The sequence below is a fragment of the Schistocerca piceifrons genome, chromosome 5, assembly GCF_021461385.2.
Source record: "Schistocerca piceifrons isolate TAMUIC-IGC-003096 chromosome 5, iqSchPice1.1, whole genome shotgun sequence".
Taxonomy (NCBI): Eukaryota; Metazoa; Arthropoda; class Insecta; order Orthoptera; family Acrididae; genus Schistocerca; species Schistocerca piceifrons.
This window is the reverse complement of record NC_060142.1, coordinates 529,036,401-529,108,489: the sequence shown is the minus strand read 5'-3', so window position 1 is coordinate 529,108,489 and position 72,089 is coordinate 529,036,401.

Sequence of the window (72,089 nt, the reverse complement as noted above, 5' to 3'; positions counted from 1 at the left end):
GACGAGATATTAATTATGAAAAGGTTATGTAAAAATGTGTATTCTATGTAATTAATTATTAATTTGCGTATTTTGATCTACCTGTTTTTATGACCATGTACTCTGATTAATTTTGCAAATAGTATTCCATTTCTCATAGTGTTACGAATTTTAATGATTTTGGAATAGCTAAACCATTTTCTATATCTTCTATGAATTTTAATATGTTGTCAAACTGTTTTATTTTGTGCAAGATGACAGAGTGGAATAAGATTAGGAGTGTCCCCACTCAATTATTATGGTCTAAAAATTGATTTATGATTAATTAGACGAATGCTAAATTTTGTTGATGTTTTGAGCATATGCATTTCCGCTGTTTCTTTTTTGGGACATTTTCTGAGTCTGTTTACGTTACACGAACATCCTCAGACAATGTGGGGCACGTGTAACGCCGGAAATGCATATACTCCTATTTCCATCTATTGTACTATTATTTTTTTTCCTTGTTTTGTTACCTCAAGATATGACATTTCTGTCTCTTTATATATTGTAATTGTTTTACTGTTTGTATATATATATTTATGCACTCATGTCGATGTATAATTGGTTTGTTTCGTAAATATTATTTGTATTTTTACGCTGGGTCTTGCCTAGGGAAAACTGCTATCGAACGATTACGTCGATAGGTCGTGTGACGAATCAAAGTGTGTAGGATCTTTGGTAGTGTTAACTCTGCCGCGTGGAGCGCGGGCAGAACAGTCAGAGTCTGGCTGGAGTAGCGAGTGGAGCAGGTGTTGTGTGACGCTCCCGCGAGTTGCCGCGCTTTCGGGGTTTGGCAGCATGTAATTGCGCTCGACTCGCGATGATAGTTTCTGACATGGTGTCGCGGACGGGAAGCATTAGCTGGCGCACATCAAGAGCCCGTTTCGCCTGGTGACCGTGTCGAGAAGAAGGCGCGCCAACATCCAGCTTCTGCAACAGCGACGGCCGACAATGAGTGACTGTCGCTACCTCCTCGATCGACGGCTTCAAACCTTCAATCAACCAACAAGGAAGACTAAAAGCACGTAAAGTTTCAGAACTGTATGGCAGACCTCAGCTTTTCAAATTGTTCCATTTGCCTCGCAATATTACAGCAACTTAGCACGAACCTTTGTTGCTCATTGTCCCAATTGCATTGCCAAGCAGGGTCCCTTCCTTTTCCGAAATGAACCCGAGTGTCGTTGAAATTCAAACGCCAGCATTAAAGTAATATAGCTAACTCGTTTTCACTGCTTTAATTTCAAAGTTCAATTATGGCATTAATAGCTGGCTACAATATTCAGATTACACAAGCACGAATTAAGAGTGCGAGCTTTGTTACCGTATTTTAGCTTACCTGTGACTGCAGCTCAGCTTGGTACGTACTAAATTTTACTATTGTTAATTGTTCAGAATCATTTAATTCAAGTTCAAAGTTAAATCTCTTATTTCTAAATTGCGTAGATTCAAGTAGTTTTTGAAATGATTGTTGAGGTAGTCCAAGACTAACCGTATTTTACTGAATTTCGATGTGCTTCAGAAAGAAAGCTCACTATTAACTTCAGTCACTAAATTAACTTTCGATTTTCCGGTTATTAATTCTTTTGCTAAATTAAGTCAGAGTGTAGCGAAATTTATTACTTCTGACAAACTTTCAGTTTTCCCACTACACGTGTCAACCTTCAGTTGCCACGCTTCTAGTGCTAATTATATGTGTAATAACCTTTCTTTTTCAGTTACTATAGTAATTGTCCTTAGGACTGGCGACCGTAATTTCCCCCAAATCTCAAATACCTAATTACCGATAGTTAATTGTTAACGTAACGGCTGCACATTTACTTTCCTTATTAACTTTACCCCTTTTCAAAATTAATTTCCACCAGTTTCATTAGCACATTTCCTTTCATTTAGATGTAACCCTTTCCTCCCTCTTTACCGACAGGTTAACTTCGGTGACGATTGCTTTTCCAAAACTCCCATTAGGTACACGCGGTTTCATTTTTCACTGTCATTAAGGTCGGTAAGTGAGGGGGAGGTTACAAGTGTTTCTTCATTATTTATAAAACTAAGAGATCACCTCAAACATATGAACCCCTGGATTTCTACAGTGAACAATAATAGACTGTAAGCTAAGTGTATCCTTAGAATCTGTAGATTTGGGAATCTACGTTATGTGTGGGGTATTCGATTTAAAGCAAATTAAAATAAACAATTCGTATGTCTCAGCTGAATTTGCAATGTTCTTTCTTAATGACGAGGGCCAGTTGCATGAATTATTGAACGTAAAATCTCCGACCGATCGACAGTTGAGATCTGAAAAACCTCGTCTGTCACATCAAGAATCGTTGTAAGATGTGAAAACAAAAATGTGTTGTGAATTTAATATGGGATGAAGTACTGGGCTGATCTTTGTCTTCCAAGCCATAACTTCTGACATATACGTACGTATACAATAAACTAAAACCTTCTTCAAGCGGAAATAAGTAACAGAAAGTCTTAGGGTTATTTCGTGCAGTACACCACAAACACACTCAACCAGAACTTGAGTATAAAAGTGTTACGAGCATTTTTGATGCTGGGAAGTATCCTTCCAAGAAACATCGACTGCTGTGTGACTTTAAGTACCTTGACAGCTGCAGCCAGACTTTTTAGGATCAACTTATCCATCACACAACAACTGCACTAACCAGTTACAATACGAATCTGGGGCGAGACGGTTTTAACTGGCCTGTCGATGCTCTATTGTTACTGCGTTAGTTCTAGGTTTGGGTATGCGCTCACCTCTGTCAATAGGTTCTACTGAATCACTAATTTGACCTGCTGTGTGCTGCACCGACGTTCCCCAACATCCTCCCAAGGCCGCTCCTGGTTCTTCTCATTCGTCTAAAGGCGGCACGCCACATGTGAAGTTTGAGGATTGATCCGCAACATATGTGGCGATAGGTGACCACCTATCTGATATTAGTTCCTGTGCACCACTGGACAAGGTGCCTTCATCTGAAAAATGCCCAATATAATGGTCATATGGAAGTAAAAAGAAATCTCAATTGATTAAATTCTTAATCAACTTAAGATGGGACGTACAAAATAAAGTGAAGGCCGTAAGATCTGAGAATCGGCAAACAGCACATTAAGCACCACTCTGACACATAGAAACAAAATGATTATGCGTAGACTGTCTGATGCAGTTTTGTCGAATTACAATGCCGTTTCATGGTCCCTATCCAAAATCGCAGCTCTCAATTGCTCTTCTTCTTCACTGCCTCACGCATTGTCTGTCCCGATTTTTAAACGTCGCCAGACTGAAGCGCCTAGAATCGCTCGGCCAGACCGGCCGGCGCTAAAGTATCAATTGCTTACTTGCCAACAGTAAGATGTGTGCATGTTTGACCAGAAATAGCGAAACCTATAGCGATTGTTTGCAAAAAAAAAAAAAAAAAAAAAAAAAATGGTTCAAATGGCTCTGAGCACTGTGTGACTTAACATCTGAGGTCATCGGTCCCCTAGAACTTAGAATTGCTTAAACCTAACTAACCTAAAGACATCGCACACATCCATGCCCGAGGCAGGATTCGAACCTACGACCGTAACAACAGCGCGGTTCCGGACTGAAGCGCCTAGAACAGCTCGGCCACAGAGGCCGGCCAGAACAAACATGCAGAAGGGTAATACACTCATTTAACCAAACGGATGGCTATCGGATCGGAAGGTACAGCGTTTCCGATAGGTGGTCAGTCGGAAGATCCTGCCGTTTTTCGCGATTCTAAGTACGAATCTCAGGATTGCAGCAAGACGGGAATACAGTTGCCTAATGCGCTCACCAGGAGGCAGCTTGTAGTGGTGGCTTGGAAAGACGGATTTAAATGTTTTCTACCATCACAAACGCAGAACCAATCAAGCATTCTTGTCAGTCAGCAAGCAGTTGTTGTAACAATACACGCCTGTGTACAATCCCTGGCCAAATTATTAGACGCAATGCACATTTTTAATTTTATTTATGGTAATTACGTGTTGAGTACTATATTTAACGCGGTTAATCGGAAAATTTATGACAGTTACTCAGGGCACCGCTGGGGTCGCAGGCTCGAATCCTGCTTCGGGCATGGATGTGTGTGCTGTCCTAGGTTAGTTCGGTGTAAGTAGTTCTAAGTCTAGGGGACTGATGACCTTGTGATGTTAAGTCCCATTCGGGAGCCATTCTCTGAGCTGTGGTATTAACCGTTTTTGCAGGACTTCCTTGAACTGGTCTTGTCTCATTATGCCTTTAACCACGCAAAGACGTCTTGAACCCTTACCACTGATGACAGACCAAATAATCATCTTAGCTGCTTATTTTACGATCTGACTAATGCAGTCGGCATGAGACTTTTCTTCTGTTCGACAGCGCACATACTGAGATTTGTTGCTTAAAATTTCCAACGTGCTTTCATCGCTGAAGCACACCTGCAGAAATTAAGAAACATAATTAATACACTGTGAATATATGTACATAGGTTATGTCATATCGTAAATAATAATTGTAAAGTTAAATTACCGATCTCCAGAAATCCACATCCTTGTCAAACCACTGTTTAGCCCAATTCCGACACTTTGTTTTCATTGTAGCTATTGAATTTGGTTTTCTAGCGGTTCGACAGGTCTTGAAATAAATATCCTTCAACATTCTGTGAACAGTGCGTTCAGATGCATTCGCAATAACCTCTTCCAGTTGAGATTTTATCTGCTTCGTTGTTGCAAATCTGTTTTCTAGGCAAGTACTTTTGAGAAATTTTTCTGATCTTGGGGTGAAAATTGGATTTCTTCCACATTTATTCTTCCGTCACCTGAATGAATTTTTTCTTTATGTGCCTCACGCTACCTTCTGACATTTCCAGCCTTCGTGAAATTCCCGATTGTAATACATTTTCTTGTTAACGAGGGCTTTGAACTCAGCTATTTTATGTGGTGAAATGTACCCTCTTTTACCCATTCTTAAAGGTCACAGTTAGTAATATCTAGCTGTTAAACAATCAATTGTGATGTCCATATTACGAAATTGACAATCTAAGCGAAAAAAGTACTACGCCAGTTACACGCGAGAATGCCACTGAACATGTCGTTTCCTGTACGCTATACATTGATGCCTAAAATAAGTGAACAATCCAGCGCCACGCAGCTACAATAGATACAAAATTCAACAATGTAATAAGTGCCCTGATTAACTGTCATAAATTTTCCGGTTAATTACCACAAATGACATTGAAAATGGGCAGTGCGTGTAATAATTTGACCAGGGACTGTGCACAGGCACTATGGTATACTGGTAGAGTGCGTGAGTGGTTCTGCGTTTGCGATGGTAGAAACATTTAAATGCGTCTTTTTTAGCCACCACTACAAGCTGCCACCTGGTATGCGATTAGGCAACTGCACTCCCGTCTAGCTGTAATCCTGAGATTCGTATTTAGAATCGTGAAACAAAAGCGCTACATCTCTACACTCGCAAGAACATAGTCAGGTTTTAGAAATTACTGAGGCAAAGGTGTAAAGCCGAGCCCGTAATTGGGGCGACGTGTGTGGGAGTTGTAAATGTCTGAAAGTTGCTGACGTGAGCGCATAACACACGGCTTGGCTTCACCTCGCGAAGGTCTTTATAGCGCCCAGGCCTCGTTTCTCAGCACTGGAACGATAATAATGAGGCTTTCCTCAGTATAAACGCCAGAGAGATACAGGCTTGTTCCGACTGAGAACGCGTACGTTATACGTCGTGACCGAGCAGCGGGTGTGCAAAGAGAGAGTGCCAGAAATGTATTATAGCCGCCATTAGACAACAAAACTGGTATTCCCGTCTGCATTATAGAGCGCCAGAAACCGGTGTCCGTAGCAAAGCGGTCGGTTATCCTGCCTTCTGTCACCATAAATTGAATATTAATAACCCCATTTAGACTGATCAAGGTGAGCACCCCACATCCGAGCTAACGAAAAAATATATACATATACACTATGTAATGAATGGAACAACCATTCGTAAAATAACGTACAGTCCAAGTGCTGCAATTATAACGTGGAACGGAATGTGTTCCGAAGAAGTAGGGCTATCAATATATTTTCTTCCAATAAGTCCTTCAACACATGCAGTTTTTGCACGGAGCTCCAACGATTATCGTCTATAATACACCATCCGTTTGATCTCATTTGTCACTCACTATCTTCTCGGCAAAAGCGGTAAGATTACCAAGCTTCGGTGTATTTACTTGTCTTCACCTGGCACATTTAGCTAACACCAACATAATTATTCTCTCGAAAGTACAACATTACGTCAGCAGGGTGCAATACTAATTTTGAGCCGGTCGGAGTGACCGAGCGGTTCTAGGCGCTACAGTCTGGGACCACGCGACCGCTTCGGTCATTTCCAGTTTTATCACATATATTGGCCCAAAGAGGACATAAGAATAGCTTCAGCAGACTACAAGGAGTGGCTGTAAACCAACGACACTATCACACAGTTAAGTACGATGTGGCGAAGATGAACGACCAACAACTGTGAAGCGTGAATGCTGCATCTCTGATGTCTGCAGACATATCAGTGTGGCCATGGGAATTCGTTTGTGTAAGAACCGTTATGTTGTTTCACGGAAGAATGAAAACTGTAATAATGGAACAACAAATAGTCGTTAAGTTTCGCATAAAACTTGGCAAAACTGCTACGGAAACCTATCTTTTACTAAAAGAAGTGCATGGTAAAAACCGTTTATCGTGTACTCGAATTTCTGAGTGATTCAGGAGTTCCCAGTATGACTGACAAGACGTTGAAGGTCACTCACGGGACGCCATCAAAAACGGATGAAGATATCGAAAATGTAGGTAATAAGATTGGATTTCATAGTCGGTTGAGCATTCGATCGTTTGCCTGAAACTGTAGAAATTTACAAAGAATGGGCACGGAAAATTTTACACAACCAATTTGAAATGAGAAAACTGTGTGCGAAACTGGTGTCGAAAATTATACCGTTCGAAGAAAAAGAAGCTCATGAAAATGTTTGTAGCGACACTTTAATTATAATTGTAAAAAATCCTGATTTCTTGGACAGAGTGATAATATTTGACGAAACTTGTTCTTTCACTTATTATCAAGAAACTGAGCACCATCCCATACACTGAAAGGTGATAAGTTCACCGATAGCTAAAAAAGCTCGAATGACCAAATCCAGATTCAAAATGATGAAGAATTCTTTTTTTTTGGTGTGGGGGGGGGGGGGGGGAGGGGGGGAGGAGGAAAAGATCTGAACTGTGGAAGAACTAGTCATCTGTTCTGCATCAAGACAACGCACTGAGTCATACCACATTACCTGTTGGAAGGTTTCTAGCGATGTATAGTATCTCAGTGTTAAACCATCCACCTGCTTCGCCTGACCTAGCATCACGTGACTTTCGTCTATTCCCTAAAGTCAAATCTGCATTAGAAGAAAGAAGATTTCAGGACGCTGAAGCAGTGAAAGAAGAATCGGCACACGTCATCTTCAAAGAGGAAGACTTCCAGCACGCCGGCCGCGGTGACCGAGCGGTTCTAGGCGCTTCGGTCAGGAACTGCGCGACTGCTGCGGTCGCAGGTTCGAATCCTGCCTCGGGCATGAATGCGAGTGATGTCCTTAGGTTAGTTAGGTTTAAGTAGTTCTAAGTTCTAGGGGATGACCACAGATATTAAATACCATAGTGCTCAGAGCCATTTGAACCCTTTGAACTTCCAGCACTGTTTACATCAATGGGAAATTCGTGTGGAACGTTGTACGATACAGGAGGGGAGTATATTGAGGGCGACAGTAGCTTAACATGAATGTTTTTGAAATGAAATGTTGTATACAAGTAGCGCCGTAAATTATGTAGCCACACCTCGTATCTCATAACCCTAGATGAAACCCTCATGTTGCCGTGATAATATTTATTGGAATACGACGTTTAGTAGGTCCATAGGCCCTGTAGGAGATGGGTTGGCTGTCTGCCCAGAACAAATATTTCTATCATTCTTTCTCTCATTATAATACCGACGCATAACAGAAAAGATTTTTCCCTAAACTGATAAGACACCTTACCCACTTACCACACTAGGCTGAAGAAAGAAAAGGAAGCTTAATTCCCTTTCTCAGTATGCCCCACAATAAACCTAGGAAATAAGGAAGATTAAGGATTAACTAACATACACGCACACACACACACACACACACACACACACACACACACACACACACACACACACACACACACATGAAACGATTTTCAAGGATCAGATATTCGAGTAATGCACAACTGCGAAATAGTTGCGCAGTAGGTTCAATATGTGCATCAGATCGCAGCAGCTTAGTGAAAATTCAGAGGCCAAGTTAAAATGCCATTTAATTAACTGTTTACATTTCTGGAACACAATGAAAAAGTACTTCCAAAGAGGATAATCCCACTTTCTCGTGGATCTTGGTGCTGTATGATTACAAATAGTCACACTTTTGAAAAGCGAAGTGCTGAAATCACACAAAAAAGTGTCTATGAGACTTCAACTACGAAGGTATCAGTACAGCTCGTAAGCTTAGGTTCTGTTTTAGATACATGTAAAATACTGCAGTCAAATATGTTCAAAGAGGAGAAGAAAAGTCATGATAACCACCTAATATTATGGAAGATTCTATAAGTATTTACTTACATTCAGTAATGGTACGTGGTTGAGCTGTGCTGCGGCTAACGTTGGTGCTGTTTGTAGGTTTCTGCCCTCTGTTGGAGGCCAGACCATATCGTTTAGTTGGAATGGTTGCGGTTGTTTGTCTTCTTCTCGTCTTGACTGGCGCCACTCGTGTCGCAAGCGTTGCCTGTCCGCTAGTAGCAGCAGCGGCAGTTATCGATTTGTAGTAACTGTTGCCCTATCTTTCGGGCGACGACGTTGTTCTTCCAGGTCGTGTCAGCGTACAGTTCGGTGGGGGACTCAGGAGGAGCCAGGTACACGCAGTGCGCGAACACGCCAGGACCGCTGGCGGCGTACATGGACTGCCAGATCGAAGGCCTGTGGTCACGAGGGTGCACGACCTCGTCGTAAACCGCATTCTGCAAGGTTTAAGTTGAGTGCATTTGGATTCAAGTATAGAAACCTCCACCATTGTGAGATCTGGCGATTATCCAGTGACTTGGGTTAGTGTTGCTGCTCGTAGTATTGCCAAGGCGAAGGGCAGTTAGTGGAGTGCTTGAGGAAGGCGAATGTGAATAGCTTTGCTGGACTTCTAATTACTATTTATTGCGTTCAGTTTGTTTCGATTTGTTAAGTTCGACCAGCGTATTTTTCCTGCCTCGTGGCTGCTAACATCCGAGTTACCTGCCCTGGGGGTTAGTGTATGTAATGGCAGTGTACGCATACTCGCCTTGCAGCTGCTTCCCGGTGAGGCGTGTAGTTTTGACAGCTTTCTTGATTTTAGGTTGGTTGGCGATTCTTCTACTCTGGTGGTACTGATTCCTTTCTCGTTCTGGGCGCACTAAGCACAGTATTCTGTGGGTGGAGTCCACACCGCCGATTCCGGATATGGCGTATTTTTACATCTTTACATTTCGTTTATTGGACGTCAAGCAGCCTCAGCAAGATTATCACTAGTCATTCGTTAGACTGCCACTAGTGTTAGATACCATCTTGTGAAGTGAATCCAACTCTTGGCTGCCTATCTCATTGCTCACGAAAGTATTATGTACCAGACCTACTCAGAGGTCGATTCCTGGGGCACTGTCTTTGACTGGCCCTTGTATTTTATTATTGTATTTGCTGTTTTACTGTACATTTCTAAATTTTTTTATATAATTGCCATTCTTGACGTTACAGTAGGTTTAAATGATTGTGCTACCAAGTTTACCATCATTTTGTCTCACCTGTTTGGTTATCAGTTGCTTGTCCTTTTAAATTAATCTTTGCAGTTATATTTTCTGTTTTACTGTATGTTTTTTTTACTTTTTTTATAATTACCGTTCTTGGCTTTAAAGGCTTTCAGCCGTGACTGTCGTTACTTGCCTTAAAATTCCAATTGAGATTAAATTGGCTTGTTTTTAAAACACTATTTGCTGTGTCTGTATTTTATGCTCATTTGGTAAATTGTAACGCACTGAAAGCACTATTAATTACATAGTTGTTTATTCCTTCATTAATAACGTGTGACATCTTTATTTATTGTTAAGTCTGGAATTACCGTTTTAAAATAAATGTGTGTAATTGCAAAAGGGAACCAATAGTAACTGATTACGACTCCGTCCACAATCGTAACCGAATCCTGCCTTCCTTAACTACCAGGTTTCATTGCTCTAACTAATAGCATGTCGAAATGGCATTACAACAGTTTAGTTAGTTCCAGAATTGACGGGCGAATGAAGCTAGGTGTGTGTGTCGGCACGTGTGTTGTGTGCGTGTCCGATTACGTGGTCATTCATTCTTATCGCTCCTGGTTTCTTGAGTATTACTGAGGCATTCTGAGAGTGGGAAAAATTGTGTCTTTAATGAGACTAATCGTTTCTTTTGAAACGGGTTTCGTCTTACAGGAGACAGAGTCAGGTAGACTGACTTGTGCACCAGAGAGCGGTGTTTCATTTCCCGGACCGACGCCGCGCGAGGTAGCCGCGCGGTCTTAGGCGCCTTGAGCAGTTCGCGCGGAAGTTTGTCCTCTATCGGGCGTGGATGTGTGTTTTGTCCCTTGCATAAAGTAGTTTAAGTTAGATTAAGTAGTGTGTAAGCCTCGGGTCCGATGCGCTCAGCAGTTTTGTTACATAGGAACTTACACAGACACCTCCTCAACCAGCCATTCAAATTTATGTTTAGCATAATTTTTCTAACAAGCTTAGTATGCCACTTTATTCATCAGAGTGATGCCAAATATGAGTCTGCATAGAACCTTAACAAGCAGCATCCATAGTACGGTCTCTGGAGTGTGCGGTATGCTAAAAGGCCCAACTGCCCAGCGCAGTACCGTAATTGCTCCCACGTGCAAGAGGACCATTTCGGATTCTGTTGTAACATGGATAAAAACATTCATGCCAGCCGTGTACCCCAACATTTGAGAATGTATAATTGTTACCTTTCGTATTTCATTCTAAAGTAATCTGTAACAATTTTGTTTCTCATCGCACCAAACTATACTTGTTTGACCTATCACGAAGTAGCCGCTGTTGACCACTGCACTGATCGTGGTGGACAGTAATGCCGTAAGTGTAATATCTCCTAAATGCAAGGTATCGCATATTTAACACCCTAGTACCCTAGAATGTTTCACAGGAAATAACAAACAACTGTGTTGTCATTTGTAGCTCTGATAACTGTATTTGTTCACGACTGTTTCACGAGTTTGACTCTGCTCAATGCATATTCTGTAGTACATAGTTTCTGAGTAACTATGCCATTACTCACGATCATTTGCAGTCGCCTTGTTAACGAAGCTATAGACCCTGTGGCTAATCATCCCACTTCTGTAATTCTTCTTTTTTTTTTTTTTTTTTTTTTTGCACTATTACAAGTTGATGAAGATTATCCTTCTGCATCAAAACGATGCTCTCTCCAGAAACAGAGGAACACATCAATAATGGACATCATATTTTAGAGACACTAATACTAATTTTTGAGAAGTGCTACTATTTTACCTCTGGCAGATCATCAATTCGATGTTTGTGTTGACACTAGAGTAATATTGGTTCAATATTCCATTTTGGAGAGAAATATTTGGTCACACGGTAGCATACCTTTCGGGAATTGGTAATACAGCAAAAGAATTCTTACGCACACAATTTTCTAAATTAGTGAGATGTAAAGTGAGTTAATGAGTTTGCTGCGAAATCATTGTGACTTGTTTTAGAAGGATCATCTTTGCATCCTTTATGTCAAATACTACATCAATCATAGCCCTGTCATTCTAATTCTTACTTTGAAGGTAAACATGTCCTCATTGAATTCGCCAAACAGCCGTGCAGTTGAGATGCTATTTTATTTTCGCTACCAGTTTCGGCAATTCATTACGTCATGTTCAGGTCCCATACGCACCAACCAAAAATAATCGATATTGGCATATTGGGGCCATATGTTTCTGGATGTCGTGGATTCGTTGCTCAAGTGGTTCCTTCAAAGACTTGACTTTATCTCGTCTCTGTTGATCCATCATGGACATGGGACATCAACTGGTCAAGTAATTATCAATGAACTTCGCTAATAGCCGTGTAGTCGATGTGTTATTTTATTTTATTTTGGCTATCAGTTTACGCTTTCCACTATGCCATATTCAGGCCCCACATGCATCTCTCTGATAGTCAAAATAAAATGAAATAACATCTCAATTACACGGCTGTTAGCGAATTCCATTGTTGATTGACTTTATCCTGTCCAGTTTGGTCGGACTTGCCTGTTTCGTGTAGCTTAGGCAATTTTTGTTTTCAAATTGATTCAGAAGCTCTTTTGTAGGAAAGCTCCATCTGTATTGTGTTTTGATCAGGGTCAGGGGAGCACTTCAACCAAATCTGGAGCTACTACAGGATTCATTGTTGAGTCACGAATTCTTTGTTTTCCAAATAAGTTTCAGCAATGAAATGATGACAACGCTTTCGCAACCAACTCTTGACGTTCACCGAAGACAGATGAGTCGTAAGAACACTATACATATGTGTCTGCTGGGCAGTCAGTGAAGCGACCGCCCCAACTCTGAAGGTTGTCACTAGCACTATTTTCCTGATAAAACTGTTACATTTCCACGCTAATTGCAAATCAATAAAGAATGTCCATAAAAACTTGCCATAGGAGTATTGTTACCCAAAATGACGAACGACATAGTGTGATCATGAGCTTAGTATCTTACAGAGCTCAACACATGCAATAGGTAGGTAAAATATCGTTAGACTGCATAATAATTTACGGCCACACTTAACGAATAGTAGCAGAATTTCCCTTCTACGTCATAGGATTGTGTCAGTAATGGTCAGCAATGACCAGTGGGAGACACTGTACAAAAGAAAAAAAAAAAAAAGGAAAAGAAAAAGTGATGCGCACTCCAAAACTTATTTCTATTGCTTAAGCACACTTGCAGGAGAATCACGATGTAATTTGAGGAAATAGTACGTAATGAGTTAGTAGCTCAGTGGTTAGGTATCGGAAACAAGCCAGATTAGTAATTCAGTTTGTGGATAAACCGAGAATATTTCCTGATAAAACCATACCTCCAAGACGACATGTACTAATAACACGAAAGTACAGGAAATTCCGGGAATGGACATATGAGATTAAAACTTAACACCTACCACAAGACAATATAGCTATGAAAAAGTTTCACCTTTCTTGGAAACAAACTACCTATCCATATGTTCAAGGTATTGATAAAAACTTGTAAAATTGCAAAATTATGTTGAGGAGATAAACTGAAATTAAATTTTACAGAAATGTAGCAATTCGTGTACTTTTCTATGGAGCGTGAGCTGAAGCCTTATCAAGCAACAGGAAAATAAGATTCCAACGTCTTAAATGAGTTTCTTAAGAGCTGTTAAAGGATACACAACATTAGATAAATCAGAAAATATAAAATATATTCGAAAAGAGTGAAAAGTTGAACCAACTCACTGTGAAATTTCTTAATATAGGAGTGAATGAAAATAGCATCAAACACTATGAAGTATGTCCCATATGGAAAAAGTATCTATGAGGACCTAACAACAGATGTCATGAATGCTGCCACACGAAGACGGAACAAGCGTCCCTGAAAGTACAAATGATTATGACATTTGCAGGGTTTAAATCAGAACATAACAGTATCATACACATTTCACCCTCAAAGAAAAAGAATAGATTAATTATACGTAGGGTTGATGGGATGTTATTCATCACTTCCGGTAAGAACGTAATAGTAATGTACACGTGAAATAAAACCACCTGTATAGCTGTATGCTTTGCTGTAATCGGAAATAAGCGGATGGCATATCTTGACGAGCGTCGGAGGGAGAAATCGAGAATACTAATAAAGATACAGATTATGAGGAAATCCTTAAACTCCGCAACGGATTTCTAAGAGTGCCTTTCTTCAGCGTTCTTATCAGTGTTCTTCTATTACAGTGCCGACTTTTTGGTTGAAACTTTTTGGAGGCTAGTTCGAACTCGCCCGTGTGCGGCGAGGTACGCATCCCTTATGAAGGTGAACGCTTCGCCAGAAACCTGCGTTTCTTGTTATCTCTACTGTTGCACTCTGACGCCTGCAGGAATACAGAGCTATCTCCGCTAAAATTGTAGCATCCCTCTGATGGCTCACATCCTTTCTTCATTGCAGATGTAATCGCTCCCACGGGCACCAAGTTCCTCCAGTGTCCCACTAACAAACTGTAATCCTTTCGTAAACCGCAGACGCGGTGTCGCTCTGATACGCGTCTACAGCGAAACGATAAGCGTGCCGCATCTCGTGTTAATGTAATGAGAATACCCACTGGGGCTTCAGCACCACTGGGACGCTGAATAGGCAGTAATAATAGAACTGTTAATGTAAAGTAAGTTCCCAGATATTGCACAGCGATCTGTGTCAGTTTAACAAGACATAAGATCATGTCTTCTCGTAGTTAAACATAGTTATAATGGAAATGTCATAATGCGACTCAGGTTAGTTATTTTAAATTTAAAATAGGGAAATTTAGTTAAGAGACTGAACCTAAATTTCATTTCTACTCATCACATTTTTCTCCTTTAAACTGCATCTTGACAGGAACTAGACTCCCTAGGAGAAGTCGAATTTCACTGCGTGTGCTCGCTCCTATGTAACGAAAGCATAGGTGCAACCTACTTACTTCTTATTTTCTGCATTATATATTTCAGCATCGGGTCACACAACCATTGTCATTACTTGTTTCAACTTATTACCAAGCCGTCGTCAGGTTAATACGTTACACAGTAACCCATCTTAGACTTCTAGAACTACTACGTAACGTATTTAAATCATCTGAAGATGACCTGGGAGTAAGTAGAAGCTGATAGCGACAGCATTTGTGTGACCTGATGCTGAAATGTATAACTAAAAAAATTAAAAGACAAGCACTGTGTTTTACTAGCACTCTATGTACTTAATATTTTTTTGCACGTAGAAAAGTTTCATTAACTCAGCCCTGAAATTATAAGAAAAATGATTACCGATTTCATGTTGAGAAAAGAGCACTGTTGCTACGGGAAGATGAATAAAGGAAAATACTAATTTATCCAGTTTCACTGACGTACGTAATAAAATGATCGAAATATATTTTCACCGTAGTATTCAAACCATTTAGGATATTCAGTTTCGTGGCGCTATATGGTTAAAATCAACATCCGTATTTCAGAATTACCGTTCTTGTTCAGTTATTTTAGCTGCGTTAGTATGTGTCAGAACCAAAGCATAAACTCCCAGGGTACATTCATTTCTATTTTTCGTACTTATACCTGGACACGATAACAGTTTATAAAATCTATTTCAAACAGTACCCTCCCGCAGACAAGGTATAATTAATATTCGTTTGTGTATGCTGTTTCGCTGTCAGCTCCTAAGTTACTGGCGAACAGCAATATGCTACAAAGAAGAAATTTCATTACACTGACTGAAATTGTTGCTTTTTCGTCGTGAACGTAGGACCAGAGAGACAATCACTGATAATTGGTAGCGGAGTACTTGCACCAGACTTAAATGACAATACGGACCGTATTCTGACAAAAGGTAGACTGCATTCGTCATGGCACTGTTTTAAGGGCCGGCCGGTGTGGCCGAGCGGTTCTAGGCGCTTCAGTCTGGAACCGCACGACCGCTACGGTCGCAGGTTCGAATCCTGCCTAGGGAATGGATGTGATGTGATGTCCTTAGGCTAGTTAGGTTTAAGTAGATCTAAGTTCTAGGGGACTGATGACCTCAGATGTTAAGTCCCATAGTGCTCAGAGCCATTTGAACCATTTGAACCGTTTTAAGTTTTTGAAGCAAGCCTCGTGTACGTCAATGGCATTTTGTCACCTGTAATTATTCTGTAACTCCAACACTGAGAAAAAAAAGAGTATTTCACACGTAATATCAATGAACAGAACGGTAGCCTACTTTATGAAGCATCTCGCAAGTAGGTCCCGCCACAAGCAGTAAGACGACAGACATACGTCTGCTAACGAGCGATACTCTGCTTAGTGCAATTAAAGATAACATCGTATTGTTGTTGTGAAACGAGGCTAATGACGTGGCACGTCACGGTCTCCTAATACATAAAAGTTACAGCATATGACAGAGTTTAAGAAAAAAGAAAAGACTCATCACAAAGTAATTATTCGAATGGGACGCTAATCGGTAGATGTGACTACTGTTTCAGAAAAGTTAAATGATTAATTCTAAAGAAAGAGCTTCACAAATTGAGCAAGTCAATAACACGTTGGGCCACCTCTGGTCCTAAGGAAGCACTTACTCGGCTTGGGACTGATTGACAGGTTGTCGGATATCCTGAGAGATATCGTGCCAAATTATGTCCAATTGGAGCGTTAGAGCTAGCCCAACACGACTTGCCATGTAGACCAATAAAACAGGATGTAGAAGATCGCCGATGTATCACTATGCTGTAAGAGAGCCGAGGATGAGAATCAAAATGGTCCTGCTATGAAAAGAAATGGCACGCCACACCGTCGCTCCTGGTTGTCAGGGTGTATGGCGGGCGACATTCCGATTGGTGTCCTATCGCAGTCTCGGGCGTCTTCAGACACGTCTTCGTTCGTCATCAGGGATCAGTCCAAAGCGGGACCCCTCAGTGAAGACAACTAAACTGTAGTCAATGAGATTCGAGGCCGTCACCCGCCGTACGGACTGACAAACGGGAGGGACGGTCTGGGGTGTAATTTCTTTTCATAGCTCGACTCTTTGATTGCCATCCTCGCAGCACGGCGGTACTTCGACAACGTTCCACGGTGCCATCCTACGCGCTGTGGGACTAAACATCTGAGGTCATCAGTCCCCTAGAACATAGAACTCCTTAAACTTAACTAACCTAAGGACATCAGACTCATCCATGCCCGAGGCAGGATTCGAACCTGCGACCGTAGCGGTCGCGCGGTTCCAGACTGAAGCTCGTAGAACCGCTCGGCCACACCGGCCAGCTGTATTTTACAATTTTGTTGATTAACTTTACTCAAGGATTTCGTTCTTCCTTTCATTTCGGACTAAAGTAAAGCTGTATGGTACAAATGGCCGGGAGACCAACCAAGGGCAGGGTCAACTGTTTTATTGGAAAGATTGTCCCTATCCTTCTCGGCCGCAGACAGGTTTTCTTCCTCAAGTACGAGTCTGCGTGCGTAAGCGTGTCTGTTAAGTTTCGATGACTGTAACGATGTGCTTGGAGTGTAATGTCGTGTCTTGTTCGTGTTGGACATGACGATAGAGTATAGAGGTTGAAACCTGGTACCGGCGGATAGCCTGTTCCTCTCTAAACCACCAAGGGGGCGGTCAAGTTTAACATCCCCATCCGATTAGGCTCGCCACGTACAAGAATAGGAAAGCCGGACTCGGCGTTATTTTTAGCCGGACATTTTTCCCTAGAAGCCAGACCACCTATTTTAAATGGAAATAGTTGGGTATTTTCAAGTTTATCAACAACCAGAAGCAGTCAGTTTTTGCGAGATGAGTCTTAAGGTGCTTAAGCGAAAAAAATCAGCAAACAGCATTACAGTTTTGCAGTTGTCATAGCAAATAAGTATTCAGTCTTCTTCCTAAGATAATCCTATGTTAATACAAACTAAGAGTTCTCCAGTGAGCAACATATAGAATTATCTGTTCTTCTGGGAAGGAAAATGAAAAGATATGCAGTTACGTTGGTCATTTCAATTAGATTCATAAAGAAATAAGAATAATCTGTAGTTAAGTATTGATATTTTGCATCTGAACACGCTTCATCAAGAACGTAATTTTTGTAGGAAATCATTTTGTGGAACTCTTGGCAGGAAAACTAAGTTACACAACAACAGCACCATATCTATGATTGTGTCGGTTTGCAATTTGTGTTCTTTGCCCGTGGTGAATTTATGAAAGAAAACATCCTTTGGACGTGGGCGTTATGGCCTGGAATTGCGAAGAAATATTTCGCCAATTTCAATAAACCCCAATAATATTCTTCGTTAAGACTTGATCTGTAATTAGCTGTCCATTTTTCACTAAGTGAAAGCCTTTTAAAAGCAAAGTAATATTATTTTCCAAGAAATTTCGTGAAATTTTGCCACTGATCAAATACTTTACAGTCATCCAAATATATGTTTTTCTATTTTTCAAGAACAGCATCCGTTGCTGTGTCTGTGTATGTTTTTTTTTTTCCTTTTTCTCCTTATACTTATTGCTCGCGCTTACATCACTAGCGTGGAACAGGCCTTAGTTGTTCGTTCTTTACTTCATCGCTAGAATGCTTAACATAAGCCGGACATTTTCAAAAGCATCGTCAGTATTCAGCGATATGACAGGAATGATCATTTGAAACAAAAGGTCAAATAAACATGGGCTGTAAAACTCACACCTTAAGAGCTACGAGCAATTCTTGATCTTCGGTACTGTGAAACAAATCTCTTCTACTGCAAGTAGTATGGACAAAAACAAGAAAAAAAGTCCAGTAAACATGTGCTCTGAAATCTGAGATCTATGAACAATTTGTTCATCTTCGCTACTTTGAAATACGGCTCTTCTAATGAACAAGTGCTCATAACTTTTACGGTGTGCATTTTAGATCACATGTTTACTGAACGTTTTTTCTTGTTTTGGTTCGTATTATCACTTTCCAAACTGTGGAAAGCAAAGATCTTGCAGTAGAAGAGATTTATTTCACAGTTTCGAAGATCAAGAATTGCTCAGAGCTCTTAATGTAAGCGTTTTAGAGCCCATGTTTACTTGACTTTTCTGTTTCTATTGATCGTTCCTGTCATATCTCTGAATATTGACCATCACTTCTGAAACACAGTAAATATTTGGTCGGACACGACCGTAAAAAGCTGGACATCCCTGGCTAAACCCGGACATCTGGCACTCCTACACCCGACGGGCGGATCGCCATGAGACACTGCAGGGAGTTTCGGAATTTAATCATCAGGACGCTGGCGCAAAGACTGCTGATCAGGGGATTCAGGCCCCCATCCCTCCTGTCGTGAAGGTGAAGGGAAAATTCTCAACATCACACGGCCACCTCTCTAACTGCTGGCCACGCCCGAAGGTGGTTAACGTCGGTGATATGACAGGAACTGGTGAACCTACCTCGGCATGGCCGTTGGCTGAAGGCGAGGAAACTAATTTATGACTAATATCCTAAGACACATTTACACATGAGTAACTTTCCCTGCGCACTGGGTGCATGCAGCTTTTGCACGGAACGGGAAGCTGGTCGGAGATTTCGTATACGATAGAACGCAGTATGTTGTCCCCGACGGCGAGTGTTCATCAGAGGCAAGGGAATTGTCAGGAGTGCCTCAGGGAAGTGTGATAGGACCACTGTTATTCCCTATATACATAAATGATTTAGTGGACAGGGTGGGCAGCAATCTGTGATTGTTTGCTACCGATGGCATGTTATACGATAAGGTGGCATCGTTGAGTAACTGTAACTTTACACAAGATGACGTAGGCAAAATTTTTAGTTAGTGTGATGAATGGCAGCTGGCTCTTAATGTAGAAAAATGCAAATTGATGCGAATGAGTAGGGAAAACAAACCTTAATGTTCGGATCCTGCTTTAGTAGTTTAATGAAGTCATATCGTTTAAATATCTGGGCGTAACGTTGCAAAGCGATATGAAATGGAACGAACTCTTGTGGGTTGTAGTAGAAAAGGAGGACGGTCGACTTCGGTTTATTGGGAGAATATTGGGGAAAGTGTGGTTCACCTGTAAAGGAGATCACGTATAGGAGGCTATTGCGACATATTCTACTGTTCAAGTGTTTGAAATCCTTACCACGTCGAGTTGAAGGAAGACATCGAGGAAATTCAGGGGCAAGCTGCTAGATTTTTAACCAGTAGTCTCGAACAACACGTAAGTGTTACAGTGATGCGTCGGGAACTCAAGTGGGAATCCCTTAGGGGGAAGGAAACCCTCTTTTCGAGAAATACTATTGAGAAAAATTAAAGAATCGACATTTGAAGGTGACTGCCGAAAGATTTTCTGCCGCCAACGTAGAGTCTTATACATAAAAACTGACCACCGGCCGGCAGCAACAGAGACTAAGTCCAAGTCTTTCACTTAAGGTGGCCAATAAAACCGACCGCCCTGACAACGCTAAGTCGGGACATCTGCACAAACTGGCAACATGGTAAGATGCGGAAGTGTCAGGAGGAAGTGTTATCTACTTCCGAGATATTGTCGTGTTGTGTAAATACGTGGTGTAGTAGTAATCCTTCTGCATTTTAAATTTATAGTCACGTGTTCGAGTCCGAATGTATCTCTTTTTTTTTTAACCAAATTTATCCCCTCGTCTATAGTTATGAGTGTGATTGAACATCGAAGATAATTCATGTCACATTTACCCACTAGTAATGACAAGTACTTCCAGAAACAATTCCGCAGGACGGTTGGTGGCTGCGTCGCGATCAGAACAGCTTATGCTCGAGCGTTTCCTCGCACTAGAGCGGCTACCTGCCCAGGCCAGGCGCCACCCGCAGTCTGAAATCGGGCGCCCCATAGGTGAACGCTGCGTGACGATGTCAGTGTATGTATCAACTGATACTTTCGAATTTGAAGTTCTAGGTATCATCTAGCAGTTAAGCATTGGATTTTGCATACTTGAAAATCATGAGCTACGCTTAAGCGTTGTAAATTTGGGTCGCAAGTGGATAAAGGTGTAAAATCTGCAACACAGTATTTACTTTTGGTATAACAGAGCGGTGAATGCAGAGGAGGCAGCTAGAAAGATTTGAACTGTGTGTGGAGTGAGTACGATTGGTAAAAATACGCCAGAAAAAGATATTCTTGTTTCAACAATGTTCGTTGTGGCATGAATGATTTTTCACATTAGTTTTCCTTAACTACTGTGGTGAATTTCTCTTACGCTAATACTTTGGTTGGATGCTCGGGTACCCCAATATGTAAAACGAAATTTTAATGTAAAGAAACTTTATTTCCAACTGCATTTTTAATTACTAAATATTTTAAAGGTTACAGTTTTGGCATATACAGAATCTATGATCAGGACAAACGTGTTTTCAATATTTCTCCGCACACTATTTTGGTTATCTTGCCTGCATTTCTTGCACACATGTAGTATCTTGCCTTTCTTATGATTGGTGACTCAGAAAATGTAGAGGCCAGATGTGTACCACCTCTCAGTTCACGAGACAGTGTTCGGATATCTCGTGGTTGTATATAGGCTTCTATGAAATTCGATGCGAGTCTCTGAGGTAACTCTCTTTTCTTTAAGTCATCAGTCTGATCAATTCTTTTGGTTCACTGAAGTAAAACACTAGCATTGACTCTTACTATGATTAAAATGGCGCAAAATACAAATATTGGCCACTTGCATGTTCGATGTGATGCTCAATAGCTGGCGCACAGTTGGTCCATTCCATTCACCCCTATATTTTTGGCATTGTAATCAAATAATGGTTTCAGATTTTTTATCGGTATTAAGTTTCTCAGTGTGGTGCATAGATTAAAGCAACAAAGCAGCTCCCTTTTAGAAGGAACATAAGAACAAATAGTCTTTAATTCCCGGCGGGATCAGGGATTTTCTCTGCCTCGTGATGACTGGGTGTTATGTGCTGTTCTTAGGTTAGTTAGGTTTAAGTAGTTCTAAGTTCTAGGGGACTGATGACCATAGATGTTAAATTCCATAGTGCTCAGAGCCATTTTTTGAAATAGTCTTTCCATCGTTATTCCCAAATTATAGAGATTCTGCACTTGGTTCGAATTCTTCTGGGACCTGTGGTTAATTTAGTCTCAGTGTACTTAAGACAGTCATGTTTCTTGCTTTCGTTTGATCACGGAGTTAAAGTGACATGTCCCATTTGTTTATTGTGACATATTTATTGCTTGCCTCAATTGGTGTTATTAATTTCAAAACACGCTGTCTAGGAATGGATAATGCGCTTTCATCTCTCTATTTACCTGTGTAGACAAATGCACTATATAGATACGAGGGTTGGAACTTAAATAGTGACAACTATTTATTCAAGACCGATACAAAAGGGTTACTTGTTTGCACTTGTACTGAATTCACTAACCATTTACGAAGTGGAATGTCCCATGCGTCTAGCTCCATCTACCACTCCACGTTCAAAATCTGTTGATTCCCGTCATGGGGCCCAAATCTACATCTACATCCATACTCCGCAAGCCACCTGGCGGTGTGTGGCGGAAGGTACTTTGAGTGCCTCTATCGGTTATCCCTTCTAATCCAGTCTCGTATTGTTCGTGGAAAAAAAGATTGTCGGTATGCCTCTGTGTGGGCTCTTAATCTCTCTGATTTTATCCTCGTGGTCTCTTCGCGAGAAATACGTAGGAGGGAGAAATATACTGCTTGACCCCTCGGTGAAGATATTTTCTCTAAACTTCAACAAATGCCCGTACCGAGCTACTGAGCGTCTATCTTGCTGAGTCTTCCACTGGAGTTTATCTATCATCTTTCGCGACTACTAAATGATCCTGTAACGAAGCGCGCTGCTTTCCGTTGGATCTTCTGTCTCCTTTCTATCAACCCTATATGGTACGGATCCCACACCGGTGAGGAGTATTCAAGCAGTGGGCGAACAAGTGTACTGTAACCTACTTCCTTTGTTTTTGGATTGCATTTCCTTCGGATTCTTCCAATAAATCTCAGTCTGCCATCAGCTTTACCGACGATTAATTTTATATGGTCATTCCATTTTAAATCACTCCTAATGCCTACTCCCAGATAATTTATGGAATTAACTGCTTCCAGTTGATGACCAGCTATATTGTAGCTAAATGATAAAGGATCTTTCTTTCTATGTATCCGCAGCACATTGCACTTGTCTACATTGAGAATCAATTGCCATTCCCTGCACCATGCGTCAATACGTTGCAGATCCTCCTGCATTCCAGTACAATTTTCCATTGTTACAATCTCTCGATATACCACAGCATCATCCGCAAAAAGCCTCAGTGAACTTCCGATGTTATCCACAAGGTCATTTATATATATTGTGAATAGCAACGGTCCTACGACACTCCCCTGCGGCACACCTGAAATCTTACTTCGGAGGACTTCTCTCCATTGAGAACGACATGCAGCGTTCTGTTATCTAGGAACTCCTCAATCCAATCATACAATTGGCCTGATAGTCCATATGCTCTTATTTTTTTCATTAAACGACTGTGGGGAACTGTATCGAACGGCTTGCGGAAGTCAAGAAACACGGCATTTACCTGGGAACCCGTGTCTGTGGCCTTCCGAGTCTCGTGGACGAATAGCGCGAGCTGGGTTTGATACGATCGTCTTTTTCGAAACCCATGCTGATTCCTTCAGAGTAGGTTTCTAGTCTCCAGAAAATTAATTATACTCGAACATAATACGTGTTCCAAAATTCTACAACTGATCGACGTTAGAGATATAGGTCTATAGTTCTGCACATCTGTTCGATGTCCCTTCTTGAAAACGGGGATAACCTGTGCCCTTTTCCAATCTTTTGGAACGCTACGCTCTTCTAGAGACCTACGGTACACCGCTGGGAGAAGGGGGGCAAGTTCCTTCGCGTACTCTGAGTAAAATCGAACTGGTATTCACGTCGGAATCCTTTTTATACGAATCACCTGGATTCAAATGAAGCCGAGCCAGTGTAGTGGCCTTTCATACCTTGTGTACGCGATACTACCACCATATGTTTTGTCACCTCTGTGTACACTGTTGACAGGCCAGTAGATCAAGATTAACACAGACTCTGTCGCCTTCTCCAGTAGACAGCCTTCCTCTAGGTCCCACTTTTCTTAAAATATTGCGACGCAGGCGCGGACGTGGCCTTCGCAGGCTAATTGAGTTCGTGTCTCGCGCTTCAGTTAACGGACCTGACAATTAATGTCGTAATCATCGTACCCGCTGTGCATAGACTTCTATTAAGGAGCTCCGAGCAGCAGCTCTTATAATCTCCCTGAATTTCGAGATAGCTCCTGCTCCCGTAACTTATCTTTGCGCGCAAAATAAAAAGGTAGTTTTATGCAGGTCCCCTTATTAAATTCGCACGGGCTGTTATTGCAGGAGGGAGTAGAATAAAAAAGATAACGAGAAATAAGGAACGAAATAAAATACAGCACGAGGAAACTAAAATTTTACTGTCAGCTTACTTTCGAGCAGCCAGAGGTGACCGTGGGGATATTCGAAGCTATAACTATCTCTTCCACTGGCGACACTGAAGATTATCATAAGGTTTAAGGCGAAGGAGCATCTGGCGGCGTACATTTTTCATAGCAGAAGAAGCACAGCTAAGAAATCAGTTGGAATGGTACTTGAGAAACGTTCTCACTATAATGCAGGGTGTTTCAAAATATGCACTCGTATCCATCAGGCTGTCTTCTACGTAAATGAAAGTAGAACTATTTATCCTTAAAAGGAACCTCTCTTACATGCAAGCATATGCAACCTTGAGTTTAAAATACGTCTTTTACTGAATTAAATATTAGGTTACGTGTAACGAATTCCTTTTCTTAAAGGAGATTAGTCAATGTTATCCTTTTACAGGATAAAGTAACCGTGATCGTATATCTTAGGTGTTAAAGCAATCGAACTCTTAACTTCGTTTCCCACTGTACCATTGTAGTAAAAAGAGAGGAAAAAAATAAATCTGCCGGCCTGTGTAGCCGGTTCTAGGCGCTTCAGTCTGAAACCGCGCGACCGTTACGGTCGTAGGTTCGAATCCTGCCTCGGGCATCGATGTGTGTGATGTCCTTAGGTTATTTAGGCTTAAGTAGTTCTAAGTTCTAGGGGACTGATGACCTGAGATGGTAAGTCCAATAGTGCTCAGAACCATTTGAACCATTTTAAGAGAAAAAAAATCTGTAAACAGAATTCAAAGCTAGGATCATTAGGTAGTAAGAATATTGTGCGATCATAAACAAGGGGTGCGGCACTCCGAATCGAAACAAATAATTTCCGATTGGTAGTCAATATCTTCAACAATCAAAAAGAGAACGTAAACTTTAATAGCGTAGCTGGGCGGGAATGCGTTAGCAACATAAATCACTGACAACTTCTATATAGCTGCATACTATTAAGCATGTGTCGCTTTCCGACTCAGGTCTGATCCACCACCATAGAGTCGTTGTTGCCTGAATGAAGCAGTCGGGACGCTGACTATGGTGTGTGTTTGTGGTGTAGCTGTATCTACTCTGATCAACCTTTAAAGTGGAACAGAGCTTTCCAGCTTGTTTGAGACTGTGTTGGCGATTGGTGACAATGAGTTTGTTTCGGTAGGAATGGTACACCGAAATACTATGTTATCTGTCTTTTTTACCGGGATTTATCTCTAAACACAGTTCCGTGCGAGGTGCTCGACGAACTACTCCTTATACATATAGAGACAGACAGTATCCTTCAGATTTAGGCAGAACCCATTCTCTTATCACAAAAGAGCTACAGTTTCCATCAAAGACGAGTGGTCTTACTGTCACTGGCTTCCTGGCCCCTTGCCCTACCTAATCAATAACTCGCCCTATGGCCTCAATCACGGCAGACAAGTATTAATCAGTGACTTTTTCGTCTTATTAACTGGAATGCTCAACTGTAACCATTTGATACACAGACCAGCTGTCTCTGTTCAACACTATTACAAAGAAAACATTAAGTGCTTCTTATCTAACAGTTGTAGTAGTGGCCACCAGGGTGTTTCACTATTTTCTCGTAGTCGAAGTTCCATCAGTAGCTGCTACTAGGCGTCACTGTAAAATAATGTCTTGATACTGGTCGGATGTTCGCTGGATAGGGGATACTTGATACTGATATTCCTACTGCTATTGGCTGATCCTTTATTCAGCTCTTAATTGGTGTTCAGTCAGATATGGTTGCACACGACACTGTTCACTATCTTCCTGGAACATTCTATTAGCACGTGATCACTTTAATTCTCGTTTAAAGTCCAGTTATGACTTTTTCCCATCACGAGTCTGACCTCGACCCTCCACTTGTTTGGCGAGGTGACAACTGTTAGTCCCATACTGACGCACTGACCGACCTCCAAGAGACAGCTACGTGCCAATTGTTTTCAGACGCGTTATCTTTTACAAATACTCTGTTTGCCTTTCCGTTTCCTCATTTATGACGGTTGGCTCCACTACAGAAACCCGCCCAGTCTTTTCCTACTGTGATATATGATATGACATATAACTGAAGTAATCTAAGACACGAACATTTTACCTCAAAAGTAAATTAATGTGCACAGCATAAATAATTAAGTTTTTACATTTTTTCTTATACTACACCTGAAAGGAAACACCATATTAACATCTGCTTTTTGGGAAACCACAGTCATCCTTATCTCTCGGTAGCCTCTCATATATAATAATTTCCTCACCTCCGTCTCCTGTTCGCAATGATAACCTATTTATCTCTGGTACTTTTACTATAGTCGTCCTTACACAAACGGAACGACAGCAGTTCCCTCGTCAGCAACCAATTTTTGATAAAAATTGTTACTACAATTGTATTTTGAACAGCATAATGACACAATAAGTAAAACAATTAAACTTACATTTATTTAGATAGCAACTGAGTAGCTTTGAGCCTTTGTTCTGGTTCTGCTTTGAACTGCTCATTATCCACAAACCCATCAATGCCTTCTAATATTTTACCCGCTACTCTTAAACCATCTGTGTTTGATGTGATAGGTTTCAAAGTTAACTAAAATCGTATTTCTGAGGTCCTGATTTTCCTTTCTAGTTCTTCGCAAGTCTAAGTTCATGTCGACGTTCGGTATTAAATCTCTTCTGGTGTAGTTCGTCTGAATCATCTTATCTTAAAATATACGTGCGAGCTGTACCCTTTAAATTTCTTCTAAAGTTTGATTATTCTCATTCCATCCAGGTTAATATCTTGCGACACATACGTGTTACACCGAACTGTCATGTCTTCCTGCTTAGGCAATAAATATAACCATTCGTTATTACTTAAGGCAACGGCCTTGCCGTAGTGGGTACACCGGTTCCCGTGAGATCACTGAAGTTAAGCGCTGTCGGGCGTGGCCGGCACTTCGATGGGTGACCATCCAGCTGCCATGCGCTGTTGCCATTTTTCGGGGTGCATTCAGCCTCGTGATGCCAATTGAGGAGCTACTCGACCGAATAGTAGCGGCTCCGGTCAAAGAAAACCATTATAACGACCGGGAGAGCGGTGTGCTGACCACACGCCCCTCCTATCCGCATCCTCATTGAGGATGACACGGCGGTCGGATGGTCCCGATGTGCACTTCTGGCCTGAAGACGGAGTGCATTATTGCTTAATCTTGTTGATAAATTTCTGTCTAAGGAAGCCATTTTCTTGGAACAATTACCAGATATGTGAGGGCAGTGTAATAATCTCACTTCACAGTCCTCTTGGTCTTATATCATTAGGAATGAATGTCCTCTACGTCTCTTTTTAGCTTTTATTATACATTTGTTGCTTCTATCAATGTACATACGCTAGTAATCTCATCTGCAGTATATCACAGGATATAATTTTTCGAACGCCCTACTTCATTACAGTCCCTTAGACTGACTGCTTTCACAGTGTTTAGTTCAGATAAATAGCTCCTATTTTATTGTTGCAATACTAAGGTCGACATATTATATATCACATTATATCAGGTTATGTATCTATGTTGTTTTTCAGAGAATGAACGTCATGTCATTACTATATTTTCCTTACCATAAAATTTTACTCGACCAAAGAACAAGTGATCGCTTTGACAATCATAACACCGGGCTTTGAAATTAAATTTTTGTTCAAGGGTCCTAATCCTGAAGGGTGATTTTTATTGATTACCGGCCTCTGTTGAAGAATGTGAAGTCATATTTTGGCTATGACGTATGAGAAAACTGTAATAATGCTGTAAATAATCGTCATTTTAATGTCTTAATAAGGACACTTGCAGCTGTACTAGTAACCTCTAAACTGTTTGAAAATATATTCATTAAACAAAATGAAACAGAACTCATTTGTTCACATACCTAATCACAATTTAAGTTCAGACAGTGTAGTTTTTCAGAACCGCTTCTTCTTCATATTGAAATTTTGTCTTCGAGAATTTCTTCTATACTGTAGTTCCACATTATCTCTATTTAGAGACCAACATTAGTCAGTCATCATTCTTTCACCCAGCTGTCTTTATAACATGATTTTATTTCTCTCATGTCTTGACGAGCCCTTTCTCCATATTCTTCGCTAACATCTCCAGGATTGTTAGGGAAGAATCAAGATGGCTGCGAATAAAATCGATTTGAAGGCTCTTATTTAGTCCTAAATTTTTCAGAGCTGTCAATTATTTTACACCGTACCTTTCAATTTAGGTGTTTCCTGTTCCCTAAGAAATTGTCGACCACATCCTTAAATCCCGTCCAAGCCATTCATTCTTTTTATGTTAGTACGTTTTCAAATACTTAATCTTTCATCAAACGCCTAATGTTCTGTCCCACAATTGCTCCTTCTCTAGGTTTAGGCTCAGACAGAGAAGAAAATTTGGGTCTTATATATTTAAAACTGTCACCATCTTTAGACAGTGTTTGGACTAGTAGTATCATAATTCCCAGTTTAATATAAATAGGTGGCAGTTTTTCCTCTCGTATCACCAGATATTCTCTTGTCATATATTTCGCCCCGGATTCATTGTTGTTCTGGTAGGCCATTCGATTCTACTCCAATGCGATTCATGGGCACGACTATCCCAGAGGCATGGGAAACTTCGTAAGGCCTGACTGTGGGCCCAGAAACATTCCTGTTAACTTTCAGGTATACACAAGTAACCCATTGGGGTTTCGAGTAGTTTAATGTTTTCAGCAGTATCTCCATGTTTTCATAGGTTTCTTTTAAGTGCACAGAACATGCTACAGGTACAGTGTGTGAAAGAACGACTTTCCGGCTTCCTTTGTTAGAATCTATAAATAGCCTCCATTCATTCATGTTGTATGTAACATCGTATCTTGATAACACGTCTTCAAAGTTCTTACAACAAACGTGAGAGACTTCTGTAGTGAAATACTAACGAAATTCCGATTATCTTGATCAAAACCAGTAGAATGTTGTACCTTGAATAAGATAATGTGTTTACTTTCATCTAGAGGCCAAAGTTGTGGGGCTATTCAATTTGAGAGATATAGATGTCTTACAAAGTCATTCAGACGTTCTTGTGACCGAGCGAGGTGGCGCAGTGGTTAGCACACTGGACTCGCATTCGGGAGGACGACGGTTCAATCCCGTCTCCGGCCATCCTGATTTAGGTTTTCCGTGATTTCCCTAAATCGTTTCAGGCAAATGCCGGGATGGTTCCTTTGAAAGGGCACGGCCGATTTCCTTCCCAATCCTTCCCTAACACGAGTTTGCACTCCGTCTCTAATGACCTCGTTGTCGACGGGACGTTAAACACTAACCACCACCACCATCGCCACGTTCTTGTGGAAACTTCTGTAGTTGTCCTTTTGTCGATGTGGATTAATAATCAGGATCAGATGTTTAACTTGATGAAGATGATGTTGCAGATTCTAAATTAGTGGACTGTAAAGGTATGGGAATATTTCGACCATGTGGTATATGTCTTAGGGATGATTTTAGATTTGGATAAATAGTTCCTTTCGTACTGTTCTTGTAATGCCCGCCAACTTTCACCATACAAAAACAGCCATCATCTACATGGTTTCCTTGTATTCTCCACAGCACTGGAATCCCGAATGATAAAGATTTCTGCCTGCCTTATGTCCGTTTCCTCAAACCTGCAACGCCTGTATGACAAACGGCACGTAACGCAAAGATGTTGTCCTGGTCTACTAACTTTTATACCGAAATAAGATGGGTATGATTGTTTGACACACGAAGATACGTTCTCTCTCCTGCTTTTGAGAGTCAGCCGCAAATATAACAAACCACATCAGGGTCATTAACACACCATCTTCTTGATGAAATCACCATTACTAGGCTGACCTGAAATAGCCTGGTGAAACGTCCCCTTAAAAAAATGATACATGACTGCGCTTAAACTGACACACAATATTTTTTAGCGCAACGCAATCTGACTGTCAATAATCCCTACAAGAGAATGGCCCTGACTAAATTAACCTATACGTTTCACAAATCACTTACCTCACAAAAATCTTCTTTACTCGAACTACTCAATACAGCGAGCGCCACTACTGCCTGCTAAATAAAAGATTCAAACCACTGAAGGCACAAACTTCTGATGGGCATAGTTAGCAAAAGAAAGATTTTGATAGAGAACAAACAATGTATTTACCTTAATAGTGTTCAAAAGTCATAATATATATATCAGTCCATGATATCCAATATTACAAATTTACTCTTTCTGATGGACACACGTCCAGATCTTCCGCTCTCAAAATTCCGCCATCTCTCTCCCCACATCCACCACTGCTGGCGGCTCACCTCCAACTGCGCAACGCTACGCGCTATTAACAGCCAACTGCCCAACACTGCAATAGCAAATTCCAACAATGCCACCCAGCCACAGACTGCACACAGCACAGCCAGTGATTTTCATACAGAGCGCAACGTGGCGGTGGCGTTACCAATATAAGAACCTAAACAGCCTAATTACACTGGTAACGCCGACACACACACATTCCACTTCAGATTTATTCTCATATGACTGTGATGCATTTGTGTGCTTCTCAGCAACTGGAGAAGTATTGATCTTTTCACAGTCGATCATGATGCATCACTTTACGATATATTGCAGTATATATTACACGGAAAATTAAAAATTGGGAACTATGTATAAACTATGGATGTTCGAAGAAAACATTATATTTTCGTAAAATGCCCCTTCTAACTGACTCACTTTCATGTAAAGCTACCCAGTGTAATATTTGTACTGTTGTAAAATATATCAGTTATAAGATAATACAGGGTGGAGAAAAAGTGTCACCAAATTTTAACCCTTGATAGCTGATGTCAGTAGGAACCAAAACACCGGACTCGCATTCGGGAGGACGACGGTTCAATCTCGTCTCCAGCCATCCTGATTTGGGTTTTCCGTGATTTTCCTAAATCGTTTCAGGCAAATGCCGGGATGGTTCCTTTGAAAGGGCACGGCCGATTTCCTTCCCCATCCTTCCCTAACATGAGCTTGCGCTCCATCTCTAATGACCTCGTTGTCGACGGGACGTTAAACAATACTAACCTAGGAACTAAAATTATTAATGTTGTGTCGGTCAACTATGCACCATTTTTAAACTACAGAAACTTGGGGCCACCAGCTGCGATTGGCCGTGGGATTGCCCTGTGGCCGATCGTCGGTTGAAGTGCAGTATTTTGATTGTCCGTTCACACATAAAAACGTCCCTCTCCCCGATCTCTGGTAGGCAAAGCATTCGCAGTAATGCGTTTCCCAGAGCACCCGGCAACGAGGCAATTCCGCAGCCAGTCGGAACGCGTGGCGCCAAGTCTCCGTAGTTTAAAAATGGTACGTTGTCGACCTACACAACATTAGTATTTTGGTTCCTACTGGCATCAGCTATCCAGGGTTAAAATTTGGAGACACAATTTTTCTCCACCCCGTATACAGATGCACGTTACAAAAGAGAGACGAATGTAAATTATATACAGGCGACACCTCAAAAACCTTTTCTGATTTCCACCGTTCTCTATGTTGCCCGTATATAATAGGCCTATACATTCGTCTCTTTTTTGTTCTTTACAGTTTCTCCTCTGAAGATGGTCATTAGAAGATGGTCATCAGGACAGAAAGTCATGGGGAATAAGTATACAGGGTGGTCCATTGATCGTGACCGGGCCAAATATCTCACGAAATAAGTGTAAAACGAAAAAACTACAAAGAACGAAATTTGTCTAGCTTGAAGGGGGAAACCAGATGGCGCTATGGTTGGCCCGCTAGACGGCAATGTCATAGGTCAAACGGATATCAACTGCGTTTTTTTAAATAGGAACCCTAATTTTTTATTACATATTCATGTAGTACGTAAAGAAATATGAATGTTTTAGTAGGACCACTTTTTTCGCTTTGTGATAGATGGCGCTGTAATAGTGACAAACATATGGCTCATAATTTTAGACTAACAATTGGTAACAGGTAGATTTTTTAAATTAAAATACAGAACGTAGGTACGTTTGAACATTTTATTTCAGTTGTTCCAATGTGATACATGTACCTTTGTGAACATATCATTTCTGAGAACGCATGCTGTTACAGCGTGATTGCCTGTAAATACCACATTAATGCAATAAATGCTAAAATGATGTCCGTCAGCCTCAGTGCATTTGGCAATACGTGTAACGACATTCCTCTCAACAGCAAGTAGTTCGCCTTCCGTAATGTTCGCACATGCATTGACAATCCGCTGACGATAGCAAATATCCTTCAACTTTCCCCACAGAAACAAATCCGGGGACATCAGATCAGGTGAACGTGCGGGCCATGGTATGGTGCTTCGACGTCTAATCCACCTGTCATGAAATATGCTATTCAATACAGCTTCAACCGCACGCGAGCTATGTGTCGGACATCCATCATGTTGGAAGTAAATCGCATTTGTGCCATGCAGTGATACATCTTGTAGTGACACCGGTGGAACATTACGTAGGAAATCAGCATACATTGCACCATTTAGATTGCCATCGATAAAATGGGGGCCAGTTATCCTACCTCCCATAATGCCGCACCATACATTAACCCGCCAAGGTCGCTGATGTTCCACTTGTCACAGCCATCGTGGATTTTCCTTTGCCCAATAGTGCATATTATGCCGGTTTACATTACCGCTGTTGGTGAATGACGCTTCGTCGCTAATTAAAAAGCGTGTAAAAAATCTTTCATCGTTCCGTAATTTCTCTTGTGTCCAGTGGCAGAACTGTACACGACGTTCAAAGTCATCGCCATTCAATTCCTGATGCATAGAAATATGGTACGTGTGCAATCGATGTTGATGTAGCATTTTGAGATTCCCGATTCTCGCGCAGTTTGTCTGCTACTGATGTGCGGATTAGCCGCGACAGCAGCTAAAACACTTACTTAGGCATCATCATTTGTTGCAGTTCGTGGTTGACGTTTCACATGTGGCTAAACACTTCCTGTTTCCTTAAATAACGTAACTATCCGGTGAACGGTCCGGACACTTGGATGATGTCGTCCAGGATACCGAGCAGCACACATATCACATGCCCGTTGGGCATTTTGATCGAAATAGTCATACATCAACACGATATCGATCTTTCCCGCACGGTATCATGAAGCACGGTATCATGAAGCAAATACCGTCCGCAGTGGCGAAATGTTACGTGATTCCACGTACTTATACGTTTGTGACTATTATAGCGCCATCTGTCACAAAGCGAAAAAAGTGATTAAACTAAAACATTCATATTTCTTTACGTACTAAACGGATATGTAATAAAAAATGGGGGTTCCTATTTAAAAAAAAACGCAGTTGATATCCGTTTGACCTATGGCAGCGCGATCTAGCGGGCCAACCATAGCGCCATCCGGTTTCCCCCTTTAAGCTAGATGAGTTTCGTTCTTTGTAGTTTTTTCGTTTGACGCATATTTCGTGAGATATTTGGCCCGGTCACTATCAGTGGACCACCCTGTATAGCTGTACGGTTGATGGCGCAATACATTTTTTTCAAAAGAAACATTTCCTAACACTCTAATTGATCAGGTGATAACTGACAGTACAGCTTCTTATAGCTACCTACCAATACATTCCTTCCTCTATTTACATGTTTGCATATTGATCTGTATCAGATGTCATTGTAATCAGTAATGGTAGCATTTTGTACCAATTAGATTCCTTATTTTATGTTAGTGAAATGCTAATTACATAACCTAACCCATCATTGGCTACAAAAACATGAAAATCCATCATTTGCAAAACACTTTGTCGTCCTCGAATTACTGCGTGGCATAACCATCACAGTGATAGCCTGATTCACTGCTAAACAATTTGATTCTGCCCTCGTGTCTTTAAAATGCTGTTCATGCTCACAGCTTTGTTATTTAGTCTTGATTCAAAATGATCTGTATTTTAAGTACCTCCTTATTACAATCTATTACTCTACCCAACAGATTTTTTACAAATTTAGTGGTTACATCGTCAAGCGAGTTCTGACTCAGCACACAATGCTTAACATTGCCACCCAGCTTGTCCTGTATGTTTTCCAACTTTTCTCCGAAATCTTTTTCTACTATATTGACTCTGGTGTTAACTAGGGCAGCTTCTCAGTAATGTTGGCCACATCTGCCCTTATAACTCCTAAAATTTGAATCAATGATCCCTTCTATATGATATACAATTTTTTACACCTCGGCTCTTAAATTTTCTGCTACATTTGTCTGTACAGTTTCAATTTTCGAACCTAGGTCTCTTTTCACAGTATTTTTTTTTTGTTCGCAAAGATCCCATACTAGACGGCGTTGGTCTCATACTAGATTCCATTTCTAGGAATTTGCAGCAATTATGACGACGTATTGACTGATGCTTGCCTCTTCTCCCTGGTTTTGTGCAGTCTGCCTCATCAAGAAGTTCAGTTTCGGCACTCAGAGCTAAAGCTGACTGGTCCACTGTTATTATCTCAACCAAACGGCCTGGATAACTACTTCATCACTGGAAACTCCTTCACTGACAAACACCCTGTGGGTTCACATGCGTAACATTATCGGGACAAACACTTAACTTACCGGTCATGCTGGCTACTACTGCTGTGCTGCTGGGCAAAAAGTGTAGATGCCGCCGGTAATGACGCTGATCAAGTCGTCTAAAAAGCTCGTATTGCGAAGGTCGCCACTGCCGCTAGCACTGCCGTGGAAATCTCCGCTGATGCTGACCTATGCAGACTTGAACTCAGCACACTTCTCCATAGCCTTCTTCCTCTCTCTTGAAATTCAGTACCTAACTTCCTTCGTTTAACTTCGCCACCGAACCCCAACTCACGCAGTTGATGCAAAATGGTATGCTCCAAACCCCCAATGGTAACTGCCTATCATGCAAGAGATTTGGGACCTGCTTCCCACAATAGCGCAAAGCTTTTGAATTACAATTGTAATTCTATTGGCTTTGGACTCATATCCCGGACGAGCCACCAACTGCGATGGGGCCTAACAATCCGCTGAGTAGTTGCTCTTCTAAACAGCAGTCCAGGGGAGCAAACCAGTTGCGACTACATCTCATGTTGCTTGCACTTTAGGTAGATGTTCTATGCAGGGTTCTACTTAAGAAGAATAGCTCGACATAGTCATAGTGTCGAGCCACGTACTTGTTCTTTCATACACACCAGCTAACTAGCTGCATATGCATTGAAGGGCCAAAGAAACCGCTACACCTGCCTAATATCTTGTCGGGACCACGGCGAGCACGCAGAAGTGACATAACTTGACGTGGCATGGAATCGACTAACGTCAGAAGTAGCGCTAGAAGGAATTGACACCATGGATCCTGCAAGGCCGTTAGTAAATCCGTAAGAGTGCCACGGGGTTGAGATCCCAGATATGCTCTATAATGTTCATGTGTGGGGAGTTTGGTGGCTACTCAGAAAAGTGTTCCTGGAGCCACTCCGTAGCTACTCTGGACGAATGGGGTGTTGCACTGTCTCCTGCTGGCATTTCCCAAGTCCGACGGAATGCACAATGGACATGAATGGATGCAGGTGATCAGACAGAATGCTTAAATACTGGTCTACTGTCAGATCCGTATCTAGACGTATCACGGGTCCCATATCACTCAAACAGCACATGCCCCACACCATTACAGAACCTCCCCCAGCTTGGACAGTTCCCTGCTGACATGCAGGGTCCATGGAATCATGAGGTTGTCTCCACACCAGCACTTATCCATCCACTCGATACAATTTGAAACGAGGCTCGTCAGACCAGCCAACATGTCTCCAGTCATCAACAGTCCAATGTCAACGCTGACAGGCCCAGCAAACCGTAAAGTTTGGGTCACGCATTCATCAAGGGTACACTAATGGGCCTTCTGCTCCGAAAGCTCATATCGATGATGTTTCGTTGAATGGTTCGCACGTTGACACTTGCTGATGGCCCAGCATTGAAATCTGCAGCAATTTTCGGAAGGGTTGCACATCTGTCACGTTGAACGATTCTCTTCAGTCGTCATTGGTCCCGTTCTTGCAAGATAGTTTTCCAGCCGCAGCGATCTCAGAGATTTGATTTTTTACCGGAATCCTGATATTCAAGATATACTCGTGAAATAGTCGTACGGGAAAATCCCCACTTGATCGCTACCTCGGATATGTTATGTCCCAGCGCTTATACGCTGACTATAAGACCACGTCAAATCTCACTTAAATCTTGATAACCCGTCATTATAGCAGTAGTAATCCATCTAACAACTGCGCCAGACACTTGTTGTTTTATAAAGGTGTTGCTGACCGTAGCGCCGTATTCTGTCTATTTACATATCTCTGTACTTGAATGGGCATGCCTGTACCAGTTTTTATGCGCTTCAGTGTTGTAATGTATGTGAAACTAGTGCAAAATTTAATTGTTTTGACAGCACAAATGTTGCCACCTTGTTCCGTTCCTTGACAACCGTCCTCGTATTCTTGGTATCGATATTCTGCATGTGTGTCCCCGGAAATCGGCGAACTTGTAGCGTTGTTTCAATACAGCTTTGTCCTTAAAGAGTTCACTGGATCCGAAATTGCACTGCATGCACAGGTTGCAAACACATTACACGAATGGGAGATTACCAGCAATGTCAAGCAAGCCGTTTGGAGTCCTACCTCTGATAGCGTAGAAGAGGTGTGAAGGGAGACCTGCAGGATCCTTGACACAGCAAAAATGCCGAAAACTAAAATTTCCGCAGAAGAATTCAGAGAGATACACGATTTCAGAGAAGTCAAAAAAATAAATAAATAAAACAGTCGGCCTAGCAGCTGAGAAAGAAATCGCGACAGTGCTGTTGCGATCAGTTGACTGCTGGCAGGAGACTGAGATGCTATTACAAGACCCACTTACAAGTCAGTAGAAAAAATTCCTACACCAGCTGTGACTAGGAAGACCATCTCAGTCCTAAACAATTCAGGAATGTACTACGGTATGATCAGAAGGATGTACTCCGAATCATTGATAACAACACGGCTCTACGACCTCCCAAAGGTACACAAGGTGCGACTTCCACTAGTCCAGTTCTGTAGATTGATTCACGAACGTGGCACACCACTGAAGCCTCTCGTGGATCACTCTACACATAATGTTAAAAACTCAACTGAGTTTGTGAAGGTACTGTAGGGGATGCATATGGACAAGGATGACTTCCTAGTCAGTTTCGCCGTCAGGTTTCTCTTCAAACGTGTAACTCTACGTGGACTCCTTGACATTACTAAGGAGCCATTTTGAAGAAGACTCTGTGCAACTGTTCTCACACATGCTCACTGTCACCTACTTCCAGTGTTCTACCAGCAGTTAAGTGGAGTTGCATCGCAAACCTATACGTGGAACTCTTCGTGGAATCGGCTGTCGAAATCAAGCCGTGGGTGTTCTACAGATATGTGGACGACACATTCATGGTATCACCACATGGCGCACAAAATCTGCAGAAATTACTTGACCACCTCAACAGCGTACACGACAAGACAAAGTTCATGATGGAGGTAGGAGGAAACAGATGCCTACCATGCCTCGATATCGTGAAAACTGATGTCACGCTGGAACATTCTGTCTATAGAAAAAAGACACACACAGACCTGTATCTAAACGCCAATAGTGGTCACTGTCCAGCATAATGCTAATCTGTGCTCACCACTATGGTGCATAGAGCACGAGACACACGTAGCAACAAGTCTATCCACCGAGGTGCAGCATCTGGGGGAAACTTCTCCCAAGAACGGTAACTCGGAGACACAGATAAGACACGCTTTCCAGCCAAAGAAAATAAAAAAAGAAAGAAAATGATATGTACGCAGAGCCACCCAAGTTCAAGACTGAGGGAATATTGGAGAACAACAACGGAATAAGCACTTTCCACTTGAAACCTAGCACATCATTTAGACTGCTTTTTGTTTCATTCTAAGATCATGATCGGATTATCAGACGCTATTATGGGACCAGTTCATACTGTACTTCTTTGTACTGCACGATTAGGTGCCTATCTTAAATGTTTCTGACAATGGTTGATTTCTGGTGGTTGGTGGGTGAAGGCTTTTTGCTCAGCCATTGGTCGAACGGAGAATTTTTTTTTGCGTCGCCATGGAGAGAAAAGCATTTACAATCCCTAGTGGAGGTGGCAGCAGTCCTACATCCAGGTACTGGAACACTGTTGGCCGAACATTTTAAAAGCGACATGGGGCTACCTGGACAATGGGGTGCAAGCAGGCACTGCTTTTGGCGTAGTATAAGATCTGCATTAGCATGTCGCCTTTCAGGCGGCCTGCACAATGCGAAACTATTCCGTTATGTTGGGCGGATTTTGCGAAACGGAGCGTGGGACGCTGATAGAGCGTCGCCAGCCAAGTTTTATGGTCTGAATAATGGGCGAACATTTCCTGAAGCGAAACGGTGACGCCACGTCCTGTCCCCTAAGCTGGGCGACTGCTAACGAGAAAAACTTTGTTAAAAGAGAAGTCAATGCCGGTTAGAGTGATGTGGGGAGTTCTGTGGCATCTGCTGTGGTAACTATCAGCTAGAAAATTTGTAGGATAACATTGGCGCTTGCCAGCGTTTCTCTGTTAAAGTACAGATGCGAGAGTGTGCGATGGAGTACGCGCTATACCACGTTAGAAGCGATGCTCCTCAATTGTATGAAGAGGGATTTTGTGATGCTTGACTGCGTGTGACTAGAGCTGAGATGCGGAACAATGCGTGCGTTGGTGTTCAAACTTACTTTTATGATTTCTGCACGTGCTGCAACATCGAAACTTTACGGAGCGAACAAAGAGTAAGTACTCCACCTGTAGCCAGCGTGCTGTAAATACACTATGACCACAGGAGTCGGAGCGTAAGGACATTGCCCCTCGACGTTGTCAGAAAAGTTTACTTCATTCAGCAGAGGCGACCACGGGACCCTCCTTGGGCAGGTTCCGGAGTATCCAGCTGCCCAGGCGTGATTACTTCTGACACAAAACGCTGCTTGTTGATTCCGTCGTCATGCAGCTAGTGTCGGCTGCAGGTAAGACATTCGCAGCTTAGGCACAGAAATTTCACGCAGGAGTTAGTTCACGCGTAAAGCTGAGCCGTTCTTAACAGAAAGAGGCACTGTACTTGCAAGTTTATGGTCCACCATCCCGGAGGTTCAATCATTTTCTCTTTTGTTTTAATTTATTAGGTCCCGTTATCCATTCATTTCATCAATGGGAAAGTCGCGGAAATCCTTCCTCCACTACCTCCACTTAGCCAACCCTACTTAATTTTACTCTGTGCATGCTAGTTAAGTTTATCAAGTAATGTACGTATGACTATCCAATCATGTCTTCCATTGGAAATAAACATTTTCTAGATCCTTTGTACGATATATAATTCAAGCACATAGTATTCTGATATCATTGATTTTGAGGTGTCATGTTAGTGAGGCAAATAATTTGATTAAATTTATAATTAGAGAGAGAGAGAGAGATGTGAAGTACTGCAATCAGTCAATCTGACCAAACATCTATATGCATTTAATTCTATTACAGTACGTACTTCCCTAAGCCTCATTATAAATACCACGCTTCATACGCTCATTCGGCTAAAACCAAAAATACGCTTGGTTCAATGAAAGATAAACAAGGACTGTGGACACCTGGAGTCCACTCCATTAGTTGTGGATGTGGCAAGCAATCTATCGGCCAGACGCAATGTTGTATTTCGCAGCGCTGTTCTGAGTATGTTAGTAGCGTTCGCCTCGGCCAAACAGACAAACCTGCAGTGGCAGAGCATAGCCTCAATGAAGGTCGTATGTTTGGTTTTGAACAGACAGAGGTATGTGCCAAACGAACGGTTTCTGGGACTTGATCATCAAAGAGGCTGCGGGGATACGGGTCCATGATGATCTTGTCAAGCGGTATAGCAGTTTCCCATTGAACTCTGATTGGGATGTAGCACTATCGGTGTACGTTAAGGACGCTCTGATGTGAAAATGATGAAGCAGCAGGTAGTATAGACAGGCAGCACCATGACGCGATGTCAGGGCTCCCCAACAAGCCGTGAACGCCCCCGCCAGTGTCCGCGATTCCTCCACTACCACTGTCCGCGACACCCCTTCTAGAAGCATGCGACTGCACCAGTCGTCGGAGACGCGTCGGAGCAACCTGTCTTACAGCGTGCATAAAGATACCAACTGGAGTGGAGCCGACACTTCGTCTGAAAATGACGAGTAGGAGACTTGTCGAACCGTTGACGCGTATCGACGCCTTGACTCGGCTGATAACCCGAGAAGACTTCATCATCGAGAATCACCGAGAAAAATGCATTCCCATAAAGGTGTAGAATATTATTATTTAAAAATCCTTTAAAATTTTCACATAAAACATTCGATGACATCACTTTTCAGCAAGTTATCGTATTATAACAGTAATAAAAACTCGTTCTACATCACAGTGAGAGGTCATAAATATGATCCATGAGGCATACAAAAAAACTAACTAACTAACTTGCCAGACATGAAAGCACTTCTTTCATTCATGACACTGGTCGATAGTCTAAGGATTAGAAAGTGGGTTCTGAAACTCGTCCTCCACTCCACAAATAAATAGTTTCATTTTGGAACAGAGAGTGCAATAGTCTCCGTTTCTTCGGCATGTTCCTAACTTTTTTATTAAGCAGCGGTGAGGTTTTCACTCGTTAATCCCCTTACTCGGAACATACTTCTCCAGAACGTGATTTAAAACCCGTTTAAACATTTCCCATAATTGCTCTACAGCCGTCATCTTGGAACTAAATTATGTCGATTCACTGCCTAAGTGGGATGCTAACAACAGGTCATCTGATTTTTCTTACAAAAATAATTTCCTATCCTTCTTCCGGGATTAATTAACTTCAGTAAACACGCTCGCTATGATAACACTCTTATCACTAATATCTATTTCTTTACTGACGCCGCCGATTGTGTCAGGCATGTTTGTAGATAAATTGTCTAAAATATTTCCATTCCGTTTGGGCTGTTCAACTAGCTGTTGAAGACAGTTTTCGGAAAGCATGTTCAAAATTGCTTCAAAAGACTATCTGTCCCTACCACCTGCAATATATCAGTCTATACTCGGAAGGTTTGAGTCACTTCCGACTAATGCCGCACGATCTGAGTTTTTCTCTGCTGATGAACGTAGGTTTTCTATGAATTATTCTAATAGTGTCAGGGTCGTCGACTGAAAATTAATTTCACGTAGACCCGTTACACCTCCTCAGATAATGTCACAGTCAGACTCAGTTTCGACCTCGAAAGACACGAAATGTTTGTGAGCTGCAACAGACACTCAAGTCCTATGGCATGTAATCTGTATTTATGATACACGTATTAATGATATCTGAGAGCTTTCTACTTCGGGTTTAGCCAGCTCTTTGTTCTGAGGATAATGTGAGAGGGACAACTTTCCTGAAGGGTAGTAAGTTCAGGAGATTTGTTATGAATACTCCAACGATGTCCTGTTAAAATTTCGACAGTCGAAGTAGCTTCACTTTGTACGCAGTCTGGTTTCACTCTAGGAGCGTCGACTGGCGACCATTCATCAGAGGAACTCAAACTACTGCCTAGCTTAAAATACTCATGTGCACTCCCCAAATCCCCTGCAACCCGAGTAGCTGGTTCCTTTGTGCAGTGCATCCCTCCCCTAAAAGGCGGGAGCCCTACAGTTCTGCTCTCCACAATGCAGATCGAGAAATCTACAACCAAGTCCTCCAGAGAATCAACGTAGCTTTTGGTTGAGAGCCTCCACTTAGCTCCAAACTAAAGAACCCTGATCTGCTCTGTCAACGATGATGCAGTTTATGAGTACTGCTTGAACCCCACGAGCGTGGCCAGCATTCTTCACCACTTCTGCCAGCCACCTATACGAACTGTAGACGACCTCAGAAGGCAAGTGACATATATCATAGGTGTCGATTTTAGCCCCAACTTGCAGATGATTGACCTTTCATGGTCGGTAGCCGCGAGCAGAGCCTACTCCACATGATGCCCCCCGGCAAACATACCAAGTGCTTCTTGGATTTCTTTCTGGTCATGGACGACATTTCCCCAAGAAGTACCATAATGTAATTGAGATTGGAGTTCCCAATGACTAGGAAACCCCTCTCCCTCTTTGTGCCTGCTTGGACCCTGCTCTAGAAAAGGCCAGCTTGTAACTTTCTTTAATAATGATATAATAAACTTTACGATTACGCTGAATGAATGTATGAACTGTGGAATGGATACAGAACTCGAATTGTCGTGTTGCGTGTTGTAAGTGCAAATGGTGAGCTTACTCTGTCTTATTGTTATGAAAACTTTAGGCGAATAGATTGGGTAATACATCTCCCAGTACCAGTAAAGAAATACAGTCACTGCAAAATACATTCAGCTCGTTCAGCACTGAATCCTGAGGCCATGTTCACATAACAAATAAATTAAATTGCCTTACCTCTAAAGCAGCAACGGCGTAACACGAAATGTTCTGGTCTCTCAGAAAAAAAAGTGAATCTGCCAACTTAATAATACTTGAAATGCACTTAAAAATTTTTGTGCTGATAAACTAGAACATTTAAGAAAATTCAACTTCTTTAAAAAAATATATGATCTGGACTGGGAGGCGTTACTGATTTTGGTGAATTACTAACACTCAGTTTTTTAGGAAAACTGTGTTGTAAGTTAAGTTTGGCTTTTCGAAAAACATCTAGCAATTGAAGCTACATTACTCACAATTTATTCACAAACAATGAGATTGAAACAGCGAGTATTATCTAACTTCATTAATCCAACATAAATGCAAATCATCAGATTACCCATATCTGTGTTAACAAATCTTAAAAGCATTACAAAATGAAATATTTAACTAGCCTTTTTCTCAAAATCATTTACGTACATTCTGGGGTTTCTCAACAATTATAAATTAACAGCCAACTCATCTATACTAACACGCTGGCAAAAAAGAAATCATAATTATTTAAATCTTTAACTTATGTGCGTGAAGACTTTTGCTTCCATGTTCAAGAATATTGATATACCTACATTAATCTAACTTTTGGTGGCTTCACACAGCACACCACAGAAACTGATACTCCATCGTCTTTCCCTCACAGACAGCTTGTAACTTTCTTCTATAAAAATATCTTTGTGTTATCCAATTTTACTGTGTGGTGTGTTGTTGAGCAAATGATGTGCTTAATCAGTTTTACTGTAATCAAAAGAAAAATTAAACCACTTACTCTGGAAAACACGTATGTAATGTCTATAATTAAATCAATCCCTCTGAAATTTACTCAGTCCCGCGAGCACCGAGTTCTATGGCCCTGTGCGATAAACTGATAGAATTCGCTATTTAAATAAAAAAATAAATACATTTTCCCTATCTCTTGAGCCAGAAAGGGATCCCCTTGTACATAGAGCCCGATTTTGTAATATATTCCATGAAAAATGATATGTAATGGTTATAATATGTAGAAGAGATTGTATCTTTGACACCACTGAAGCAAAGCTGTTGCCTGAGGGCAGTATCGATTGTAATTAGGGGCGCGCACAGCGCAGTAGCTCTTGCCATTGTAGTCTGTTAAAGTTATGATGTAAGACTTAAAGCTAGTGGCTACCTATGAGAATTTAGCTGTTGCAGTATAATACAGTTTTGTAACTTAATGAAATTTTATATATTTAGTTTTAAGTATACAGCAACGTAAAGTGGATTTTTCTAATTTTACAGTACTGACTCTTCAATGTAGGAACCAAGTATTTGCCATCAGATTTAATGTATAGGTTGATTAGGTATATTTTCTGTGCTTTGTAATCCTGATACAGGCAAGTTAAATTTTGGAATCTGTTTTGTTAAATGATGTTAGACTTTTGGCATCTAACAATGCAAGTGTGTTTAATTACATCAATAAGTGAGAATTATAGAACAATTGAGAAGTTCACTGATTCTGAAGTTAGTGTAAAATGTTTCACATTAGATTATGTGAAGGAGAAATTTTATTTTGAGCACAATTTTTGAACTGAAACATTCGGTCTTAGCATATTCTTTTATCAGTACCTCATCCTCATCGAAATCTGTTTATTTAAATCCAATGAGTATATTTCAAAAGAATTGATTTTTCAATCAGAGTCAGAAAAATATTAATGTGCCAGAATTATAGAAGAATTAATTTCTGTGACAGTTTCAATGTGGCAGCATTGCACAGCACTGAGCCAATATCCAAAATTATCACTGAACATTTGCAAAGTAGTCCATTTGTCAACTAATTTATTGACACTATTTACAAGAAGCCATTTTACGGCCAGCATTGCACTTCACTCGGCAAAGATTGAACATTTTGTACACCTACCGTGGAGAGAATAGAATACCAAGATTACATCCGTTGCGACGCAAGAGCTAAGAAAAATATATTTCATTGTTTATTTGCATAGGGAGTTTTATCAGTTTATTGCACAGGATCATAGAACTTGGTGCTCACGAGACTGGGTAAATTTCAGAGAGATTCATTTCGTTATAGGCATTATATACAGGTTTTCCAGATTAAGTTGTTTAATTTTTCTTTGGATTACAGTAAAACGGCTTAAGCACATCATTGTTCAACAACATATCACACAATTTGGATAACATAGTTTTTTTAAAGAACGTTACACAACTAAAAATATATATTAAAGAAAGTTATACTAACAGTACCTGCTGGTCTGCAGGGGGCAAGAGCAGAAAGAAACATTAATTGAAAGGGTATGCAGAGCGCAGTAGCAGTTGCCGTTGCACTCTGTTAAAGGTAGGATGTAAGATTTAAGGCTAGTGGCTAGATGTCAGGATTTAGCTGTGGGCCTATGGATGCCGCTAATACAGTTGACCTACAGTGGTTTATATATGTATATAGAAATGGTTAGATACATTAGAAAAATAGTGAGATGGCTACAAGCTCATTTTACATAGTAAACATCCTGTCATAATATTTAAGAAAGTAATAAAAATTACTCATGGTATGGCTGCATGTAGCTGTAATATGAAATATACATATTTATTGAAGGTCATTGGTTGCCTACAACTGGCTGTTATGGTTTATGCATGAGTATGTAGCTGCCTAAAATTATAGTATAAATTTAAAGTTCCTGGCTGTAAATGTCCATATGACATAAATGCTTACGCTTCATAAAATGTCATGAAAATTAGAATTCTGGTCCTCAGTGGCCTTGTTTATGCAATACTGTGACATAATTACTTGAGAAAACCTAACAGTAAAATCAAGAATTGAATGGCTTCAGGCGACCTTCTACTTGGAATACATCCAAATCTTAATAACTGAAACAACTGTAGAGAAAATATCAACCAGAGGCGCCAAGTAGCCTTCCTACACACATAACTGCAGGTCTTAATAGCTATAAAATGTTACAGGCAGTATATTTGTGGCTAAAAGTGGCCAAGTCTTTCAAAGAACTAATTGCTGACTTTAATATCTACAAGGTGACAAAAGTTTCTTTGAGGCTCACAGAAGCCCTGTTCTTACATGAAATAAATGCTAATCTTAATTGCTCATGTGGCAGAAAACATCTTTCTGGCTGAAGGTGGCCTAGTTTTATATAGCATAAACATCAAGGCTGAGAAAGTATTCTAATATATCATTTACCTATAACTTTATATGGCACACATAGGCCAATGACTCATATTGAGAATGTGTAACTTGGCATGGCTTTCTATAAGAAGAAAGTGCATCAATAGCAGTCTTACATATTAGACAAATTTAATCACAGGGTAAAGACATGATATTTGCAGGTTGTGTAGCACCCTCGGGGCTTCATAAAAACTATCTACTAAACCTGTATCTCTAACCATATGCATATCTACAGGAAGGATATGGGAATGATTCATAAGGTCAGTGCACTTTATCTGTAAAGAAATTAATTAGCAGTGAATTGTCATTCGTCTTGAGTCACGAACTGCTATGTCCAAAGCAAAGAAAATTTGCTTACAGTATATGCAAGCATAAAGACCGGAGCACTAAGACCAGAATACCTAGGTGACTAGATACAGGGTGTTTCAAAAATGACCGGTATATTTGAAACGGCAATAAAAACTAAACGAGCAGCGATAGAAATACACCGTTTGTTGCAATATGTTTGGGACAACAGTACATTTTCAGGCGGACAAACTTTCGAAATTACAGTAGTTACAATTTTCAACAACAGATGGCGCTGCGGTCTGGGAAACTTAATAGTACGATATTTTCCACATATCCACCATGAGTAGCAATAATATGGCGTAGTCTCTGAATGAAATTACCCGAAACCTTAGACAACGTGTCTGACGGAATGGCTTCACATGCAGATGAGATGTACTGCTTCAACTGTTCAATTGTTTCTGGATTCTGGCGGTACACCTGGTCTTTCAAGTGTCCCCACAAAAAGAAGTCACAGGGGTTCATGTCTGGTGAATAGGGAGGCCAATCCACGCCGCCTCCTGTATGTTTCGGATAGCCCAAAGCAATCACACGATCATCGAAATATTCATTCAGGAAATTAAAGACGTCGGCCGTGCAATGTGGCTGGGCACCATCTTGCATAAACCACGAGGTGTTCGCAGTGTCGTCTAAGGCAGTTTGTACCGCCACAAATTCACGAAGAATGTCCAGATAGCGTGATGCAGTAATCGTTTCGGATCTGAAAAATGGGCCAGTGATTCCTTTGGAAGAAATGGCGGCCCAGACCAGTACTTTTTGAGGATGCAGGGACGATGGGACTGCAACATGGGGCTTTTCGGTTCCCCATATGCGCCAGTTCTGTTTATTGATGAAGCCGTCCAGGTAAAAATAAGCTTCATCAGTAAACCAAATGCTGCCCACATGCATATCGCCGTCATCAATCCTGTGCACTATATCGTTAGCGAATGTCTCTCGTGCAGCAATGGTAGCGGCGCTGAGGGGTTGCCGCATTTGAATTTTGTATGGATAGAGGTGTAAACTCTGGCGCATGAGACGATACGTCGACGTTGGCGTCATTTGGACCGCAGCTGCAACACGGCGAACGGAAAACCGAGGCCGCTGTTGGATCACCTGCTGCACTAGCTGCGCGTTGCCCTCTGTGGTTGCCGTACGCGGTCGCCCTACCTTTCCAGCACGTTCATCCATCACGTTCCCAGTCCGTTGAAATTTTTCAAACAGATCCTTTATTGTATCGCTTTTCGGTCCTTTGGTTACATTAAACCTCCGTTTAAAACTTCGTCTTGTTGCAACAACACTGTGTTCTAGGCGGTGGAATTCCAACATCAGAAAAATCCTCTGTTCTAAGGAATAAACCATGTTGTCTACAGCACACTTGCACGTTGTGAACAGCACACGCTTACAGCAGAAAGTTGACGTACAGAATGGCGCACCCACAGACTGCATTGTCTTCTATATCTTTCACATCACTTGCAGCGCCATCTGTTGTTGAAAATTGTAACTACTGTAATTTCGAAAGTTTGTCCGCCTGAAAATGTAATGTTGTCACAAGCATATTGCAACAAACGGTATATTTCTATTGCTGCTCGTTTAGTTTTTATTGCCGTTTCAAATATACCGGTCATTTTTGAAACAACCTGTAAATGTAACATATTAGAAGAAATCAAGAGATAAAAAATGCAAATATGAGGGTGAACAGCAGAAACTGTGGAATCGGTATATGTAACTGTTAATCAGGAAACTGAAAAGGCGGTCATGCATGCTAATATAAGAGGGCAGTGTCATAAAAAATCTCATAAGTAATGGAGAAATAAAACTGCGTAAGTGTAAAGCTTCCGTGACAGTTGTCTCCCATAAACACCTTCAGTTATGTGGCACAAGTTAAGACAGATTTTCCTAAAAAGGACACACCTTACACAAAATATACATTAACATCATAGAATATCATTAAGAAGGGTCGCGCAGTTACACACTGTAGCGCCTAAAACCGCTCGGCCACAGTGGACGGCGCGCACACGTATGTGAAAAGAGAAAAATGTGCAAGGCCTAAACTTATGGTAAGAGAAACGACCTGCAAGATTCTCCCTACTTGGCATGTCACCACCTAATAAAATGCTGAATAATCAAGGAAACGTAAAAACAAGGTACCATATAGAATTTGTATAAGCATGGGAAATGCATCAGTTTAAAAAAATCTGTCTTTTGTCATACTACTATGCACACTCACATGTAAATCAGGATAAGCATATATAAAAGCTGCCACTATGAATAAGCACATCTGTAAAAAAATTTAGGAGTTAGCGTAGTTCCTGAAAAATAGCTACAAAAATTATGCAAAGCTAAAAGGCAAAATAATAGATTAATAGCATTGGTGTAATGCCCTCAGAATGCCAGACGTCGAACTGAAGAAATAATATATGTCGTCAAAATAGGTGAATATTTTTTGCGTAAATAACGTAGTTGGTTACACAGAAATTTCGTAGAATAAATGTCGTATGATTTTCTTTTGAAATTCTTGCTGCTACATTAAGCGTGCTTAAATGTCATTCATTATCACAGTCGTATTATTGGCGCTAAAACTTACCTTATTGGTATTTTAGTAATTTCTCATTATTGCTCTATGATGGAAAATGAAATTCAGTACATTTTATTCAGGTGTTGCGTAGCTACAAGTGTTTCTCGTATACTGGAAAATTGTTCAGTGAACTGAGTAGTGGTGTCAACCTGCATTTTTTGTATTTCTTGTCGTAACTGATTCTTGGTGTCACCTTGTATTTCTCGTATTTCTTGTCATAACTGAGTATTCATGTTAACCATCGTTTCCATAAGATTTTGAAGCGTCGCTTCCGTGTTCTTTTCAAGTGATGCGTCGGGTTTCACTTGTGTTTTGTGGCGTGTAGTCATCATCTACAACCATGGACGTCTCGTTTGATGCATTTATGCACAGTTACCGTTAATAAAATGTGACGGATTTTGCACTGTTGTTTCCTGTGACATACTATTCGCAATCTGGCTAATTGTGCGCAAAGTAGGTAAATCACCGATCTCATTCGGTAAAGAATCAGGTTTTGAATTGTGCACATCAGTTATGTGCAGATCAGCGGCGTCCGCAATACCGGAATTTACCGTCTGATTACTAGTAAAACTAGAGGGTGAAGTTATAGTGTTAGGAATGTGTTAATTATTTTTGGAAACAGAACTCACGTTTTCTGTAGTGCTTTGCAACTGTTGCAAAGGTAACTCAAATAGTCAGACTACGCACCGGAACCTTGACAATTTGCACGGCATCGTAAATCAAATGTTGTTGTTGTGGTCTTCAGTCCTGAGACTGGTTTGATGCAGCTCTCCATGCTACTCTATCCTGTGCAAGCCTCTTCATCTCCCAGTATATACTGCAACCTACATCCTTCTGAATCTGCTTAGTGTATTCGTCTCTTGGTCTCCCTCTACGATTTTTACCCTCCACACTGCCCTCCAATACCAAACTGGTGATCTCTTCATGCCTCAGAACATGTCCTACCAACCGATCCCTTCTTCTATTCAAGCTGTGCCTCAAACTTCTCTTCTCCCCAATCCCATTCAACACTTCCTCATTAATTATGTGATCTACCCATCTAATTTTCAGCATTCTTCTGTAGCACCACATTTCGAAAGATTCTATTCTCTTCTTGTCCAAAATATTTATCGTCCATGTTTCACTTCCATACATGACTACACTCCATACAAATACTTTCAGAAACGACTTACTGACATTTAAATCTATACTCGATGTTAACAAATTTTCCTTCTTCAGAAATGCTTTTCTTGCCATTGCCAGTCTACATTTTATATCCTCTCTACTTCGACCATCATCACTTATTTTGCTCCCCAAATAGCAAAACTCCTTTACTACTTAAAGTGTCTCATTTCCTAATTCCGTCAGCATCACTCGACTTAACTCAACTACATTCCATTATCCTCCTTTTGCTTTTGTTGATGTTCATCTTATATCCTCCTTTCAGGACACTATCCATTCCGTTCAACTGCTCTTCCAAGTCCTTTGCTGTCTGTGACAGAATTACAATGTCATCGACGAACCTCAAAGTTTTAATTTCTTCTCCATGGAATTTAATACCTGCTCCGAATTCTTTTTTGTTTCCTTGACTGCTTGCTCAATATACAGATTGAATAACATCGGGGAGAGGATACAACCCTATCTCACTTCCTTCCCAACCACTGCTTGCCTTTCACGTCCCTCGTCTCTTATAACTGCCATCAGGTTTCTGTACAAATTGTATACAGCCTTTCGCTCCCTGTATTTTACCCCTGCCACCTTCAGAATTTGAAAGAGAGTATTCCAGTCAACATTGTCAAAAGCTTTCTCTAAGTCTACAAATCCTAGAAATGGAGGTTTGCCTTTCCTTAATCTAGCTTCTAAGATACGTCATAGAGTCAGTATTGCCTCACGTGTTTCAATATTTCTACGGAATCCAAACTGATCATCCCCGAGGTCGGCTTCTACCAGTTTTTCCATTCGTCTGTAAAGAATTCGCGTTAGTATTTTGCTGCCGTGACTTATTAAACTGATAGTTCGGTAATTTTCACATCTGTCAACACCTCCTTTCTTTGGGATGTATGCTGGCTATAATACTTGAAACGCATTTGAAATTCTTTTGGCTGATAAATGAGAACATTTAAGAAAGTCCGACTACTTTAAAAAATATATGACCTGCACTGGGAGGCGGTACTAATTACGGTTAATCACTAACACTCAGTTTTTTAGCAAAATTATGTTTCGATTTAAGTTTGGCTTTTCAAGAATCATTTTAGAGTTGAAACTACATAACTGACAATTGATACACAAACAATGAGATTTAAACAGCAATTATTATCTAACTTCTTTAGTCCAACATAAATGCAAATCATCATATTACACATAGCTCTGTTAAAAAATCTTGAAAGGATTACAAAATTAAATATTTAACTGGCCTCTTTCTCAAAATCATTTACGTACATTCTGGGGTTACTCAACAATTATAAATTATGAGCCATCTCATCTATACTAACGCGCTGGCAAAAACAGAAATGATAATTACTTAAGTGTTTACCTTATTTACGTGGAGACTTCTGCTTCCATGTTCAACAATACTGAGATACCTTCACAGATCTAACTCATGGTGGCTTCACACAGCACACCACAGAAACTGCCTACTGCTTCGTATTTTCCTCATAGACAGCTACTTACAACTGGCGGCCAGGTGCTCGCTTACTGCAACAAAGCAGTAAAGTATCTTTGGCTCTGCGGTCGCGCACAGTCAGCGATCCATATTATCGAGCCTATCAGAAAGATTCACAGCTTATAGCATACTAATTTCATTTTGATTTATTAATATTCTTATCTTATTCTAGTGCCACATACAAGTGTGCCCCAGTGTTCTCCTTTCAACATGTTCACCCAAAGGGTCAATGGGCTAGACCAGACGCACACACTCCACACTGAGTGTCCATCTCGAGCAATTCGATTGTGCTACTACCCGCCACACACCCTACTGTGAGGGCGCGGGTAAACTACTAGATGTCTCCGCAACAGAGCCTTTGCTCGAAACAAACGACACGCGAGGTGTTCCATGCGATGCGCCAGATTCTCTGCCACCGCTACAACCAGAAGCAGTAGCCAGACGACGTCTGACGATGGCCAAAAACGTCTTCAACTGTTCGCGAACAGCGGGCAGTTCATTCTGCATCAGTACACAGCAAGCACACATTCAACCCACCTTAGCACTATTAACTTAACAATCAACTATAACAGCACACAGAGAAAGCTAATAATGTAACTTTCTACCCTCCAGACGTGTCACCGCAGAAGTGTGTAGCTGGCCATTGAAAATACATGGCAAATGTACCACAGACTACTCGAATCTACACTTTACCACGATTGAAACGCTAAATTACAGTACATAAACACAAAAACACGCAAGGAATTTCAGAATTCAGCAAAGAAAAGGCACAGAAAAATATCTAACTTCCTTCTCTGCTGGTGTGTGACAGGTAGCAGCTGGAGCCTAAGTTTCCCTAACATTTCCCAACTCGCATTCCCCAGTGTTACAGTTATTGACACAAATTTACAAATTGCGATTAATGTCACTTTAGAAATGAGTATTTACTACGAAAAACAAATCTTGTTTCACTCACAGGCGAAGTTTCGAAGTTATGAAAAATTAATATTTGGGAAATCATTTTGGGTTGTGTAAAATTACGTGGTACTTAAGAACCAAACAAAAAGAAATGTATCACACGTGAATTATAGCGTTGGGAAGTATGCTCTTGTACCTATTAGACAGTGGTTTTCAGAGCATTGATTTAAATGCTAGAGAAAGATACATCACTCTCCAACATGCCAGTAACTACACTAAAGAACAGCCCCGTTCTTAAAGAAAGTCCATTTGGAATGTGGAAAAGAGGTGGATGTTGAACCAACTGTTTTTAACATGCTGCAGCTGAAGACGACAGAGTACGATGGGACTAAGATCACTGCTCCTTAGGAGTTGCGGACTGCTAGAAGATAAGTTCTGCTGCGCTACGGATAACAGGTGCATCACGGTGCGCGAGTGAAATACGCAGCAACTGCCGGCCGATGTGACCGAGCGGTTCTAGGCGCTTCAGTCCGGAACAGCGCTGCTGCTACGGTCGCAGGTTCGAATTCTGCCTCGGGCATGAATGTGTGTGAGGTCCTTAGATTGGTTAGGTTTAAGTAGTTCTAAGTCTAGGGGACTGATGACCTCAATGTTGAGTCACATAGTGCTCAGTGCCATTTGAACCATTCGACGTAGCAGCTGGGAACGTACTCCAAAGCTGAAGCACGCGCAACAGTACGATTCTTGTTAGCAAAACGTCTGAACTGCACAGAGATTCACCGGGAAATGCTATACGCAATGTACCGTCCTGCCGTAGTGAATTTGACGAAGGCCGCACAGACGTAGGTGATGCTGATCGAGAAGGAAGAAAAATCTTACTGCAAGCGATTCGCATAAACATGTCAGGCGCTTCAGTCCGGAACCGCGCGACTGCTACGGTCGCAGGTTCGTATCCTGCGTTGGGAATGTGTGTGATGTCTTTAGATTAGTTAGGTTTAAGTAGTTCTAAGTTCTAGGGGACTGATGACCTCAGATGTTAAGGCCCATACTGCTCAGAGCCATTTGAACCATTTTGAACATGTCAGGGGAAAGAGATTTTCCAACACCGAGAACGTTGGCACAGTGCTTCTCGAATGACTCCATGACCGATGAGCTGGTTTATATCGTCCGGGGGTGGAACGATTGGTAAGGCGTAGCGACCGCTGTATACACAGACGTGGTGACTATGTTCAAAAACAGTAGCCTGTCGCTCTGAAGTGAAGTGCAGCATTCAGTAACAGTTACGTGGCCTGCCGTAGTAATGTGGAACTTACTTATTGACGACCCTCACAGACGTCTCGTCTAGTAGTACGCAGCTAATTGGCGAAGACGTGTGGGACGTCCGCAGACAGCAGCCACAGCTATCTTTCAGTTGGAGCGACGCCCGCTCCAGCGCCGCGGAACTGTACGAGCGCCGCTCCGCCAGCCGACCCCGCGGCGCCATCCATCACGCTCCGGGCAGCGTCGTTACCGCCGCGAGGAGGAAACTACGTGGCGACGGCCCGGCCAGTCGGACTGTCACTGTGGACGCGGCCGCGTTCATGCATTAAACATCGCCGGAAGTAAGATTAATTGACGTCTCAGTTTAAGCTTTTTCCCGTGTCAGGAAGCGCGTGGCGGAAGGGAGGGATGTCGGTAACAAGCGTCGAGAGCCCCCTCACGGGGGGAAAGCTGTCAGAAGGACATCGCTAGCCGCTTTGGCGGTATAGTGAATCGTCAACTGTCCAGCGCTATGCTCAGCCTGCGAGGTGCCAGGGCTAGCAGTGTATTTAACTCTAAATTCTTCTCGAATCGTCATATGGAAATGATGCTCTAAGCTCCCCCTTTTCTAACTCCGACTTTTGCTGTTGCACATGGATTAAGAAGAAACGCAAACTGACTGTAATCGACCCTGCAAGTGGAGTAGAGAAGAGTTTGGCACCTGCAATAATTTAATTGGATAGAAATTAAGGAAAGTTTCATTAACGTAGTGAGAAATGAAAGGGTTGCTCTACCGATTAACAGAATGAAAGTTCTGTCCAAAATAACAATTTGATTTATTATGACTAAACTCAAAATAATAAACAAAACACACGAAACATTTACAATACATCAAATTGGATACTCAAATAAATGCTGTGAAGGTGAAGTTGTCCATAAACTAGATTGTGACATTTATGACCAAGTGGTATGTGGAGCCAATTCCTTGCAACTCAAATCTTAAGAGAAACACCTAGCCAACCCAACATTAATTGCTGCTACAGTAGTGATAACTCAGACAGTGAACACCCAAGACAGATCAAAGAAAAGACGAACAGGCGCGCTCTGCTGAGCTCTGAATATCACCTAGTAAAATTCCCTGATTGGCCGATGCTGCGGACGTACATTACCAAGCTGTCTTCTTAACTGCATGGACACTACCTGGCGTACTGGAGGCGATGGCTGGTTGCTTCGACGTCTCGTCGTGGTGATGATAATGTCGTGAGTATAGCCCGAAACAAATTCTCCTGGTCTGGTTGTTCCAGACTAAAGACTTCCTGAGGGAGACGGAGAAGGCTCGCTACACAATCACAGATGGTACAGTGAGTGATTTTAGCAAGAGAAGTCACACAATAACTCCGGTACAGTCAACTTTAGCCAAAACTGCTCAAGACGGACAACATAGGCCGCTTGTATGCAGAATGCTCAATTGCCAACTGTACTCGGAAAGTTAGTTGAAGTCGAAATTACAGCAACTTCGTCAAACAGTTACAATTAAATGAAAGTATACTATACAGCCAACGGAAGGCAGGCTGTCCAGAGCAGCGAGAGCTCAGTCATGTAACCTACTCTGACCGAAAGGCGAGAGCCGACTCTCTCAAGAGCACCTGTACAAGCTGAACACAGAACATTGCCGCCTCCACGACAGTGGTCGTGGTTAAACGTTCCAATCAGCAACTCGAAAACCGGCGGAAAATTTCCCTCTATTGCCAACGCAGTACTATTCCACCAATTGAGATACCTGGCGCCAATTTCTGCGCCGATTTTGCTACGTCACGGAGCTATTCCCTGAGCAAGCCAATCACAGATATGATATTGCAGAAAACGCGGTAATTTGCCCGCCAAGACTGCCTGGGAACACAAGTCATTCCCACGCCTCGCTGGTAGCCCGCCAGAAAGTGTTTTCACTAAGTTTCTGCGACGTAACAGAATCTCTAGCCCAGCCGCTCCGTCAGGACCCTCTGGACGTGTCGCCGCCGTTCTTACGACAATGTCGGCGTCTGGGAAGCATCCACTCAACTCCCTCACACCCGTAGGCTTATCTCTTTCAAGATCAACAGAACCCGCCTGTCACCGGACCACTCGGGTGATGTGAGACGCTGCGTGGGAAGTCCGCGTGTGAAGGAATAGCGACTTTTCACCGAATGCAATTAGAGGGGAAAACCGAATTACTCAGAGTAAGATAGAAATATGAGAGGGGGCTCATGCCACCTCTCAAACCGATTTAAACGAAAGATGAGGAGAAGAAAACAGTCTTGGTTGCTATGTTGAAATTACTGTTTATTTATTCGCCAATGTCATGCGTTTCGCCTAATCCAAGGCATCTTCAGATCAGCCTACATTCATATACAACCGAATTAGAAAGTTGAACATACCGATAAATGCCGATAGGCAAGTTTCCAGTCAAACTGGTCTACATAAACGAGCTAGCAGACATCTGACTAACATTCATAGATCGGTTGGTTGGTTGGTTGATTTGTGGGAGGGGACTAGACAGCGAGGTCATCGGTCACATCAGATTAGGCAAGGATGGCGAAGGAAGGCGGCCTGGCACTTCCAAAGGAACCATCCTGGCTTTTGCGTACACCGATTTAAGGAAATTGTGGAAAACCTAAGTCAAGGTGTCTGGACAAGGGTGTGAATCGCCGTCCTCCCGAATGCGAGGTCAGTGGGTAACTACTACACCATCTCGCTCGGTCTCTTAGACTCTTTTCAGATGATGCTGCCATTTACCGTCTTATAAAGTTATTGTATGATCAAAAAAAATTGCAGAGCAATTGAGACGAGATACCTGCATGGTGCGAAATGTGGCAATGGACTCTAAATAATGAAAACTATGAAGTCATCCACTTGAGTACCTAAATTAATCCACTGAATTTTGCTCGCCGCCTCCATGACGTTGCCTTTTAGTGCGTCGTTCTTAAGTTAATAAAGAACATTCTACAACTTATGACTGTTTTCAAACAGTAGCAATAGAAGGTTGCTGTATCACCACTCCAAGACTGACTGGAATAATTTTCGAACTACCTGCATCTGAGACTTTGTGAGAAGTCTAGAGTTTTAAGCGTGCTTATTGTTTGCTATTGGTGATGAGAACTGGATGATCGTCATTGAAAGTCGGTGTGTGTGGGCTTAGAAACAAATGAATTCCCTAGAGAGTCATTATTCTTCCGTCTAACCAAAGCATCCACGGAAAGCAGACAACCACCTTTCTATAACTCCTTAGTAAACCCGGAGGTCTTTCGAGTGGAGATGAGGTCATGGAAAACTCCATTAGTTTATCTTTTCCGTGACGGCTCACTCCGAAAGTATCGCCAAAATACATCCAAAATTCATTTCGTTTAAAGGCCGTTGATTCAAGTGTCCTCAGCTCATATTCCTCTATAAAATATAGGCCACACTTAAAGACAGAGGACTACCCATGGAGATACTACCAGTCTGTTCACAATATTCACTTTTTAACATAAAATAGGTTAAGGAAAAGTGACCATAGCCAAAATTCGACTCTATTCTACTTTTTTCTTACGCATAAGACACTTTTATGACAACAGAATGACATTGATGGCCACTTGCTGGTGCCACAGGTACCACACAAACTTTCGGAAACTGCATTTCAGGACTGCTGTAAGAAATCCGTATTTCGGATGTTGAAACCACTTTATACAACACGCCATATTTTTCTACTATGAATCGAGGTTGTACCACAACTAGAGATCATTATAGGATAATAGATCTCATGGCGGACGAACCAGTTCAGCTCTTTCCGAAACTATATCACATACAAACATCAAAGATGTTGCGTAACATTTAAACTGAAGTAAAACATCAGCAGATGCTGAAGGACAAAAGGTCACGTTTTACTTGTAAAACTGTAATCAAAAGGCACCAGCTGAATTAATATTACTAAAATATAAATCACAACATTGAGCTCCCCATAAATTGCGAAATATTACAGACCAGTAATGTATAGGACCTGTTTTGGAATGAGCACAAAACTTACTTTAAGATCAGATATTTTATAGATAAATTCTCAGTCACTCAAAATTTCGTAGCAATTTCACTTACATTATTTTGTTGAGATGAGAGCCAGATGTCTGTCATTAATAGTGATCTCAGTATGGTTGGACACTAGTATGCATTACAACAAATTAAATATGCGACAGGAAAACCTTTTTTAAGTCAATAACATTACAAACGTAAATTGAGCTAAGACTCAGGCAGTTTAATTCCTATTTTTAAACAGATTTTTGTACTTTGTTTTTGTGAAACTCCATTCCTTTAACTGGTTGGGGGACGGATGTCTTGAAATACGATTTGGAGAGACGCAAAACATAATTGAAAGTGAATTAATGTTGTAGTAGGTCACGCATACCTGCAGTGGTTTTCATTCCGTGATTGCCAATCAAATATAGGTTTGAAACTACTCCATTGTCTCTCATGATCGTCTTTTATGAGTTGTAAGAAAACAAAGGAGATACGAAACGTATTTTGATGCTCAGTATTGACGCTGCAAGTAGTTACGTAACTTAACATTACTAAATAACCTCAGGACCAGAGGCTTGGAATCGAAAGCAGGCACGAGATTCATTACATCACGTTGATGAAATCCACAATTTAGGTGGCTTGCTATATCGAATGGGGGCTCCAATTTTATTTTTATTAACCCAAGAGAAGGTAACACCATGCGATATGGTTTGATCTTGAACGTCGAAGGTTCATGGCTGTTGGTACAACTTACTGAAATGACGATGTGGGAAATTACTTCTACTGTCAAGGCAATGTCTCCTGTATACAACTTCGTCATATAGCAGAATAGGGTGAATGCATTTGCCCTGCGTGCAGTGTTTGTGTCCTTGTACCGAAAGGCGGAAGAATCAGCAATGATCAACGACATGAGGATGTAGAAGGCAATTGAAACCACTACATTAAAGACACGTAACGTGTATCCACAGGACATGTGGCCTGTAATTGAAGAAGTGTCATGATGGTCTCTCCATTGGCAAAAGATTCCGGAATAGTCCCCCATTCGGATCTCCGGGAGGGGAATGCCAAGGGGGAGGTTACCATGAGAAAAAGATTGAATAATCAACGAAAGGATAACGTTCTACGAGTCGGGGCGTGGAATGTCAGAAGCTTGAACGTGGTAGGAAAACTAGAAAATCTGAAAAGGGAAATGCAAAGGCTCAATCTAGATATAGTAGGGGTCAGTGAAGTGAAGTGGAAGGAAGACAAGGATTTCTGGTCAGATGAGTATCGGGTAATATCAACAGCAGCCGAAAATGGTATAACAGGTGTAGCATTCGTTATGAATAGGAAGGTAGGGCGGAGGGTGTGTTACTGTGAACAGTTCAGTGACCGGGTTGTTCTAATCAGAATCGACAGCAGACCAACACCGACAACGATAGTTCAGGTATACATGCCGACGTCGCAAGCTGAAGCTGAACAGATAGAGATAGTGTATGAGGATATTGAAAGGGTAATGCAGTATGTAAAGGGAGCAGATATAGACTCAGATCACAATATAGTAGTGATGAAGAGTAGGCTGAAGTTCAAGACCTTGGTCAGGAAGAATCAATACGCAAAAAAGTGGGATCCGGAAGTACTAAGGAATGACGAGATACGTTTGAAGTTCTCTAACGCTATAGATACAGCAATAAAGAATAGCGCAGTAGGCAGTACAGTTGAAGAGGAATGGACATCTCTAAAAAGGGCCATCACAGAAGTTGGGAAGGAAAACATAGGTACAAAGAAGATAGCTGGGAAGAAACCATGGGTAACAGAAGAAATACTTCAGTTGATTGATGAAAGGAGGAAGAAAGATGCTCCGGGAAAATCAGGAATACAGAAATACAAGTCGCTGAGGAATGAAATAAATAGGAAGTGCAGGGAAGCTAAGACGAACTGGCTGCAGTAAAAATGTGAAGACATCGAAAAAGATATGATTGTCTGAAGGACAGACTCAGCATACAGGAAAGTCAAAACAACCTTTGGTGACATTAAAAGCAACGGTGGTAACATTAAGAGTGCAACGGGAATTCCGCTGTTAAATGCAGAGGAGAGAGCAGATAGGTGGAAAGAATACATTGAAAGCTTCTATGAGGGTGAAGATTTGTCTGATGTGATAGAAGAAGAAACAGGAGTCGATTTAGAAGAGATAGGGGATCCACTATTATAATCGGAATTTAAAAGAGCTTTGGAGGACTTACGGTCAAATAAGGCAGAAGGGATAGATAACATTCCATCAGAATTTCTAAAATCATTGGGGGAAGTGGCAACAAAACGACTATTCACGTTGGTGTGTAGAATATATGAGTCTGGCGATATACCATCTGACTCTCGGAAAAGCATCATCCACACAATTCCGAAGACGGCAAGAGCTGACAAGTGCGAGAATTATCGCACAATCAGCATAACAGCTCATGCATCGAAGCTGCTTACAAGAATAATATACAGAAGAATGGAAAAGAAAATAGAGAACGCGCTAGGTGACGATCAGTTTGGCTTTAGGGAAAGTAAAGGCACGAGAGAGGCAATTCTGACGTTACGGCTAGTAATGGAAGCAAGGCTACAGAAAAACCAAGACACTTTCATAGGATTTGTCGACCTGGAAAAAGCGTTCGACAGTATAAAATGGTGCAAGCTGTTCGAGATTCTGAAAAAAGTGGGGGTAAGCTATAGGGAGAGACAGGTCATATACAATTTGTACAACAACCACGAGGGAATAATAAGAGTGGACGATCTAGAACGAAGTGCTCATATTAAGAAGGGTGTAAGACAAGGCTGTGGCCTTTCGCCCCTACTCTTCAATCTGTACATCGAGGAAGCAATGATGGAAATAAAAGAAAGTTTCAGGAGTGGAATTAAAATACAAGGTGAAAGGATATCAATGATACGATTCGCTGATGACATTGCTATCCTGAGTGAAAGTGAAGAAGAATTAAATGTTATTCTGAACGGAATGAACAGTCTAATGAGTACACAGTATGGTTCGAGAGTAAATCGGAGAAAGACGAAGATAATGAGAAGTAGTAGAAATGAGAACAGCGAGAAACTTAACATCAGGATTGATGGTCACGAAGTCAATGAAGTTAAGGAATTCTGCTACCTAGGCAATAAAATAACCAATGACGGACGGAGCAAGGAGGACATCAAAAGCAGACTCGCTATGGCAAAAAAGGCATTTCTGGCCAAGAGAAGTCTACTAATATCAAATACCGGCCTTAATTTGAGGAAGAAAGTTGTGAGGATGTACGTCTGGAGTACAGCATTGTATGGTAGTGAAACATGGACTGTGGGAAAACCGGAACAGAAGAGAATCGAAGCATTTGAGATGTGGTGCTATAGACGAATGTTGAAAATTAGGTGGACTGGTAAGGTAAGGAATGAGGAGGTTCTACGCAGAATCGGAGAGGAAAGGAATATGTGAAAAACACTGATAAGGAGAAGGGACAGGATTATAGGACATCTGCTAAGACATGAGTGAATGACTTCGATGGTACTAGAGGGAGCTGTAGAGGGCAAAAACTGTAGACGAAGACAGAGGTTGGAATACGTCAAGCAAATAAGTGAGGACGTAGGTTGCAAGTGCTACTCTGAGATGAAGAGGTTAGCACAGGATAGGAATTCGTGGCGGGCCGCATCAAACCAGTCAGTAGACTGATGACCAAAAAAAAAAAAAAAAAACCGAATGAAAATGAATTCCACTGACAGAACTGTGATCATTTTACGGGGATGTTTTCAGAGCATTTAGTTCTCAGGGCTCGTTGGATAGTAATAACATATTTAAGGTTTATACAGCTTGTTACCCTAGTGGCCTTTGTTTCTCTGAAAATATCTTGACTGTAGAAAAAGCCTGTAACATTCAGTCAGTCATTCGTATAGATGTCAATGTACAGTGTAATATATCACATTTAACGTTGATACTACGTTACGATTGATAATATTTTCAATTCTTTTGGTTGACTGTGTTCAGATACGTATATACCATTACCTATTAACATAGGGTGGGGAAAATTGTGTTACAAAATTTTAACCCTGGATAGCTGATACCAGTAGGAACCAAAATTACTAATGCTTTATAGATCGACAACTCACAGTTTTTAAACTACGGAAACTTGGCGCCACCCGCACGATTATCCGCAGGATTGCCCCATTGCCAGATTCTTTGGACAACGCATGATCGCAAATGCTTTGCCTGCCGGAGATCGCGATGTATCCAAAGCTGCCCGCACGCTTGCTGGTAGCGCGCCAGCCATCTACTCTGCGGGCGAATCCGCCGGTGTTCCGAGACATCCATTGTAGTTTCATGATGAGATATACTAGGAACAAGCCCGTCAACAGCTGTTAGTTCTCGTACAGAAAGTCTTTTACAAATTGTGTCGGCCCAGGAATGGGCCTTTTTGTAGTTAGGACTTTGTTTACTTAAAACAAGTGCTCGAACTGGCAACCGTCTGACGCGAAACAAGCTTGATAACGTCGAACGGTGTTTTGCCGAACTCTTTTTAAGATTCCTGGCACTGCCATGAAGCGATTGGCGGCGTACTGAATGCGATCCATTAATTCCTCTTCTTTTCTAGGTTTTCGCGTTCGGGTGGGTCAACTAGAATCTTGAAGAATCATCACAGGAAGAAGTCCAGTGGCGTGAGGTCTGGTGTCAGCGGGAGCCATGTCCTACGAGCACCTCTGCCAATTACCCGGCCTTCGAAGAGTTCATTTAAATATCCGTGCACAGCACGACTTTTATTTGCGGGCACCCCATCATGCTGCAAACACATGCGTAGCCGCATGTCCAGGGTAACATCTTCCAGCAGGCCAGGTAGAGTTTCTTGCTAAAAGTGAAGGTAATTTGCCCCGGTAAGTCGAAGAGGTAAACGGACCGGCCTAGTCAGATGGTCACCCACATTACCTGCCCAAATGTTAGGCGAAACTCGTTCCTGGTGTCCGTCACGTACGTGACGCGAGAATTTCCGCTTGCCCTGTAATGAACTTTTCGAGTGTTGTAAAGGCCATCCCGATGGAAGGTCCACCCGTCAGTAAACAGCACAATGGTGGAGAAATCGGGATCTCGTGCAGTACGTCACCACCGGCAAAACGCTAGTCTTTGTTCATAGTCCGCCACAGGAGTTAGGTCTTAGACAGGGTGGAAAGACTAATAGACGAGTGACCCTCATGTTGTGAACAACCGCTCGAGTACTTGTCGTAGGTACTTCCTCGAAGTTCCCGGGTTCGATTCCCGGCGGGGTCAGGGATTTTCTCTGCCTCGTGATAGCTGGGTGTTGTGTGCTGTCCTTAGGTTAGTTAGGTTTAAGTAGTTCTAAGTTCTAGGGGACTGATGACCATAGATGTTAAGTCCCATAGTGGTCAGAGCCATTTGAACCATTTTTGAACTTCCTCGAAGAGCGGGAGAATAGTTTCTTCAAATGGTGCATCCTGTCGTGTTCCAGGTCTTCCTGCATCACCACGATATCCCGCGAACGAGCCTGTTTCGCCAAGTCGCCGGTGAATTTCTGTATGCGTATGCAGGTGTGGGTAGCGTCTTGCTGGGTAGCGTTCCTCATACAACCGTCGAGCTTCATGCGTATTACCGTCGGATAGTCCACAAACAAAAACCATATCTTGTTGTTCTTCAGTCGAATACTGTGCCACTACGATTACTGTATGACTAAATTGCAGGTGACATGTGTGTGCTCAGAAGTGAAGCTTACGTGCAAATGCCTCTGACGTGAGGTAGAGACAAACAGCAAGACCTATTCGACACGTGTGCGTATAACGTTGGGTCAGTGACGGGGCGAGGGACGTCTGTATGTGTGAACCGACAACCATAGCGCCGCCCGTCAACCGACGAACGGCAACAGAGCAATCCCACGGCCAATCAGAGCGGCTGGCGCCAAGTTTCCGTAGTTTAAAAATGGTGCGTTGTCGACCTACGCACCATTAGTAATTTTGGTTCCTACGGGAATCAGCTATCCAGGCTTAGAATTTCGTGTCACAATTTTTCGCCACCCTGTCCTTACAATGTCGTTATTGTACAGCCACCAGTTCCGGTGATTCAGTACGCCATTTCAGGCCTTAGCTGCCGGTAAATGGGTTAACACCATATATCAGTGGCCAACATAACTAGTTTACGCAGCCTACAAGTAACTGTGATATTGTCTCTCCAACCATCAACTATCACGACGTGAAAGGAGCTCCATAAGCAATGAACTGCAGGGCGAACTGAGAGACCGAAGTCACTCATGAGTGATACTAATGCCCGTAGCAGGAAAACTTGGTGCAAAGCTATGAAACCTGGCCTATGGAGCCCTTGAAGAAAGTCGTTTAGTCGTATGAGTCTTGTTGTACATTCTTTCCAACTTCTTGTCGAGTTTACGTCCCAAGAACGAAACATGTCGAGGTTTGGTGATGATTTCGGCAACGATATCATGATATTTGTTGTTTCCCATGGTCTAGGGGTAGCGTCTTTGATTAGTCATCAACATGTCCCGTTCCCGGTTTCCAGCCACGCCACCGTATAAATTTTGAATATGAATCATCAGCTTTGGCGCCCGAAGACTTTCAGCATAAAAAGTCACCCTCAAAGGCCTTATCGATGAGGGTGGAGGAGAGCTCAGAGGACGGCCGCACTCTCTTCCCACAGGGAAGGGGGAAATTGTTCTTAAAAGCGGCAGAGCCACCAACGATCAACGGCATTAGGATGAAAATGGCCATGGAAATCACTGCATTAAAGGCACGTAATGTGTGTCCACATGTAAGTAGGCTGTTTAGGTTTCCATATTGGTAACGCCACGTAGCGCTCTGTACGAAAATCACTCGCTGTGCTGCGTGCAGTCTGTGGCTGGTTTGCACTGTTGCTTATTTGCTATTGTAGTGTCGGGCAGTTGGCTGTTAACAGCGCATAGCGTTGCGCAGTTGGAGGTGAGCCGCCAGCAGTGGTGGATGTGGGGAGAGAGATGGCGGAGTTTTGAGAGCGGATGATCTGGATGTGTGTCCATCAGAGACAGTAAATTTGTAAGACTGGATGTCATGAACTGATATATATATATTATGACTTTTGAACACTATTAAGGTAAATACATTGTTTGTTCTTTATCAGAATCATTCATTTACGGTAATACACTCCTGGAAATTGAAATAAGAACACCGTGAATTCATTGTCCCAGGAAGGGGAAACTTTATTGACACATTCCTGGGGTCAGATACATCACATGATCACACTGACAGAACCACAGGCTCATAGACACAGGCAACAGAGCATGCACAATGTCGGCACTAGTACAGTGTATATCCACCTTTCGCAGCAATGCAGGCTGCTATTCTCCCATGGAGACGATCGTAGAGATGCTGGATGTAGTCCTGTGGAACGGCTTGCCATGCCATTTCCACCTGGCGCCTCAGTTGGACCAGCGTTCGTGCTGGACGTGCAGACCGCGTGAGACGACGCTTCATCCAGTCCCAAACATGCTCAATGGGGGACAGATCCGGAGATCTTGCTGGCCAGGGTAGTTGACTTACACCTTCTAGAGCACATTGGGTGGCACGGGATACATGCGGACGTGCATTGTTCTGTTGGAACAGCAAGTTCCCTTGCCGGTCTAGGAATGGTAGAACGATGGGTTCGATGACGGTTTGGATGTACCGTGCACTATTCAGTGTCCCCTCGACGATCACCAGTGGTGTACGGCCAGTGTAGGAGATCGCTCCCCACACCATGATGCCGGGTGTTGGCCGTGTGTGCCTCGGTCGTATGCAGTCCTGATTGTGGCGCTCACCTGCACGGCGCCAAACACGCATACGACCATCATTGGCACCAAGGCAGAAGCGACTCTCATCGCTGAAGACGACACGTCTCCATTCGTCCCTCCATTCACGCCTGTCGCGACACCACTGGAGGCGGGCTGCACGATGTTGGGGCGTGAGCGGAAGACGGCCTAACGGTGTGCGGGACCGTAGCCCAGCTTCATGGAGACGGTTGCGAATGGTCCTCGCCGATACCCCAGGAGCAACAGTGTCCCTAATTTGCTGGGAAGTGGCGGTGCGGTCCCCTACGGCACTGCGTAGGATCCTACGGTCTTGGCGTGCATCCGTGCGTCGCTGCGGTCCGGTCCCAGGTCGACGGGCACGTGCACCTTCCGCCGACCAGTGGCGACAACATCGATGTACTGTGGAGACCTCACGCCCCACGTGTTGAGCAATTCGGCGGTACGTCCACCCGGCCTCCCGCATGCCCACTATACGCCCTCGCTCAAAGTCCGTCAACTGCACATACGGTTCACGTCCACGCTGTCGCGGCATGCTACCAGTGTTAAAGACTGCGATGGAGCTCCGTATGCCACGGCAAACTGGCTGACACTGACGGCGGCGGTGCACAAATGCTGCGCAGCTAGCGCCATTCGACGGCCAACACCGCGGTTCCTGGTGTGTCCGCTGTGCCGTGCGTGTGATCATTGCTTGTACAGCCCTCTCGCAGTGTCCGGAGCAAGTATGGTGGGTCTGACACACCGGTGTCAATGTGTTCTTTTTTCCATTTCCAGGAGTGTATTAACAGCAGCAGAAAATGGTAGAACGGGAGTAGGAATCACTATGAATACGAAGGTAGGGCAGAGAATGTGTTAGTGGTGTGAACAGTTGAGTGATGGGGCAGTCCTCATCAGAATCGACAGCAAATCACACCGTCAACAATAGTTCACGTATAAATGCCGACGTAGCAAACTGAAATGAGGAGACAGAGGAAATATATGAGGACACTGAACGGGTAAATCATTGCTAAAGGGAAACGAAAATATAATAGTCATATGGAATTGGAATGCTGTTGTTGCGGAAAGAGTAGAAGAAAGGGTGACAGGAGACTAAGGGCTTGATACTAGGAATGAGAGAAAGACTTATTGAGTTCTGTAATCAATTTCAGCCAATAATAGCGAATACTATGTACAAGAACCACAGAAGCAGCAGGAATTCTTGGGAAAGGCTGGGAGATACAGAAAGATTTCAGTTAGCTTACATCATGGTCAGTAAGAGATTCTAAAATCAGGTATTGGATTGTAAGGCGTACCCAGGAGCAGGTACCGAAGTGGCTCTGAGCACTATGGGACTTATCTTCTGAGGTCATCAGTCCCGTAGAACTTAGAACTACATTAACTTAACTAACCTAATGACATCACACACATTCATGCCCAGGCAGGATTGGAACCTGCGACCGTAGTGGTCACGCAGTTCCTGACTGTAGCGCCTAGAACCGCTCGGCCACTTCGGCCGGTGGAGCAGGTACAGACACTGATCACAGTTTAGTAATGATGAAGAGTAGGCTGAGGTTTAAGAAATTAGTCGTAAACAATAAATACGGTAAGAAGTGGCGTGGGAAAACACGTAGGAATGTAGAATACGCTTGAACTTCTCTGAAGCTATAGATACTGCGATAACGAATAGCTAAGTAGGCAGTTCAGTTGAAGAGGAAAAAAGCAAACGAAGAAACTACAGAGAAAAACGTAGGTACAAAGAAGAAACCGTGGGTAGCAGAAGAAATACTTCAATTGATCAGTGAAAGAAGGAATTACAACAATGTTCGGGGGAATTCAGGAATACAGAAATTCAACTCGCTTAGAAATGAAATGAAATGAATGGGCAGGGAAGCGAAGACAAAATGACTGCAAGGTAAATGTGGTATACCGAAAAAGAAATGATATTCCGAAGGATTGACTCAGTATATAGGGAAGTGAAACCAACCTGCAGTGAAATTAATAGCAAGAATGGTAACATCTGGAGTGCAAGGGAATTACATTGTTAAAGCAGGGGAGAGAGTTGATAAGTCGAAAGATTACATTGAGGGTATCTAAGAGGGGAAGATTTGTCTGATGTGATAGAAGAAGAAACAGGAGTCCATAAGGGAAGAGATGGGCGATCCTGTCTTTGAATCAGAATTTGAAAGAGCTCCGGAGAAAGTTTTTTTGAATCATTCCTCTTCTTACTGGCTTGATGCGACCCAGAACGAATTCCTCTCCTGTGTCAAACTCTTCATCCCGGAGTAGCACTTGCAACCTACGTCCTCAACTATTTGGTGGATGTATTCCAGTATCTGCCTTCTTCTACAGCTTTTGCCTTCTACAGCTTCCTCTAGTACCATACGAGTTATTCCCTGATGTCTTAAAAGATGCTATATCATCCTGTCCCTTCTCCTCGTCAGTGTTTTCCGCATATCCTTTTCCACTCCGATTCTGCGCAGAACCTCCTCATTCCTCACCTTATCGGCCCACCTATTTTTCAACATTCGTCTATAGCACCATATCTCAAATAATTAAATTCTCTTCTTTTCCGGTTTTCCCACAGTCCATGTTTCACTGCCATACAATTCTGTGCTCCAAACGTACATCCTCAGAAATTGCTTCCTCAAATTAAGGCACAAGTTTGATAGTAATAGACTTCTCTTGACGAGGAATGCAATTTAAGCCAGTGCTAGACTACTTTTGATGTCCTCCTTATTCCGTCCGTCACTCATTATATTGCTGCCTACGTAGCAGAATTCCTTAACTTCATCTACTTCGTGACCATCAACCCTGATATTCAGTTTCTGGCTGTTCTCATTTCTGCTACGTCTCATTCCTTTCGTCTTTCTTCGATTTACTCTCAATCCATATTCTGTACTCATTAGACAGGTCATTTCATTCAGCAGATCTTGTAATTCTTCTTCACATTCACTGAAGATAGCAATGTCATCAGCGATCGTATCATTGATACCCTTTCACCTTGAATTTTACTTCCACTCCTGAGCCTTCCTTTTATTTCTTCTATATGTCATTACTGTAAGCAACTTGGATGCATGAGCTTTTCAGCTTTTGTGCGATAATTCTCGCATTTCTCAGTTCTTGCAGTCTACGGAATTGTGTGGATGATATTTTTACGAAAGTCAGATGGTACGTCGCTAGACTCATACATTCTTTATGCCAACGTGAATAGTCGTTTTGTTGCCACTTGCCCCAATGATTTTAGTTATTCTGAAGGAATGTTATCTATTCCTTCTGCCTCAGTTGATCTTAAGTCCTCCAAAGCTCTCTTAAATCCTAATACTGGATCCCCTTTCTCTTCTAAATCGACTCCTGTTCCTTCTTCTGTTACATCAGACAAATTTTCCCTCTCATAGAGGTTTTCAATGTACTCTTTCCACCTACCCGCCCCTTCCTCTCCATTTACAGGGGAATCCCCATAGCACTCTTAATGCTACCATCCGTGCTTTTAATTACACCGAAGGTTGTTTCTTTGACTTTCTATGCGCCGACACACTCCTTCCGAAAATCATTCCTTTTACGGTTTCTTCACACTTTTCATGAAGCCATTTCGTTTTAGTTTCCCAGTACTTGCTATTTATTTCATTCGTAAGTGACCGCTATTTCTGTATTCACGATTTTTCCAAAACGTTTTTGTACTTACTTCTTTTATCGATTGGCTGAAGTATTTCTTGTGTTACCCATTGTTTCCTCGTGGTTGCCTTCTTGATACCTATGTTTCACTTTTCAAAATCTGTGGTCGCCCTTTTTACAGATGTCAATTCCTCTTCAACTCTGCTGCCTACTGAACTATTCCTTATTGCAGTATGTACAGCCTTTGAGAACTTCAACCGTATCTCGTCATTTCTTAGTACTTCTCTATCACACTTCTTTGCATATCGATTCTTCCTGACTAATCTCTTAAACTTCAGCCTACTCTTCACCACTACTACATTGTGATCTAAGTGTGTATTTGCTCCTGAATACGTCTTACAATCCCGTATCTGATTTCTGAGTCTGTGTCTGACCATGGTGTAATCTAACTGAAATCTTCCGTCATCGTCCGAACTTTATCAAGTACACCTCCTTCTCTTGTGATTCTTGAACAGAGTATTCGCTATTACTAGTTGAAATTTATTACAGAACTCGATTAGTCTTTATCGTCTCTCATTCCTTGTCCCAAGCCCGTAGTCTCCTGTAACCTTTTCTTCTACTCCTTCCCCTACGACTGCATTCTAGTCCCCCATGAATATTAGATTTTCATCTCCATGGACGTACTGTATCACTTCATATTCTTTCTCCATCTGCCGGCCGGGGTGGCCGAGCGGTTCTAGGCGCTACAGTCTGGAACCGCGCGACCGCTGCGGTCGCAGGTTCGAATCCTGCCTCGGGCATGGATGTGTGTGATGTACTTAGGTTGGTTAGGTTTAAGTAGTTCTAAGTTCTAGGGGACTGATGACCTCAGAAGTTAAGTCCCATAGTGCTCACAGCCATTTGACTCATTTTCTCCATCTCTTCATTTGCTGCCAGCGACAGCGGCGTGTACCCCTGAACTACCGTTGTCTATGTTGGTTTGCTGTCAATTCTGATAAGAACAGCCCCCTCACTGAACTGTTCATAGTAACATACTCTCTGCCCTAACTCCCTATTCATAACGAAACCTGTTTCCGTTACATCATTTGCCGCTGCCACTGATATTACCCCATACTCATATGACCCGAGATCTTTGTCATCTTTCCATTTCACTTCTGACTCCAAATATATCTAGATTGAGCCATTACATTTCTCTATGCAAATTTATAGCTTCCGTACCACGTTCAAGCGTCTGACACTCCACACCCCGACTCGGAGAACGTTACCGTTTCGTTGGTTAATCACGTTCTTCTCAAGGAAGACTTAGCATCTAATAAGGCAGAAGGGATACCTAACATTCCATCAGAATTTCTGAAATCATTGGGAAAAGTTGCCACAAAGCGACTATTCATGTAGCCGTGTAGGATGTCTGTGGCTGACGACATACCTTCTGAGTTTCGGAAAAATATCTTCCACACAATTCCAAGTACGAGAAATAGCTCACAGTCAGCTAAACAGCTCCTTTATCCCAATTGCTGACAAGAGTAATAGAGAGAAGAAAGGGAAAGAAAATTTTGGATGTGTCAGATGACGATCACTTTGTTTTAGGACGGTTATGATACAAGGGAGTTGGGGCTGATAATGGAAGCAAGACAGAAGAAAATTCGAGACATGTTCATAGGATTTGTCGACCCGGAAAAAGCGTTCGACAATGCAAAACGGTGCAGGATATTCGAAATTCTGAAAAGAAAAATAGGGGTAAGCTGTAGGAAGAGACGGGTAATACGGAATATGCACAAGAGCCAAGAGGGAATAATAAGACTGGACGACCAAGAGCGAAGTGCTCCGATTAAAAAGGGAGTAAGACGTAGATGTCGTCTTTGGCCCTTACTGTTCAATCTGTCCATCGAAGAAGCTTTAATGGAAATAAAAGAAAGGTTTAAGAGTGGAATTAAAATTTAGTGTTCATATTTGCTGATGAACTAACTATCCTCAGTGAAAGTGAAGAAGAATTATAGGATCTGTTGAATGGAATGAGCAGTTTACTAAGTAGAAAATAAGGATTGAGAGTAAATCGATATACGACGAAAGTAACGAGAAGTAGAGGAAATGAGAACAGCGAGAGACTTAACAACCGGATTGGTGATCACGAAGTGGATTAAGTTAAGGAGGTGTGCTACCTAGGCAGTAAAATAACCCATGACGGGCGGGGTAAGGAGGACACTAAAATTAAACTAGCGCTGGCAAAAAGGGGATTCCGGCCAAGAGAAGTCTACTAGTATCAAACATAGCACTTAATATGAGAAATAAATCTCTGAGAATGTACGTCTGTTGCACAGCATTGTATGGTAGTGAAACATGGACTGTGGGAAAACTGGAACAGAAGATAATCAAAGCGTTCGAGATGTGGTGCTACAGACGAATGTTGAATAATGGGTGAACTGATATGGTAAGGAATTAGGAGGTTCTGCGCAGAATCGGAGGGGAAAGGAATGTGTAGAAAACACTTACAAGGAGAAGGGACAGGATGATAGGACACTTTTTAAGACACTGAGAATAACTTCCATAGTACTGAAGGGAGCTATAGAGCACAAAAACGGCACAGGAAGACAGAGACTGGAGTACATCCAGAAGATAATTCAGAACGTAGGTTGCATGGGCTGCTCTGGGATGGAAAGGTTGGCACAGGAGAGGAATTCGTGGCTGGCCGCATCAGGCGAGTCAGAAGACGGATAATAATAATAATAATAATAATAAAATATTAAAAATATCAAATAAAAAGGAAGAGGCTTGGTAAATCCAGGGGGCAGAACTCGTATTCTAAACTCAAGTTCTATCAAGAATGATGGGTAGATTAATTTTTCGCAGCAGGACTAGAGTGCCACGTATCCTCTGCTCATGAGGTACAGCTTACAGTTTTGCAGTACAGTGGTGTAGGGAATACCTGGCGAACACATCATCTCTGATTCAAAGACAGAGGGGCCAAGCGGAGGCAACTCTGTGTGAAGTCGAGACATCTGTTGGAAATCTGAGACGCGTGTTCGGCGCTAATAAAACATTATTGGGAGTATAAACTTTTATTCAGGATGAAACTTTTATTCAGGATGTTCACAAGGCGTCGTTCTTCCGGTCGAGGCTCGGCTGTTGGTCATTCAGCTGCGTGGTCGATTCTAGCTGACGTCTGTCGAGTCAGTTGAGCTGTCGTACGCCCATGTGAGGTTT